Here is a 53,239-nt window from a genome sequence, read left to right as displayed (position 1 = left end):
TATTTATATATCTTTGACTCATACATATATGTAAAAAAAAAATACAAATTATTTCATCCTATATAGACATGAAAAGGCATTTCCATTTTTTTTTTCAGAGAGAATGGAAACTCTCATATAAAATTAAGTAGTTGCATTAAAACTCAAAAATAAAATCATTTTTTAATGATAAAATTAGGGCTTGTTTATTTAATTACGCTTGATTTAAGCTCATTCAAGCTTGAGTTTGGATGAGCTTAAATCAAGCTTAAACTCAATATAAAAACTAGCACGTTCGTGAACAAGGCTCGAACATGCCAAATCCTTAACGAGCCAAGATCGAACAAGATTTTTAAAAGCTCGCTCAAGCTCGAACACTAATATTTTTTATCGAGCTTAACTCTAACAAACTAAAACTTGGCTCGACTCGGATAGTTTGTAGCCTTAACTATAAAAGTTTAGTATATTAAAATGCATTCGATAAAATTACACATTTGTATCTGTTTTTTTTTTTTATATTTTTTTTTTGTTTTTTTTTTATATATAATTCACAAAAAATAATCAAATTAATTAGTATATGTTGATATTGTAATAGTCATCAGTATAATCATGTAATCTCAATACGGCAATATTGCAATGTAAAAAACGAAGAAAGTATATTAAAATAATACGTATTATTTTGCTCGGTCAATGTTAGCAGGTTTAGTGAATAGTAATACATACCAATATTCCATGTTATTACTCGTATTAAGTTAAGAATAATTCCAAGCAAAGCCCACGTATGTCTGCTCAATTAGAGCCAAAATAAAAGGTAATTTCATTGATATAATAATCTCATATTCTAATCCATACAAAGATATTAGGTATATTTTGCGGTGGTTTTACGCTTTTAAAGAGAAAAATCATGTGATATTTTGCGTCATAACATACATGCAAAATGCAATTATGCTAGCAATTGAAGCAAGTTTGTTTCGTACCGTTTTACGCATCAATAATTATTTTGTGATAATGTAATTTAATTCGATGTAATGCATACTGTATAGTTTTAAGATGACCACCTATCATATCTTTAATATTTTAGGCCTACGTTGTAAGAAATTGGCCAAAAAATTAGGTATGAGAGGGACTAGTTTACCAATAGGAGATCTTTATAATGTATACAAAAATAACTAAATAATTAGATGCATAAACATTCTTATTTTACCACATAAATTCAGCTTGGTCAATTAGAATCTATTTCAACATTGTAAATTGGCTTTAGTTTGAAGTTGTTAAAGACTTAAACATGGGTGAAGACTAAAGAGTGTGGATTAGTTTTAAACGTGTAACTTATTTCTTCTTAAAACTTAATTTGCAATCAAATAACCAATCAATTTTTTGGGTGAAATTCTTTTGCCTTTTGTCTTATTGTAATGAGAGTTTTCTTCCATCCACTATCTTCATTTTATGTAATGAGTTGAAATTATTATTTGTGGTTAAAATTGAATAAAGATTAAGTTTTCTTCCATATGAGAATGCTGAACTCTAAATGAAAATTTATTAATTTATTTCGATCCGTTTTTAAAATTAGCTAAGAATGAAATTGTTTTCATTTTATAGTATTTGTAGAATAATTTTTTTTTACAGTAAGTCCTTGTTCTTTTCATCTTATTTTTTTGCTAAACCGAAATTATTTTTACAGAATTAAAATTATCTTTTCTAAACTTAAATTATTTTTACTAAACAGAAATTATTTTTATTCTTTGGAGTTTCTAAATTTTTCTGAATAAAAATTATTTTTACTAAACTTAAATTATATTTTGCTGAATTAAATTTATTTTTACAGAATTAAAATTATCTTTTCTAAACTTAAATTATTTTTACTAAACAGAAATTATTTTTATTCTTTGGAGTTTCTAAATTTTTCTGAATAAAAATTATTTTTACTAAACTAAAATTATGTTTTGCTAAATTAAATTTATTTTTACAGAATTAAAATTATTTGTGCTGAACTAAATTTATTTTTACCGAATATTGTTATTTTAAAGTGAAGAGAATAGGGCCTAATAAGGAATGTTATAGGTGTTATTGTGTGATCTGGGCATATATGTTATATGGCTTATATTTCTTTTTTATAAGCAGCACAATATCGATATTAATTACCTAATATGTAAATTTTGTAGTCATTTTTATGATTTTTCACCATAAAACCCAAAATTTTCAATCCTCATCTTTTGTGCATTTTATTATTATTTTTTATTTAAATCAGTATTTTCTCATACAAACTTTTGACATTGTTGTCTCTCTAAAACCATTTAATAGTTCTTCAGGGGAAAAAAAAAATCTAATCCTATATCAAAATCAACTTCCCACAGTTTCTTTAAAAAAAAAAAAAAAAACAAAACCAAAAAAAGAAAAAGAAAAATATAATCTAAAAATTCTAATATCATTTCATATACCATATCTTGTGTATTTTCTCGTGTAGTTGCACGAATACACCCTAGTTACAAATAAAAGAAAAAAATCCATCTTCAAGCTAATTATGTGCCGGCGTACCGCAAATCAAAGTTACGACCACAACTACAATTTTCCGTTGATCTCTCCCACAAGGCTATATCTAACTATCCACCAAAAATAATTAAACTCCAATTTTTGAGGCTTGTCAGACGGCCAATTTGTTGGAACTTTACTTGTTACTTGATAAAGATGAATGGCCAAGACGATGCACATTGTCACGGGTCATCTCCCACACCAAGGATGGGCGTCAAGAGGGTCACTAGGCAGCAAGGCAATAATCGGGGCTAGGGGGCTTGCCTTGGTGCTCAGGTAAGCACTTCCCCCTAAAGAGCTTTATATTGCACCTTGCTTAGAATCCTAGTGAACACCCACTTGACAGTAACACAATAATGGGTCGTTTGGAGACCCAAATGAAGTCCAAATGGGCCCAAATTCGGGGGTCCACAGTATTTTGGGCCAAGGAAGACGATGGTGGTGTCAGTTTTCCGAGACAAGGTCCCGAAATACGAGTTTTGGCAGCAGGTAGTCCGGAAAACGCGAGATGCTTCTAGAAGGTTCCGGAGCTATCTACGAGGTTCTTTTGAAGACTATTCTAGAGTGGATGACTCTAGAATAATCAAGGAAGGTCTGGTACATATTAGGAGTCTTTTAGGTCTCTCTACATATGTACATAATTCTTGTAAAGTTCTAGAATGTTCTAGAGTAGTCCTTAACATTCTAGGTAGGAAATATGTAGAAACCTCCTTGTATGTATGTTCCTTTGGAGGTGGGAACACTCTAGATTGTTGTAGTCTAGAACCCTCCATTTGAGGAGGTTAGGAATGTTCTAGAGAAGCATGTAAGTAGGATGGAGCACTATAAATAGGCTCCAAGGCTCATTTGTACATTCAAGTTGAGAGATCAACAAGTTAAGAGCTATAAGTTGAGAGCAATACAAAAAGCCTTTCTTAAGCACTTGTGTTCTCTTGCAACTCAATCCTTTCCTTCCAACACTTAGAGAGTGTGAGGAAAACTAAGGCACGAGGGTGCCGAGTGAGTGATCGGGCATACCAGCAAGGGTGATAGCTTGGGTGCTCAATTGTCTACGACACTTAGTCGTAAATTCGGACTAAGACCACTAAGGGTGAGTGCTTAGTTCAACCAAAGGGGACTTGTTAGCACAAAGGGATCGTGCTAGCAAACTTATACTAGCAGCACAAGGAGTTGTGCTACGTGGGCACAAGGAGTAAGTGCCAAGGAGAAAGCCTGACTCGTCTTACGACGGACTGTAAGCGGGTGGCGCACGGTGCGTGACTAGGGCAAAGTAGTCGGCACGTGACAACATGCTCTCTTTTAGAACGTCCTTCAACAAAGATTTTTCGAATTTATGTTGTTTACATCAAAACATACACTATTTTTTTTTAAAAAAAAAAAATCGTTTTATATATTACACAATTATCCATACAGATTATATAATGTACATAATACAAAGAAATGTTTTTTTTTTTTTTTTGTTACTAATTTTTTATAATTATATTTATTGAAAGGTTTTAGTAAATTCCCTCCAAAAAATAGAGAACAAAAATTGTAGCATTAAAAAATGGGAATTGGGATGTAGTATGTGAACTAGACTTACAATAAGATCGAGTTGACAATTGAAATAGACACGTACACGGTTAAAATGAATAGTTGCTCAGAAAATAAATGAAATTACGTTATTCTTTTTCGTGTCGTGTTGAATTAGTTATTATTTTCCAATAATTTTTGTTGTGCCCCATTGCCAGTGTTGTATTTAATTATGCTAAGCTAGAGATCCACTACTCTACCTAACTATAAAATGGCTCCTACTACTATTTATTGGCTAGACTTTGAAGTAGAACTCAATTAGGTGATTTCATTTATCGTAATTATTATGAATTAACAACTTGTTCCTTTGTACCACAAATATATATAGTTACACATTCTAATATATGAACTAGTGTGTGGCCAGGACATTGTATCGGATTATTACTTTAATTAACCTTATAATTTATGTATTTAATATTTATGGTGTTTTTTTCCCTTTTTTAATCAAACCTTGTCATTTGCATTAATATACATTTATTTTCATGTCTACAATATGGTTGATAATTGGCTTAGATAGTTAAATAACCATCCTTCATTCTTATAAGAGGTTGGATATTCGAATCTCCTTATCCTTATGTTTTTATATGGAGTAATGATGTGACATATTGAATGGTGATGTGGCATGATGAGAGGTTGAGTAGGTGACGTGGTGTAATGAGCAGGGTTTATATGACACATAGACGTTTTTATGAACGCCTTTTAATACTTCCTCTGTTCTTTTATTATTGCACCATGAATGATTTCACGCTTGTCAATGCATTACTTTGCCTATTAATATTTTTAATTACACTTTTGTAAAAATTATAAAAATTTGATATTTAAAATGTAGATTTCAAGACGAATCTAACTAGATCCCACATGACTATGTTTTTCCTTATGGATAAATCACAAATGATGGTCAAAGAACATTATGTGAATAGTGTAAAATGTCTTTATGATGTAATAAAAGACAAAAGGAGAAAGTATATTATGAGTAGTATAGATGTTCAAAACGATTTTTGTATATGTCTGTATAGTTACACACTTACACACAAGAAGTTTATGAGTAGTAGTGAGCAACTGTGTGTACCGTACCTATATACACAATACACCCAGGCATACGATGAATTGATGCTTCATTCATGATATGCTCAATAAAGTCAAATTGAATACAAAGTAGGCAAATTATTTAAGAATGAAAGAAAAGAGGCGTAAACTTGTATAGAGAAGGATTTCCCGCGGCGCAACAGTTCTTCCATACCAACTTAGCTGCCCGGCAATGCTATTGCCATAACAACCAGTACACCATAGGTTGGCCCAACCCAGTCCTCTCGTACTAGGGTTGGCTCCTCGCAGTTCTCCCTTTAACACTAACGGTAGATAGGAACCGAATTGTCTCACGACGTTCTAACCCAACTCACGTACCGCTTGAATCGGCGAACAACCGAACCCTTGGGACCTTCTTCAACCCCAGGATGTGATGAGTCGACATCGAGGTGCCAAACGACTCCGTCGATAAGAGCTCTTGGGAGTCATCAGCCTGTTATCCCCGGCATACCTTTGATCCGTTGAGCGAGAACCCTTCAACACGGGACTCCCAGATCACTATGGCCGACTTTCGTTTCTGTTCTACCAGTCGGTCTCACAATCAGGCAGGCTTATACCATTACGCTCACGAGCAGAATAGACGCTTGAGCCTACCTTCGCACACCTTCGTTACTCTTTAGAAGGCATTCGCCCTAGATAAACTACCCACCTCGCAGTGTCCTGCCTTCCCCCGAATGATCGGTGCGGCGGTTAGGCATCCTTAGACAAAAGAATGGTCTTTCAAAATTGGTCGTTGTGTGTCACCACCTCCCACCTATCCTACACATTCGATCAAGGTTGTCACTGCGAAGCTATAGTAAAGGTGCACGGGGTCGTACCGTCTAGCCGTTGGTAATCCGCATCTTCATGGAGAATTCAATTTCACCGGGTCCATTTCGGAGACAGCGCGACAGTCATTACACTATTCGTGCAGGTCGCTACTTATGAGACAAGGAATTTCGCTACCTTAGGACAGTTGAAGTTACTGCCGCCGTTTACTAGGGCTTCCATTCAAAGCTTCTAACACTTTTCCTTCCGACCTTCCAGCACCGGGCAGGTGTCAGACTTTATACATCGTGTTTCCACTTAGCAGAGTCCTGTGTTTTTAATAAACAGTCACTACCCCCTGGTATGTGCCGCTTTCCATATCAAAAGATAGGAGAGCACCCCTTCTCTGTGGGCCATAGATAATTCGCTTACGCCTAAGAAATAGGTGTAAGGGCGGGCGAATGAAGGGGATGGATGTCTAAGCGGTTGAAACAGTCGGTCTTGAAAACTGAAGTATTGATAGGAATACCGGGGTTCGAATCCCTCTCCATCCGCAAGGTCATTTATAAAGGGCATCTGAACGTAACGCTTCCTAGAGGACTCTTTCTTTGACTTTCAGTCTAGTGCCAATTATGTTATGTATTAAAAAAAATGATCTTAACATATATAGCGTCAGATGTTATGAAAGTAGATGTTATGAAAGTAAGGCGATTTCCGAAAGCAAAGAAATGAAATCAAAGCGCATTGGAATCAACGAGCATATAGAATGTGTGTCGCGAGTGATCCGTCCGCGCAAAGGCAGAATAGCGGATTGGCTTGTCTTGAATATTTTGTTTTAATGTTGGTTATCTAGTCGTTGTATTCGAGAGTTCCCGTTTGAATAATTAATTCCATTGAACATTTGTTTTCTGAATTGAGCTACGCTTGGACTTGGTGACCCTCAACTTCTCAAGGTTGGTGTTGAAAAAGTATATTTGTAAACTAGCTAGTGAAATCCCACAAATCACAATACATTGCTACGTGCATCAAATCCCCACAATCACAACTTCATCGTTGATAATCAAATTAAATACTTCACATATCTAATAGGTGCATGGCTCTTAGGTTAGCCTATAAACATTTAATACATAATTTAATTTGGTTTAATTTAGTAGTAGTGTACAACGAGATCACACATAAATTAAATTAGCATAAGTTATTGATATTGTATTTGGTTTGGTGTTAATATTTTTTATAGAGTATAAAATATATTTCTGGACCTCAATCATGAGTTTAAGCTATTGGTTGAGTTGATCTTGTAACATGGTATCGAAGCCAGCGTGACATAAAGGTCACCGGTTCAAATCTCATCCACTCCCCAGGTTCCCACTTTCAAATGGAATATTAAGTATTCGGTATGAGGATGACCCATGCTAAATCCACACTTCAAGCCCAACATGTTTCCACACCCTATTTTTTCTCGTTATGAATACAAACATGTAACATTATTAGGACTTTTTGTTCTATAACAGGAAAAGAAAAAAAAAATCATTTTAAAGGGATTGCTTCTATTCATTCAAAAATATTTTGTCCTATTTCGGACATGAAAAGTTCACTCTAAAGATGTGTTATATTCACCTGATTTTCACTTATCTGAACTTAACTGAACTTATTTGAACTTTACTGAACTTATTACATTAGTTATAATTTGAACTTTGAAGTTATGTAACCCTTATCAGAACTTATTTTTCCTGAATTAAACTTATCTGAAATTATTTTTCCTAAACTGAACTTATCTGAACTGAAATAAGTGAAAATAAGGTGAACAAGACAATTACGTTAAAAATAAATAAATAAATAAAAAATCATAAATATAATTAATGTCAATCAATTTTCACTAAAAATAAGCTTAAATTATTTCTAATAAATTTTAATAAAATAATTTGGTTAGCCAAAATAACTTCAAATAAAACATACTCGTATTTAGAAAAGTTTATATGATATAATTGAATGAAACAAGGACTTAAAAATGTTTATATCATTTTCCAATTAATTAAGTGAAACTTTGATTAACTTGATCAACATTACTCTCAATTTTTACGTAATTTGCCCAAATTTCAACATAGAAGAGTATGAATGGTAGATGAAACCCATGAAAGAACGTGTAGTTGGAAACTTCCTTCATTCATGTGTTTTGGTAATGTTGACTATATGCCTCAATTATTATGTACTTCGTATTAAATAATAATTCAATGTCATTATTCAAGGATCGTGATGCCTCTTTCATGCCAGTTTTATCAAAGTATTACATCTATTAACATGTCCTACTTGTTGGCCATTTGTAATATCTACTCAATTTGTTAGGTTGGTAGTATTCTACAATGAGGTGTAGTGTAACGATGAAAAAATTTGCTGAATGAAAAACTTTAAAAATTAAGAAAGGAAACACACACACACACACAAAAAAAAAAAAAAAAAAAAAAAAAATCAATAAACTTTTATAAATAAACTTTTATAAAAAAAAAAAAATAAACTTTTATAAGTTTATATTTGACCAATGATTTCATCATTATAATTTAAATTTTTTTGCAAAATATATATAGTTTTCACTATAATATACCCACTATCAAAAAATCAATCATCTTGGTGGCTGGAAGACGTGCAATGTATAATGCCCATTTATCAAGAAACTTTTCCATATTTAAAATTACTTTGAATTTATAAAAAAAAAAAAAAAAAAAAAGAAAAATCCATGTCAATTATTTATTTATCTATTTTTAGTCAAACACAACTATACAAGAATTAAAAGGACATTCCAAAAGTCAATTAAACTTAACATTAAAATGTAAGCCAAAGAAAAGAACTCTATGAAATGGATAGAGGGTAACTCTTTGTCTCCATATTATTTTTGCATTTTTTTTCACTGGGTTAAGGGTGTGTTCATTTCAACTTATATCATTTCATTTTACAAAAATATTAATCATTACAAACCATTTTGATAATTAATCATTATATTTGAAAAATACAATGATTCTAGGTAGCATACCAAAAACAAAATACATCAACATTTACAATTCTAAAACACTTAAAAAATAAATAAATAAATAAATAAAAAATGTAAAACAAATCGTAACCAATAATCAACAAATGTAATTTACCGACTAGCATTTTATTGACTGGACCAAAATTGGTCATAAGTAGCCAAAAAAATTTGATACAGGCTATAAATTTTTTTTTTTTTTAACTAACACATTAAATTTTTTTCATTATTCATATATTAAATTTGACAATATATTTTTTTTTACTAACATAGTAAAAAAAAATTCGTTTTTAAATACTTGCTCACATAAATCCATTTCTCCATGTGCAGAGTTTTAGGAATAATTGAAGAAAATAATAAAATATGGAGGTGGTGGGGTAGGTGGAAGAATTAAAAAATCGGCAATTTCATGAAATGCCACTGAGCACTTAAAAAATTCATGAAATGTCATCGTGTTTTCCAGAATTCACCAAATGTCACTGACAACAGTAAAATGTCATGACATGCCATTAATGAGGTATTTCCGTTAGTTGACTGTCAGTGCCCGTTAGTTGACCCTACCACTTGTCACGTGTCACCTTCTAATTAGTCCGTTTTTAAAAATAAAAATAATTAAACAAAAATTATTCACGTGTCAACTAACGGGCACTGACAGTCAACTAACGAAAATACCTCATTAATGGCATGGCATGACATTTTACTGTTTGTCAGTGACATTTGGTGAATTCTGGAAAACACGATGGCATTTCATGAATTTTTTAAGTGCTCAGTGACATTTCATGAAATTGCCGTAAAAAAATTGTAAAAAGCAAAAGTAGTTGAGAGAATTAGAGGAGAGAGAATATGAAATTAATAAAATATGATTTATGTTAGGTTCACTAGTTGAGATAAATGAATTAAATATTGTAAAAACTATCCAAATAAAAAATTGGAGTAAGTATTTAAAAATGGCAGAAAATAGAAAGTGGATCAAGTATTTAAAAACGGTGGGAGTAGGTATTAATGTAAAGTTTTGTAATGTAATTTTTTTTTTATATATAATTTTGAATAGAACTCGATCATAGTGCGGTATTAATCAGCTTGATTAATAAGAGTAAAAATATTTTTTTTTCTAATCAATAAGTTCGATCAGCCGGGTGGGGAGTGACATGTCCTTACTCCTTAGTCATCATAAATGATAAAACGAACAATCTTCATTGTAGCTAAAATCATGCATGCAATAGCATATATAGTACGTAGGACCATAACTACCTTCATGAATGTTTTAATAGTAACACCAACTAATATACGTTGCTTCTCCTTTTAACATTGTTGTATGTTTAAAGGTGACAACAACACCTCTTTTCTTTTAACTAATCAGAATCCTACAAAACTAAGGCGGCCTAATTATATTAATATTTAATCACATGGGTAGGACAAATATAATATTATTCCACCTATAATTTCCAACTCATGGTCATGGGGAGGTCAATTTTGAATTTTAATCAAATCCAACGGTTGAAAATGATCGTTGGTTTTTAAATCGGACAAGATTAGGCAGTGGTTGCCAATATTGCATCATGTCCTATCTCAAAAGGACGAGAAGCTACGGTAATTATTGTCGTTTAATTGTTTATTGCAATTTGTAAATATGCTGTATTATTATTCTCCGGATTATTTTTGACATTAATACGGTATTTACTCGTACACACACACCAAAAAAAAAAAAAAAAAAAAAAAAAAACTAAACTATAGCAAGTAGAGTGTAAATTTTTGGTAATATAAAAGTGTATAATTTGCGGGGATTTCTGGTGAAGTGATAGGGATGTTTTAACGGACTAGTGACAAGCACGATACATTTTTTTTTTTTTTTATTGTTATTATTTTATGTAAATTTTAGACTTTTTAAAAGGCTATAGTAGGTTTTTTCCTTAAAAATTTTTTAATAATAAAATAAAGCCAATAGGTTGAGCACGACAGAAGCTCTAGTAAAATTGTACTTTCTAGTAAGACTGTTACGGAGTACGAGTTTAGGAGAAAATGACAATTTTCGTTTGTTACTCGAAAATTGTTTTTTAGAGTCCCTACTACTCCAATCCTCCCTAATTGAGTTAGGGTTGATTTTTTATTTATTTTTATTTTTTTTATTTTTATTTAAGGAAAGATATAAAAGTTATGTAAAGGCTTGTTTCGATTTATTGAAAATAAATGAGCTGAACTGATTGGGGCTGAACTGAACTGAGCTGAAATTAATTGTTTATGAGAGAAGGAAATTAGGAACTGGACTGAACTGAACTGAAATTATGCTGAACAGAAACCCTAAGTCTTCTTTTAAAATTGTACCCTAATTTATATAAAGAAATTAATTAAGTAAGAAAATTTATTATCTATGTCGGATCATTGTTTAGATAATTTTCAATTTGATGGCCTAAAAGTTGCAACATAATCTGTTGCTTAATTGACTTCCAGATACACTATACATATGGTGGAGAAAAACAACCTCAAAATAAGCCAATAACTTCTTAACTCCATTTATTAGCAATTGAATTTTCCGTTGCGGGAGAAGAGAGATTTTTTTGAAAGAAAAATCTGTAAAAAGTAATTTACATTAAAATTAACTTTGAAAAAATTATCTATTTCAAATCATACTCGTATTAGGATCACCGTGATTTAGGTCTAACACCACATAATGGAAAAAATAAAGCGTGCACATATTGTGTTAGCTGAAATTAAAATATGACCAATCCCATTGGATAGTACATTGTGCCTAAAAAAAATTAAAACCAATATAGCATGCAAGTGATGCAACCCATCAAAAGAAATTTATGGTTGTGTTTCAAGTCTACACTTATTTCATTCTAGGTTATACCTTGACATATTTGAATTACTAGTTACGCCGAATTCTCTGATTGATATACATATTTTTTTTGTACTCATCAGAATCTGAGGCTTAATTTAGGATGCTACTATTTATTATGCTGAATTCTCTTACTTTTGCCCCACAAAAATTAAAATGTTTAGTTGCAAACTTGCAACTCAAACATCTATAATGTCACAAATTGATACAGAGAACATTGCTAGATATAATTAATCACATTCTATCATTAACCAAGTAAATAATACGTTGTCGATTTTTTTTCCAGCAACACATACTTTTCAAGTATCATTCCGAGTTGTGCACCTAGGTGTACAATAAACGCTTGGAAGCATATGCTTCATATATTAGTAGAGATGAAACAAAATAGACAAAAACTTTTGGGTTCATCAATCATGATGGAAGAATAGAAGATATTGACAAGATCACCACTAATGTACCATACTAGCGTAAAACCTTGTATAAGTAAACCCACAAAGAAACTTTCAAATTACCAAACCACCAATGAAAAAACTTGTAGAATAATTTTCCACGAAAAATGCAAGAAGGAATTAAATTATACGAAGTATAAAAATACCCTTGACTCACACCATAATATCTACATGACATAAGCATAAGAAACAACACAACTAATACCTTGCTCATCACATGAACTTGTTCATACCCAAAAACCAATTTTAATCATTTCTCTTAACAAATCAACTTACCCCTAAAAAGAATATTACAAGTCACCATCAATTTTATAATACCAACTAGTAAACCCCAAAAATTAAATAATAATCCATTATCATATCATTAAAATGTTCAGGACTTGGTAATAAATGCACTTATAAAATAAATTTATTTTTAATATAAATAAAATAAAATCGGGTTTAATATCCTCAAAGCCACGAGGCCACGATGTTCTTCCCATGTAAACATAAAGCTTAACCGAATAAAATTCTCTCAATCAAACAACTTTACTCACTAATCAATTTCTCAAAGAATAGTAGCCCACATAACGTTGGACCACCAGTGATTCCCGTTCATGTTCCTATTCCGCCACAAAAAAAACCCAGTCTTTTTTCTGAGTAGCAGTTTCGAACTCGCCTCCTATAACTCGGCTGAACCCGCAGCCTTAAACGCGTGTTTTCCTCTTTTTTTTCTCTCTCCTCTCTTCGACACAAAACACAAAGAAACTCACCCGACCCACTGTCGGTCCAATATACCCAGATCCACATAACCTTTTTTTTTTTTTTTTTCCTTTCACCATTAATCTTCAGATCTTCTTCTTCTGTCTCTCTTCTTAAATTCTGTGTTCATTGAAAGAATTTTACCCTGATTAACTAACCAAAAAAATGGATGTTAGGAAGAGAAAACGGATACTTAAAACACCATTATCTTTAACACATAATTTCTCAACAAGGTATATAATGGTGTGTTTTTGTTGCTTCTTGTTTCTTGTTTTCATTACTCGGAGTTTTAATTTTGGATCCGGGACGTTTCGGCCTGCGCCGATCGTCCCAAAACTAGCCATAATTTCTTCATCTTCAATCAGTAGTAACTCGGTGCAGGATCTTTCTACCCAGAGAAAAGTTGAGATTGGTAGCAGTGAGAGTAAAAGTAATACTAGTAAGATTAAGATTATTAGTGACAGTAAGAATAGTAGTGAAGGTGATGGTTTGTTCATGGGGTTGAGCATTGAGAGCAGAGTATTGTTTAACGATCATGTGTTGGTAATTTTACCAGCCAGTCAGAGTAAATCCTTACATCTGCAACTGCCTGAGAAAATTGACTGTGTTTACCCCCGGAAATCGGGTGTTAGTGGTGGGAAGAAAACTGTGAACCATCCCATGTTGTCTGTGGATGATTATGGGGATGGAAGGTGGTTGGTTCGGTGCTCAGTACCGCCTGCGAATTACACGGCGGCTGTCGGGTTGAAGGGGGAATGGAAGAATGGGAAAGGTATTGAGTGGGAGATGGGGAGGGGGATAAGAAGAGTGTTCAATTATGGGATATGGTGGCTTACGAGGCGGCATTCGATGGGGAGGATATGGCTGTTGTTTTTGTTAAGGGTTTGCAGCTCAAGTCAGACAGAGAATCGGAACCAACTCCATTTAGATGTCAATTTTGGAAGGAGGGTGAGGATTATGCGCTTACCACACAGGCTACCACTGCAGCACAGGAGATAATCAGGTGCCCTTTGCCTCCGGAATTGAAGGTGAAACCGTGGAATGGCGAAGAAGTTCGAGTTACAGTCGAGGTGACTTCCAAAGTTCCTGGAAGGTCCCATTTGACAGGTACGAAACGACAACTAGTACCATCAATAGCAAAATTACATCAGAGCAGTAACAAGTATAATGTAAAGGGTAGGTCTAAACTTAAATATAAGCTCTGTGCTTGTACTATGGTTTGGAATCAAGCTGCATTTATTAGGGAATGGGTAATGTACCATACTTGGCTTGGGGTTGAAAGGTGGTTTGTTTATGATAATAATAGCGATGACGGCTTAAAGGATGTGATAGATGAGCTGAATGCCGAGAATTATGATGTGAATAGGCACACTTGGCCGTGGATTAAGTCTCAGGAGGCGGGGTTCTCACACTGTTTGTTGAGGGCCAGAGATCAGTGTCAATGGGTTGCATTCTTTGATGTGGATGAGTTTTACAACTTCCCACCTCCAAAACCCAGGCAAAACTCAACCATTGTTTATCGGGGACCGAGCGCTCTTCAAAAAGTAGTGGAGCATGTTTCAGCACGACAGCGAACAGTGGGTGAAATCAGAACAGACTGCCATAATTTTGGTCCCTCAGGGCTAAAGAAAACCCCAGCAGAGGGACTGATGTTAGGGTATACTTGCCGGCTTAAGGGACTTGAGAGGCATAAGTCAATTGTTAGGCCTGATGCTGTTGATGATAGTCTTCTGAATCAAGTTCATCATTTCAAGCTGAAAAAGGAGTTCAAGAAGCTAAATTTTCATCGGGCCGTGATAAACCACTACAAGTACCAAGTCTGGGACAACTTTAAAGCAAAATTCTATAGAAGGGTTTCAACCTATGTTGTTGACTGGCGAGAGAATCAGAATGAAAATTCAAGAGACAGGGCACCTGGATTGGGGACAGAAGCTATTGAACCGACCAATTGGCCCCAAAAGTTCTGTGAGGTTTGGGATACCAGGTTAAGGGACTGTGTTCTGTCTAACCTGGCTGATCGGAATACAGGGTTGCTCCCGTGGCAGAAGTCTGTTCAATGACCAAGGTCGAGATGCCTGCAGTTCATCTACATTTGTAAAACATAAAATTCTTTTTTCTCCCTTATTTATTGAACCTATTTCTTGTGCATGTTTTGTAGAGAACCATAGATTAGTTACAATTTTTACCTAGGCATATTAGGGAGGTATTAAATACCTCTCTTATTTTTTTTAAAAAATTATTTTTCTGTTTTTCTTCCTCATCTGCTGATGTATGTAATCTTCTGGAAGATTTACTGGATTAATTTGTAATACAGTGCAGAGCTTTTTGAATCCAAAGAATAATCACATACTTGGTAGTAATCTTCTGAACTAAGTCGACTTTACAAACAGTGCATTGTTTGAGCATTTTTTTACAAACTACTGCATGTCAGTTGCAGTCCTGAATTCAATGGCTCAAAACAGTGCTTTGTGAATTGTAATTTTGCTGCTGCAACAAGAAGTGTGCATGAAGAAAAAACTGCTTTCTGACACAGATATTAGACATGGGGAACTCACTTCCCCGAATTTTCCGGAGTAATTCCTATCTGATAATATATCTGGGGGCAAAATCAAGTTTAACACTAAATACTGAATAAATCATTGCAAACATCAAGAGAACTAAACAGAAAATAGATAATTAACACTTCTTGGAAAATGTATCCAGCGGCTGTGTATTCTGTTAATCTATTTTAAACTAATAGAGAAATCAACCAATGTGGAAGACAATATACACAAGATTGGGAAACTTGCAGTTAATGGTAATGTACAAAGAAAATTGAATGAACTATATACTTCTCCTATGATGTATTTTCTGAGACGGGATACTGATGTCCCCTGCGACATCTATGAGACATCGAGACCAGAATCTGCCAAAGAAAGTTATTTGATTACTGACTCATATTTGACATTAGAAAATAGTATAAAGTTGAGGTATTTTCATTTCTCGAAGATGCTAAAGTTACCATCATGGTCAATTACTCAATTAATAGACTTTTGCAGAAACTTTGAGCTTAGTAAGCAAAAATGACTTATGGCACTCAGTATAGATATTTAAACGTGTTGTTAAATAACTCAGATAAGGTATTTAAACTTAATCCACTGAAAAGGCAGACAGTAATCACTCCCCTGCTTGTCAAAAACCAATCAAGACTACATAAAAAACTCAACAATATCCTAAAATTCATCTTATAGAAATCAGGAGCTACATCACAATGACATTTTCCTTTCTGTTGTTTTTTCTTATTGCACATTAATAGTTGGCAAAAAAGAGAGAAAAAAAAAAAACAGAAGAAGAAGGTTCATGGCAGTGTCTGCTCAATATCTTCTCAATTTTTGGGGGCTATCTATGGCCTGTTTATTTGAGCAGTGGAAAAATAAAAATACCTTACCTATAGGCTTCAGTAACTAGCATCTGTACAAATTACTGCGTACCACAATTCATCGAGAATACACACTATCATTATCGACCTGTATCTGGAGTCATTAGTGCATCCCCAGTCACAGACTTCGTCAATGTAGCATCCAATTTGTCACCAATCAATGATATCCATGCCTATAACCAATAACAGAGATGTTGACTTAGGAAATTATAAGATAACTGAAATATTAGCTGGAAAGAATATTAAAAAAAAATATCAATAATCAATGTCAAATTATCAACAACTGCTAAAAGGGACAAATAAAACATTATTACTAAATAAACCCTTGAGCAAATTGTATACTTGTATGTGAGTTGGATGGTGACATGGAGTTGAGGAATCTTAATGATCAAAACAATATATAAGCTAAATGACATATCTTATCAATTAATATAGCCTTCAAAATTTGCAATAACTCAGAAAAGTGAAGAAACCAGAACATTCAAGTTAAGCTTTCAATCTGCAGAAGTCATTCCCATGAAATGCACATCAGGAGTGATCCTAAAATGTTTTCCTCATATACGATTCCATTTCAAAGGTATTCGAAAGAAAATTTGTCAGATGTCCAATAATTTAGCAGTTAAAAGGAATACTGCCAATACTTGACTCCACAACTTCTTGGGAGTACATTTATCCTTCTACCACTAGGTATGAAAACTAGAAGAAAAAGGTAGAAAAATAAAGAGTAAAAACAAAATACACCAATCCTCCTGAAATTCAAAAGTCATCTCCCCCCATCCTAAGTTCCTAACCCATACTTCATATCGCCCTCTCAAATTGATCATCCGCCTCATCACCCACCATGATGTTAATAGACCTCCCTATCAATTCCTCTTAGACACCAAAACCAACATACAAGCACCATAATGACACATACAAAGGCCAAAAAGTAAAAAAAAATAAAATCATACTCAATATCTAAAAGTATAGTTCCAGATTTCTACTGTTCATGATTGCTTTCTTGAAAACCTGCTCTCTCTTCGTTTTTTAATCTTGTTGTCTACTTCATAGTATTCAATCAAACTAGTGAACATTGTGGGGGAGGGAGGGTGAATAGAGGGGAGCTCATGTTGTAGGAGTTAAAATTACAAATTGCTAACTCAAGTACTCCTCCATTTTTATTTTTTTAAGTGTTACACTTACCAAATGTGGCCATTTTCTTTTAAGTGTTACACTTCCTTTAGTGGTGAAAAACTACATTTACAATTTTTTTAATACTCCAACTACCCCACTTACCTCTTATTATATTTAAGTCAATTAAATAGCCTAAAAATATATGCCGGTCAAAGTGTAACACTTTAAAAAAAAAGAAGTAAATTTAAAAGGATTATATAGAGGAGAAACAAATATGGTACAGCCCAGAAAAACAATAAATTTTCTTTTATTGAATTTGGAGTATAACTTTTCTTAAGTTATTTTCCCATATCCTTGTATTTTTGGAGTATAAATTCTCTTTTATAAAATTATTGATTGATTGATTGATTTTCCCATATCCTTGTATTTTCCTCTACATTTTTGCTCTCTAATTCAATGACTAATATATTGAAGATAAATTTGCTATACATTACTGTATGCTTCACATCTTGATAAAATAACTATCCTATTATATTACCTCTCAACTTGATCACCCGTCCAATCACTATTTGAGTAACCAAATAATTTTATAAATCTATACGAAAAAAAAAATAAAAAAATCCAATATCTAAAAACTGTTCAGTAGACTCTTTGAGGTGCATTATTCTTTAGATGTCCATATATCAATTGACTAGCCTAACTCCATAAACAATATCAAGGTGCCTGTGATGTGGCTAAGTATCTCAAACTTTCAACTGGCTCTTGTATAAAGTTGTCTTGATCAATTTCCTTTTCTCCTACTTTTGTCAACGTTATTTCTATTACAATGGAATGCTTATAAGTTTGCACAAGTCCATTTTAAACTTCTCATGAATCTCTTTGCATACTTCTGGGAAATAAAAATTTCATTTCTGATTGGCTCACTTCTGTGTCAAAAAAGAAATTCATTAGACCACTACCTGTCATTTCGAATTCCTTGCACAATGGTGCCTTGAAATCATCAAATATAGTATGACTATTGCCAATGGACAATATATCATCAACGTATAGGCTAACTATAAGCAGTGGCGGATCTTGAGCCAAAAAGTTAGAGGGGCCAAGTTTGATGTGCAATTATTAGACATCATATCACTTATAATCAATAACTCAAAAATACTTAGGGGGGTCGGGCCCTTGCCCGCCCTAACTAAGATCCGCCCCTGACTATAAGAACATATCACCATTTTTGTTCACATAGACTCGATGTTCATATGGACACTTAGTAAGTTAGTAAACCATTGCGTATCAAATATTAATCAATGCATGCATTCCATAAATGAGGATTTTGCTTTTAGCCATAAAAATGTCTATTTTAATAGGACATATAATCATGAATTGATAAAAATAACTTTATCCCCCTTAATTACAAAACCTTCTTATTGAAAGTTTAAATCTATGAATATTACAATTTGTGTTTTAAATAGACTAATGAATACCTCTATAATTAAAACTGTTGAAATAGTGTTAAAATGACAAAAGTTGGATAAGGAAAATATATTGACCAACTTTACACAAAAATCTAGTTGGATGTTTTTGTTGGGCTTGTCAGCAATATATGGAGATACCTAAAGAATCTCATTGGTGCAATGCAAAAAAGAATTATGAGGTATATTATGGATACTTTAGATTTTGGAATGTTTTGTTCTTATGGAGATGAGCAAAATTGATTGCTAACTCTGATAGTGATTGGGTCGATGATCAATATTAAAGGAAAAGTACAACACGATATTCACTTTATCTAGGTTTAACAGTTAATACTTGGATTTCTAAAAAAACTGCCAATGGTGGCATTATCAAGTTGTGAAGTAGTATATATAAGTATATAACAGCTTCCTTTGGAGTACGTGAGGCATTGTGGTTATAAAATATCATGCAAGAACTTAGGCTGTTTACAAGGACTTACCCAATATATGTTGACAACGTGTCAGCAATAAAACTTGCTAAAAGTCTGGTACAACATGGGAGAAGCAAACATGTTGACACACGGTTTCATTTTCTTGGAGACCAAAGAATAATCATTTAATTACATTTAGATATGGGTGACTAAATTCAAAGGGGATCTCAAGTGAAAAATAATACAATTCTTTCACAGATGTGTGTATCAGCCATAATCTTTATCAAGCTGTCTACGGACATCAATCCATCACTAAGAAACGAATTAGTTATTTGTGTCAAGCTGTCCACAACCACTAATCAGTAATGCTTCTGCCATTTGCAAGATTGTGGAGTTTGAAATGTACGTTGGCATGTATTCTTATTGAACAGTAAAACACATACAAGAACCTCAATATACGGTGAAAATGGAGAGCTTCTTATAAAATAGTAAAGCACACCTGGTCAGCAGTGGAAAACCCCCTTATTGTATCACCACCTATAATTGCAATTCCTTTGTCCCCCAGTGGCTGCAAAATGACAGCCTGTTCAGCAGAAACAGTTAGAAGGAATTTATTTGATAGGATTTAGAGTGCCAACTAATTTGCAATCACCCCACAACACAATGAACAAGCAAGCAATTAATAGAGAACAAACAATGAAGAAAATAAGCAAGAGAAATGAAGACAATGTTACCGTGGAAACACCCGAGAATTGGGAGAAAAAACCCACCTTACACTATGTAGTATTGATGATGAATGAAAATGAGATTACAAGCATGAATAATATGATATTCAAATGCTCCCACAAAACCTCGCTTAAACCCTCTCAAAGTGTTTAATATATTGTGAATACCTAAAATAAGAGGACTAAGGCAATATATATATATATATATATATATATATATATATATATATATATATATATATATATATATATATATATATATATATATTCTAGGGATTAAAGCCAATCCAACGGCTAAGATTACACCATATCACAAAAACGGACTAAACCGAGCTGCTGAAACAGGGATCCCGAGGTTCGGGCGAATCACTCAATCAGTTCGGACGAACCTTCTCTATTTCTTCACGATTTATATTACACCTTATGCCTCCATAGGATTGATCTTTCTCCTCCCAATCCTAACATTATTCTCTAAAGATAGTGTCTTGAATTTGCACTAACAAGCCAGGATTACAGCCCTTTGCATTAACGTACTATGTCTCCAAGGGAGTTGAAGTGCAACATGATAAATAAAATAAGACAATATTGTTATTATAAAAATAATCTATGATCCAAATGCAAAGGCACAAGACCCACAACAGATCCTCTCAAACATTAAGAAACACAAAGTCCACCAGTCGGCCATATGCAGTGCCAATCAGCAATTGAACCAATTCCTCCATAAAGAACTTAACATGACGAAGTATAAATTATGCCAACATTTTTGTTTAGCAACAGCCAACATGAGAACTTGAGAAGTCATTACTTTTGGAAAATTAACATTAAGACAAAAACAAAATATCTAGAAATAAGTTCACCAAGTTTTACAGGCACTATCTATATGTTATTTAATTAGTTAGTTCACAATATTTGAAAAAAAGGAGAAAAAAAAAAATTTAAAGAACTCCGTAATATGTAAGGGATGGAGGTTGTTAGGTAGCGTTCTCTTAACTTACCTTATATATTATCTTATATAAACGTATCCGTCTTTATCTTATCTTATCTTATATGAACTTATAAGCCCTTATCTTATGTATCAGAATTTGTTAGCTCTTATCTTATTTTATTTGAATTTATTAGCCCTTATATTATCTTAATCAAACATTTTCTCAAAGGGAGGAAGAAATATATATATGAGGTGAGCTGAAAGTCCAGTGGACCTGGAAAGATCAAAGTGGGATTTGGGGACTAAGACAATAGGCAATGAATTAGAGAATGTAAGGTAATCTTCTTAGGCGTCTACTCAAAGAGAATGTACTTGGAAATTAATTTTACAAACTGCTACATATGTACATAATAGTTCCACAGCTACGTACCCTGATAAAAATCCATTTAACATTGTCTACATCAAAGTCCACAACTTCCTATAGGTGTTGTAGCATGTTTCTATCAATTTGCTAACTAAATTTGCTTAAGTGGCATAACAAACATATATTTGTATAGTGGCGGATCTTAGTTGTGGTGGGGAGGGGCTTGGCCCCCCTAAGTTTTTTAGAATTGTTGGTTACAACTAATATGACGTCTAACAAATACATATAAAAAAATGTGGCATATAGGTTAAGTATTGCTATTTTTTAGCAAAAGGTTGGAGGATCAAACCTTGGCCCCCTTGAAGATCCGCCATTGTATTTGCATTGCCGGTATTTGACAAAAAACTTCACAATGTAATGCAAAATTGCAAACTATAAATAATATGAAATAGCTGCTAATGTACACTGTAGCCATGTAGGAAGCTCAAGTTTAGGGGAGGTCAAATCATCAAGAGAGCTCTTTGGTCGTGCTTCAAGACCTTTTCGTGGTGTAGAATACTTTGGCTCTAATGCTAATTTGTTAGAAAAGCCTATGAGCTATTTATTAACCCTATCTCCAATATTGATGACTCGACTCCTTATCAATGTACTTTCAGCCTTTTACTTAATCTCCTAGTGTAATGCCTTCAACGTCACACCGACTCTTGGATGACATTATTACTGTTCTTGATGATTACATTGTGAGGACACCTTGTCCTCACACTTTTCTTTCTATTGTTTCAATTTGAATTTTTTTTTTTAAAAAAAGAAAAACCTTGTTCCTGATGAATAGATTATAAGTATTGTCTTGTGTGTATAAGTATAACCACTATGTTGTGTTAAAAGCTATCGAGATAGTAAGGGACGCATCCCAGATTCACATAATGTTGTTTGGAACCATATACAACCATTATTCGGTCACATAAAGGCCTGTAGCGACCTTGAGTTAATGAAAGGAGCCAAGGAGGCACTTTCTTAAACGGCTAAATTGAAAGTTTAAAGGCAAAGTGGATGGTTCTAACCACTCAAATGACCTTCAAGAATCAAGGGTGGTGTAGAGTCCACGGGAAGCACCCATACTTCTTTCTTTCCGGGTCTAAAGAAGTAAAAAATTGTCCAAAACGGAAGGCTATACACAAAATCGGACCAATTTCAAAGGTTTTGGAACTCGGTGTCGAAAACTCTTGGGATTGTATGGATGCATTTTGAGGTCGTATAATTTTGTTTGGAACCATATATGACCACTAGGCACTAGTCGATCATATTAAATTGCGTGATAGCCTTGATTTAATGAAAGGAGTCATGTACGTAAACGGCTAAATTGACACTTAAAAGGCAAAGTGGTCATCCAATTGGCCTCCTAGGGTGACGTGGGATCCATGGGAAGCATATCGACCCCTTTCCTTTCCAAGATTAGAAAAGTAAAAAATTGTCCAAACTGAAGGCATATCCACTCTTTCGGTCCAATTCGGAAAAATTTTCCAAAGTTGAAGTGAATGCATGGGTGTCCCCCGGGGTCATATAAATTGGTTTGGAACCGTGTTGCATACAATTAGTAATAAAGTGATGGTTGTTTGGGAATGCACCAACTTGGCATCAAGGGTCTAATTGACGTGTTCTTGGGTTATTAATTTTACCCAAACTTATTACTTACCATACCGTCAATAAATGACATATGGCTTGTTTTGTTAGTGACACACTTTACTTAAACCACTTTTTTTTAACACATTTTTACTTTTTGGAAATATTCTACCATATCTAATCATATTTCTCTCTTCTTTGAACCCCACCACTACGTTTAAAATCATTTCTCTATCTTCATAGTCCCAAGACTCCCAACTTTTACAATCTTTATTATTCTCTAATATCACATCCTAATATTTAATTCTCCACCAAACCACCCAACCTATACAACCTATATACTTCTCATAAAACTCATAAGCTAATGTGTCACTTTAAAAAAACGGAGGGAGTAATATATTATTATACTATATATTGGTGTTGTGTTGTGTTTGTTTAAAAATACCACTCAATCATTGTTGATACTATATTGGTTGGGTGGTTGGTTGATTACAAGTGTTCTTTCATTCATAGTGGAATGAATAGGATGAAGCCTTTTTTGATGGAAAAGTATCCATAACAAATGAGAACTTCATTTCATCTCAACTCATAGTTTGTTGACAAGAGTAGTCATTATGGATGGACGGATGGATAATTAATCACCATACATTTTTTTTTCTTTTTTTCTTTTCTTTTTTACTTGTCATTAATCTTTTCCCTTTTCATGCAATTTGGTTGATGATAAGCAGAAAAGGTTGTCACTTTGGATAATTTTAGACTTACTTGATAACTACATTTATTGGTAACTCTCTAGAGGCTAGTTCTTTCAAGCCAGAAAGTGGATACTGCAGAAAATGATGAATCCAGGAGTAAAACATTATCTTTCATCTTTAAATGTAAGAAGTTTGGTGGAACTGTTCCTTATGAACAGTAGGCCAGTGCGCAGACGGTTATGTCCTTGGTCTGGGATGGTACTTACGGTCCTGCCATTGAACAGTGTCTCCATTTCCTTTCTACCTCGTCTTCGTCTGTCCTTGCTTTCCCGAATTCCCTTGCCATCACTCATCCATTTCCATTCTCTCTCTCTTCCTACTCTTTCTTTTTCCTTTTCTACTATTGTCCTTCCATATTTTCACTTTTCCATGAAAGCTTACTCCAAGATTTCCACTAAAACGTGCTCTGAGCTTCCTCTCCTCCATTGTAGTTGAGGTAAGACGATTAAGTGCTCTCTTTTCCTATTCTCTTTGTCTTTCCTCTTCTAGTTTAAGGAAAGTTTTCAGAAAAATTAATAACTTGTGAATTTGCTTACAGTATTTTTCAGCTTTTAGGATCAAGTAACCAATCACTGGATCATATTTAATCTCCATTTGTCTTTTGTTTCCTAACAGTTAATAAATTGAAGTTTCTAACTTATACTTGCTTGTTAGTTAATTTGGTACACTATTAATAATTGTAGATACAAAAATTACACGGAAAAATTTTGCTACACATAAATTAAACGTTCCAGCAAACCTATACAAGAAGGGCTCTTCCCTAACCATGATAACTAATAACATACACCTATTGATTGCATCCACATTATTCAAGTCCTAAGGTACATTATCATTAGACAATAAGATGGCGCATACCTGTGTATTTGATGGCAAAAATGGCAGTTCAGACTTGCCTGGATACAGAGAGAGATTTGCCAAGTAGCTCTCTGCAGACACAAGCAAGAACATTTTTGTCAAGGTAAGGGTACAATAATGGTTTTTTTCTTGATAAATATTCAAAACTAAAAGAAGCAACAGCATTATTGATCAAATTAAATATCATACGAGCTCCAGATTTCATGATGCCTCTGTAAAGTGTGCCCTGAATCAATTTTTTGGCGTCTACATTCTCTGCTTCACCACTAATCAATGATTCAGCTGCCACACCAATTTGACAGATACAGCTCTCCTCATAGATAATGACCAAGGATCTGCAGCATGTGACAGCTGAAAGAGATTGCCAAAACCTGCAAAAAAGGAGAGAATCATGACTGGACACCAAACCCAAGGCCACCTACATCATCAGAACTTTCATCCGCCATAATAGATTAATAGAGTAATATAGTTTATATACATCATCTTAGTCTTACTCAATATGTTAGCAGAGAGAAATGTGTGAAAATTCTTTTTAATAACATCTCTGTGGGATAGTAGATACTGTGAGAAGGTTATTTTTGTGGTGAGTACATTGGAAGGTTTGGAACAATTTATTTGATTACACAAGAAAACCAAAAGCAATCACAAAGAGAAGCAAACACGGAAAAGAGCACAAATTATGCATTAGATACAGCACCATTCCAATTCAGAAATAGCAGAATCAGGGAGGTTGGGAGATATCCAGCGACACTCCACACCTTCAGGATCCACCTGAAATGGAAGGAGATCGATGAACACATCGCCATACAAAATCCAGGTAGTAGAAATGAATCCTTGGGTCCACGAAAAAAACAGGGTATGCTAGGAATGATTAGGAATTTATATATGAAATGGAATTCTTAACCTTAGAGATAGCCTTGGGCCTAATTGACAACCAAACAAGACCAGTTAAGATATTCGTAACAGCCAATCCAAGAGCCAACAGATCTGCCCTTGACTGTGAGCTGCAAGACACAATTAAGTATATAACAAGGTTAAGAAAATAAATCAAACCATTCAAGTTACATTGCAAAATATATGGCTCTTTCTTTACATGAGACATCATAGATAACAAGCTTCTTGCACTCAGAATGGTGCCCCCTTCTTGACTCTACATACCTCTCTCATTAAAGGAGGTGATGTATTATGAAATGGCCAAGGAAGAAGGAAGGCTGGTTTCATGACAAAATTTTATGAGTTGTACAAAAGGAAAAGTAAAATTCAGATACACAGTCATGGCAGCGGGTAAAAATAAGGCTTCTTTCAAACTTTGATCAATTTGGATTCAAATGTCAAATATGCATTCAAAACGGAAAATCAAAATGCACGCAAACTATGCATCAATTTTACCGTATCAGGAAGAATAAATTGACAGTTAGCAAACATGGTTGATGGAAGTTTCTTATTCTTAAGAGCACTAGGTTGTCATTACCTCATGCCAATGTGCCATCCATCATCTGGTAATCCTTCCAAATAACTACTTACTTAATCAATGACCTAATTCACATGTATATTTACAAAAATTTCCCAAGACTAGCATTATAGTTTCACAGCATATAGTCTTCCTACAAAAACTCACATTCACGACTCTCCATAGTTAGATCAAACCATCAAATTTCTCGCTTTCGGTTCCAACTAGGACGCCTGGAAACGATTTTCCACCACATTCTAACCTAGCTACCACCATTTCATAACCTTAACCATTAAAATGCTTTTAATTATCAAATATAATACCAACATCTAACTTTAAAAAAAATCCTACCAATTCATCAATACAAATATCAGGTAAAGTAATCAAACAACAAAAAATCGACACAATCTCCACCATCTCCAGCAATTTCCAGGCTGCATTTACCCTAATTTATCTCATATGGAAATTGTAGCAGCAACAACAACAACAAAAATTTAACATCCAGCTAAAAATTGATCATCTCAATTCGAAAATTAAACCGAAAATCAACCAAAAAAACATCAAAATAATCAGGCAAAACAATTGAATTAAACAACAAATTCAAGAAATCCGCCAATTCTGAAAACTGACCTACTAGCGTCGGCAACAGGAGCAATGCCGGAAACAGTACGATTAAAGAGGACAGCGAGGAGAGAGAAACCACCGACATAAATAGGCAAGCTACGAGCGACATTGTCGTTGTTAGAGACCCAATCAGCGACCAAATTTCTGCTAGGTTTCGGACCTCTGAAGCCTTCCGACTAAACAATAAGCTCCATTGTTGTTAGCGTGAAGTAAAGCTTGAGGTCCAAAAATGGCGGAAAGAGAGAGAAAGAGAGGAGAGAGAAAGGGAGTACCTGGAGAGAGCTGGAAATGGAGAAGCGCGGGAAAGACCGGGAAGATGAACGGTGGTATCGGAAAGGTCGTATAGGTGTGCAATAAATGGAATGGATATGGAGGTGGAGAGTTCCCGCTTCCATTGTTAAAATTTGTTAAAGTTGCTACGGAGTAAATTGCTAGTGTTCTGTTTCTTCAGGTTCTGCCAACAAAAATACTACCGAGTACTAATATTCCTTCCAATTTACGAGTAACCGGCGGAGTACAAGTCTACAATTAGTATTTGGGTCAAGGTATTGTCTCGATTCATTAAATAATGTGTATATGAAGTTTATAATGTTCTTTTGTTTGTTTTTTTTTTTTTTTTTTTTTAAAAATAATATAAAGGACCCTGCTGAATCAGCATCTCTCATAAATTATGTCAGCTCAGCTTCACAGACCAACGCTTAAGAGTAGAGGAGGCTATAAGAAAATTCCCCTATTCCCAAGTAAATGTAGTTGGTTGGGCTTAAACTTGTAATTACAAATGCGGAGTATATAATGTATTTGTGATACTGAGTACAATCTTCTACTCCGTATACCGTATAAATTTATATTTGATAGTCATTTATTATACATTTTGTTATGAAATTAAAGAGAAAGAGGAGAAAGTAGAGGAGAGAATACACACACACACATATATATATATATATATATCAGGATTTCCTTGTAGACTAAATACATATGTTACATAACACTCCTTCTTGGATGATCATTATCGAATAGTGTGTTACATATGTTACATAACACTCCTTCTCGTTAAACCTTACTAGGAAAAACCCGATGGGATAAAAACCTAGTGAAGGAAAAAGAGTACAACACTTTCGTAATACGCCTTAACATGCTGCTTCGTTAAAAACCTTACCAGGAAAACCCAATGTGGGACAAAACCCTGATTAAGGGAAAAAGAGTGCAGCGCGTATTTCCTCCCCCTGATGAATGCATAACTTGAGATCTTCCAATATAATGATCCAATGCCTTAGTAACTTCACACTTGTAGCTAGGGATGACAACGGGTCGGATTTGGATCGGATGGACCTTCACCCGCATCCATCCGCACCCGCCATCCGCTCCATCCGCTCCACCCACCACCCGCTTACCCCATCATCCATATCCGATCCACCCATCATCCGCGGGTGAAACGGGTGGATCGGATGCTAAACGGATGAAAGCTATTAAACTTGCAATGAAATTATAATTTACCGAAATCATAATTTATTGTCGGAAAATAAAAGCACTACAACCTTTAATAAATGTATAATATTACAGTAGTACACCAACTAGGTGTCAAATTACTCAAATATGTCAATAACATAAAAATGAACTAATGACTAGAACACAATTACATTAGCAAATTAGCAATGAACTTGCAATGAGCCAAAGAGGTGAGATTTGTCATCAAGTCCCTTTTTTTTCTTCAAATATCCATGAAATCGTCATCATCCTACAAGAGTACAAAAAATGTAATTAAGACCATATAATGAATATTAACACAGAATTTTTTTTAATAAGTTTTGATTATTACCGAATCCAAGTCAACGACCTCGCTACCACTAAGTCCACCACCGCCACTGCTCATATCTAAAGAATCTTCATCTTCTAAAATGGTAGCACAAGCTTGAGCATTTTTCAAAGCAAGACCTTCATCATAAGTTCATAATCGAAAATATACAATTTAGTACATACTACTTTAATGGGAGTAAAATATTATTAATAATAAAAAATAAAAAAAACAATTAAACATCTTGTTACCTGAATACTCTCCTTGAATCCAATTTTGCAAGCATATCAAAGCCTCTACGGTGTTTGCATGAAGTCTTGAACGATGAGGACTGATTACTCTACCACCCATACTAAATGCGCTCTCAGATGCAACGGTAGATGCAGGTATGGCTAGAATGTCTTTGGCAATTTTTTGTAATGTCGGATATTTGAGTTCAATATGCCAAAATTTCAAAATATCAAAACCCTCACTCTCCGGATAAGCATCCTCCTCTAAATAATGGTCTAACTCAGACCTCACATTTACTTTCCTTGTTTTGGTTTTCTTAGCCTTACTCCACTTATCTCCACCATCATCATCATTAGAGTTAATTGAAGAAATGGGCCGTTTTCCATTCACATTATTTAGATTAGAAGTTGCCATACTCCTAGCTTCCTTCTCTTGATACTCATACAACAAGTCATACAACAAGTTTTTTACCCTATCAATTTCATCTCCAGCCTTATCATAATATATGTCATTGAAATAAAACTCTACACACTCTAATTTGTTCCTAGGGTCTAAAATGGCAGCAATGGCCTATATCCCATTAATGTTAGACCAATACTTTTCAAATTTATCATTCATATTTTTAGTCATATCCCTGATAAGTTGACTATCACTTAACAACCAAGACCTCAATGCAAGTTTAATTTCACAAACTTGGCGAAAGAACAAATTAGAAGTAGGATATTTTCGGCCAGAAAAAATTTCAGTCATTTTGTGAAACATTTTTAACTTTTCCCAAACCTTTTCAGCAAATTCCCAATCCATTTCAGTAGGAAGTATAAACTTTAAACGAGGATTTTGACGCTTGATATTACTAAACACATCCTTATAAGGTAAAGCACTAGTAAGCATTAAAAAAGTTGAGTTCCATCTTGTTTTGCAATCTAAAACCAACTTTCTACCCTCTTCTCCTTTAAAAGATTTCACCTTATCCTCAAACATTTCAACTCGTTTTGGAGTTGCTGCCCAAAAGGAAACACAATCACGTATCCTCTTAATTCCATCACCAATTACATCTAGACCATCTTGTACAATTAGATTTAATATATGTGCACTACACCTTGTTTCGGGGTTTTCTGATGTCCTGCGGGAGAGTTACAATTCCGAGACTGGAACCGGACGCCTGTACCTGCAAAACAAACGGATGCTCCGGATGATTGGAGATCCGCCTCCGACGGTCAAGTTAGTACTTGATTAAGGAGTAATTAATGCGGAAATAAAAGTGATTGGGTCTCTCTAGGTGAGAGTGTTAAATGTGCGTAATCCCCCTTAATGAGGATTAAGGGAGGTATTTATAACCTTGGGAAACGTGCCAATCCTAGGTTTAGGTTAACCTAGGGCTGATTGGGCTTCCCTTGGAAGTTGGGCCTAGGTGGCCGGTTTCTCCATTAGGCATGGAGGATGCCACGTGTAATGACATAATAGGTCCAGGGTGGACAAATAGGCGTGTGCCACGTGGCAAACCCTGACAGTTCCAATTGGGGTACACTTGGCAGGACCTGATTGGCCCACGTGGCGCATTCCGATTGGTGGGAGCAAAATCCCCTAATCATTTGCCCCTCACAGGTGGCACGTGACTGGTCACGTGTTACCTGTGACAGGTGTCGCACTGTGACAGGCGACGACCTGCTACAGGTGTCACTCGGCGAAAGGCCGAGAGATTCTCCCGCCCAAATTTTGAATTTTGGAAGTGGCCCTTCGACTTCTCACTTCGCCTATATAAAGGGGTGTTGACTTCAGTCATTTTCACATTTGAGAACTTTTTAGAGAGAACATTCAGACCCCTGAACTTGCTCTGACATTTCGGACCCTTTCTGCCTACCGCCTCCTCTGACAAGCCGACTGCACAGGATTTTCAGAACTCCATCAACTTCACTCGTTCAGGTAATCGTCGGTTCTCTTACTCCTAATTTTCTCTTTATTTTATTCTTTTTTGAAATGGCACCACGGAAGCACACGACACGACCTAGGTTAGTGATCAGCCGGTCACCGGGGACGGCTGAATCTAGGACTAGGAGTGCCGCCTGCCCTTTTCCGAACCCATCTTTGCCCTTTATACAAAGTCCGACTGTCTCTGTGTCTATGCAGAACATGATGGCCAGAACAAAAAGAACTGATAGGATTTCGAACTCAGACGACTCCTCCCACAGGGTGCCGATTAGTGAAACATCTGACCAGGCGCCAGATGTGGAAGTGAACCAAAGCGGCTTGAAAGCCGATAGTTCTGAGGGAGGAATCAAAGTGACCCCTTCCAATTTTACAGTTGACAAGTCTACATTCTCTCCTGCTCCTTTTGAAGGAGAGGAGGCGGGCCCCTCTGGGAGAGGGGAGGAGTCGTCCTCTTCGGACTCGTCAGAGGACGAATCCGAGTCTAGCTCTTCTGGTCATGCTTCTTTGGACACAGAAGAGAAAAACAGTCGCCTACAAGAGGCGAGGCTTTCTCACGCAGTTGAGAAGAGGGACAATTGGGCGGAGCCATCCGCCTCTTACCGAGAGCAAAATACCCCCTACTACTGCACTGTCCCACGGGGCCGGATCACGGCCATGCAAGAGAAAGTGGGGAGCTTTATTGCGAACCACACAATGGGCCCCGACTTTTTAGTTTTCGTGCCGGATCCAGAAGACACAGTCGTCTGGCCGGCTGGTACTAGTTATGATGGCGCCTGCTTTGGTTGCTACGAGGCGGCCATCAAGGCTGGGCTGCGCTTCCCACTACATCCGGCTGTTCAGCGGATCTTGGATGGGTATGAGTTGGGGTTATGGCAGTTAGCCCCGAACTCCTGGGTCAACGTACTCGGCTATGTGGCCGGGTGCGAACTGCACGGGGTGGAGCCAAACTTCGAGGCTTTCGCCCACATGAACTACCTCAGCCAGACCCCTAAGGCAGGCGGTACCGGCTGGTATAAATTGACAGGCCACAGAGGCTACCTCATGACAAGAGGTAAAGCAAACAAGTGGAAGGACTGGCGAAGCACCTTCCTTATCATTGAGAGTTCAGACACAGAGCTGAATAAGCGCTTCAACAGGTGGAACAGGAATCCGCCTCTTCTTGCAGGCGGCCGCAGCATGCCGCCTGTTCCCCCCAAAGCTAAGAAAGAGATCCTAGATAAAGGACTCTTTAAAGTAGAGTCGAGGGTCGACTCTACTTCAGGGGTACGAAAGCAAGTACCCTTGCACTGCGTCCCGAGCTTCAAATGGCTCTACGACGAGTACTTTTTGGCCGCCTGTGGCCTCAGCAGTCGGTGCTCAAGAGGTAGCCGGTCTGTCGAATACTCTGTTTTTCCATGCATTACTGTTATGACTTTTTATTAACTTTGCTATTTGTTCTTGCAGCGGACGCCATGAGCAAAATTACCGCCTCCAAGACTGCGGCGGCCATGTTGCGAGCCTCCATCATGTAACAATCCTCAACCGACTCCCCCAACAAGGGGGCGCCCTTGGTGAGCTTCTAACCTTTCACTCTCTTTTTGGAGTTGGGTTTATGCATATACTGACCGAGTGTTTTTTTTTTTTTTAGACGGGCGCTCCAAGAGCTTCTTCTTCCCAACAGCCAGACTCCAAGACCCGGAGGACGACTGTTGCGAGCTCTCCTGGTTCTGCCAGGAAACATGCGGCAGCTGAGAAACAGCCGACCACTCCTTCTAAAACTCCAATCGGGCCGCCTAGAAGTATGAAGCTGTCTTTGTGAATTTAGACTTGCTCCCTTCTTTACTAGGTCTAACTCGTTTGTTTTTTATTGATGCAGCCGGCCCTCAGGAGCCTGACTTGGTCGAGGTGGCCAATTCTATGATCAAAGCCGTTCCTCCAGCTGAAAGGGAGGCGGTCAGGGGTGTCGACACCCTTGACCTAGACGGGATTGCAGGGGTCCTTGCTGAGGTATACTTAGCATATTGTTGGTTATTTAAATGCCAGGACGCCTGTTTTTTGTTTGGAAACTGACGCCTGTTCCCTTTTACTTAGGCCCTGCTCCAAGTGAACGGCCTTCGCAAGCCGCTTGACAGGAAGAACAAAGAGGTAAAGGCTGCAAAAGCTATGGCCGCCTCTGACTGTGATAAGGCAATGTTTCAAATTGCCCAAAATGAGATTTTGACAATTGATATTCTTTATTATCAGGCGCAGGCTACTTCTGCTATCCGGGCTCAGTTAGAGGCGGCCCAGAAGAAAAATAGTGAGCTGGAGGCGACCATCAACAATCTCAAGGCCGAGCTGAGACCTCTTCGCCAAAAAATGTCCTCCTACGACACCTTGGAGAAATCCTTGGCACACGTGAAGGAACGCCTGGTGACCCAGGAGAAGAGTCTTATTCAGGAGCTCTCGGCGAAGGCCGAGCAAGAAAAGAAGGAGCTGGTCCGAGAGAATATGGAAGACTCTGCTCAGATCCAGCGCCTGACCTAGGGCCGCCTCTTCCCCAATGCCGACTTTTCCTCCTGGGAAAAAATGTACCGCCAGTGTTCTGATAGATATAATCAAGAGATCCTGGCGGCTGCTGAGGACAAGGCGTTGGAGGAGGAGGAGCCGGTAGTGGCGCTTGTGCCGCCTGGGGGGGATGCATCGAAGAAGGATGCAGCTGAAGCCGAGTCCAGCAAAAAGAGTGCTGACCAGGCGGCAACTGCTATTATTGAGGATCTGCCCCCTTCTTAAGCTTTATGTCTTATTTTCACGGCCTGCGTGCTGTTTTTTTCTATTTACCCGGCCAGGGGGCCGGGGTTCTGAATATTTTGCCGGTCTTAATGACCGGCTTCTTTTTGTAACTTTTACCCGGCCAAGGGGCCGGGGGTATGAATGTTTATGCCAGTCCTTCGAATTTGTTTCGTTTTGAATTTGTTAAGTATCGAAACTCTGATATCCAATTGCATACTTATACCGACTGTTTTGCATGGCCGATAGTTGCGGACATGTACGAGATAGTTAGTCACGCCACCTATGCCCCTGGACGACTGGTTGTCTGTTTCCAGGGTAAGCGATCAGTCGGCCATTTTAAAGACTGGATCTCCTTCAACCAAGTAGGAAGGTGGTTTCCTACCTGCCTTGTTTGTTTTTTAAGCTAGAGACTCTAGTCGGTCCAGGCCCTGCTACATTTAATCTAGTGTGAACAGGCGCTGTATGAACACCGTTTTAGTTTCATACTAAATATTTTAAGGAGTGACCAAGTAAACATAATTGTTACCTAGTCGCCGAGTGACAGAGTAGTAGAGGTTTCAAGCGGTGGATACCGGTTGTTCCCCTTTATTCGCCAATATTTGTTGGCTATTAACTCATAAGATACTAACTGTTCTTATCCCAAGTAGTTCAGTCGGCTTAGTTGATACGGATGGTTACCGCGAACACTTGTTTGACCCGACTAGTCAGTTAAGTGAGAGGTATCCTTGTCCGGGAAACGGCTACGTGGTTGTCTTGGTTAGACAGTCGTATAGGTGTCGTGTAATGATTTTATAGAACAATGTTCCACCCAAAAGGGAGCTTCTCTCTACGACGAATTTCATCCGGATGGATGTCGTCGGACGCCTGCTATAATGTTGGGACAGGTCGAATTGAACTTATATTTGGATCAGTTGGCTTGGCGCCTGGTCTGATTATTTTAGCTATGAGCCTTTGATAGTTCTTGGTGAACTGTGTTATGGGAGAGTAGCCGGTTGTATGAAACAAGCGGCGTGCCCCTCTTAAGTAAGAATGAAAAATAAACATGGAGAGTAGCCGACTGTTTGTTAGTAGGCATGCCCCTCTTAGTACAAAATTGAATGAAACATCAAACTTTTATTAAGTAGCCCTCGACTATTTACATTATTCAAAAGAAATATTTCTTAAGATTATCTACATTCCAGGTTCGAGGCAATGGTTGGCCGTCTGGTGTTTCCAGACGGTAGGTACCGTCCCTGACCTCTTCATAGATTCGGTAGGGTCCTTCCCAGTTGGGAGTTAATTTGCCAGACTCATTAGCCCTACCAACTGCTTCCATTTTTCTAAGTACAAAGTCCCCCACTTTGAGTGGACGCCTGTGTACTTTTTTGTTGTATGATCTTGTTATTCTCAGGCGGTAAATTTCATGGCGCAAGACAGCATTGCCCCTCCTTTCTGGGAGTGAGTCTAATGCCAGGCGCATGGCTTCCCAGTTTGCCTCTTCGTCATATAGCATTACTCGAAGAGTCGGCTCGTAGTGTTCAATTGGAAGAACAGCTTCCGCACCATAAGTTAGGAGGAATAGAGTTTCTCCAGTCGCCCCTTTTTCAGTCGTCCTAATGGCCCAGAGAACATGTGGTAATTCATCCGCTCATAGGCCGCCTGCTCGTTCAATCTTTTTCTTGAGACCGTCTGAGATGATTTTATTAAAGGCTTCTACCTGACCGTTTGCTTGTGGACGGCCGACTGATGCAAAGTGGTGTGCAATTCCTTGGTCACCCAACCAGCTTTTGAGAATAGGCGTCTCAAATTGGGGACCATTATCAAAAACCATAGACATGGGAACCCCGAACCGAGTGATGACATTTTTCCAGATGAATGAAATTACATCCTTCGTCTTGATTCCCTTTACAGCCTCCGCCTCCACCCATTTAGTGAAGTAGTCGACTGCAACAAGTATGTACCTCCTTCCGCCTGTAGCGGGCGTATAGGGACCAAGAATATCCATGCCCCACTTAGCAAACGGTAGTGGGCTATGAATGGTAGTAAGGTCAGTAGCCGGACGGTGAATTAGTTTGCCAAACCTTTGGCACTTGTCACATTTTTTTACCATCCCCATTGCATCTGCTTCTAAAGTAGGCCAAAAATAGCCCTGCCGCCTTGTCCGTTGAGCAAGCGACCTACCGCCTATATGGGAAGCGCAATAACCAGAATGAAGATCGTCTAGTATCTCTCGTCCCTTTTCTGGAGTAACACACTTTAAGTAGAGTTGAAGGTACCCTCTTTTGTGAAGTTCTCCCTTTATCATTTCAAAACTGGCTGCCCGTTTTTTCAGCGCTGCCGCCTGGTTGGATCCATCCGGCAGGGTACCGTCTGTCAGATATGCCCTGATTGGATCCATCCAGGTTGAGCTTCTGTCTAGGATTCCAATAGGGTCTTCCTCGATGCTTCTCTTCTCCATTACTTCCCAAAAAACAGTTCGAGGAGTATCACAAGAGGCGGACGATGCTAATTTTGAAAGTGCATCCGCCTGGTTGTTTTCTGATCTCGGCACTTGAGTCAGATGAAAATCTTCAAGGGATCCGACTGCCTATCGTACCGCCTGTAAATACTTGATCATGGCCGGATGGGTTGCTTCGTATTCGCCATTATACTGACTCACTATCAATTGTGAATCGGAACAGGCGTCTATCTTTCGTGCCCCTGCCGCCTTGCACATGCGGATTCCGGCTAGTAAAGCTTCATATTCTGCCTCATTGTTTGAGGCCTGAAAAATGAAGCGTAGAGCATACTCGTACCTGTCGCCCTCTGGAGACTGACATATGACGCCTGCTCCACAACCATTTGAAGTAGAGCTTCCATCCACATATACCTTCCAGACTTGGTCTAGATCTTGAGAATCTGGGGGACGAGTCATCTCAACAATAAAGTCAGCAAAGGCTTGCTCCTTCACTGCTTTTCTAGGCTCGGAAGTAACTTCGAGGCTCTGTATTTCTATGGCCCATTTGATCATCCGGCCTGACGAATCCATGGTGGTCAGTGGCCGCTTGATAGGTTGATCTGTATACACGACGACTGCATGTGCAAGAAAGTAGGGCTTCAATTTTTTAACAGCCATGAAGAGCGCAAGACCAAATTTCTCCACTAAAGGATACCTCAACTCGGCATTTTTTAGTACATGACTGACAAAGTAGACCGGCAGTTGACAACCGTCTCTTTCAGCAAGAAGAACAGCGCTTAACGCATGATCAGAGACGGCCAGGTACATGTAGAGTACTTCTTTGGGCAAAGGGCTGACCAGCCTCGGCAAGGAATGCAAGTGAACTTTCAATTTCTGGAAGGCCGCCTCAGCATCCGGCCCCCATTCAAACCTTGCCTTCTCCTTAATGGCTTGGAAGAAATATAAGCATTTGTCGCCTGATCGGCTTAGAAATCTTCCCAAGGCCGCCAGACAACCTGTTAACCTCTGAACCTCTCGGACGGTACGAGGCGACTGCATGTCGATGACCGCCTGCACCTTCTCAGGGTTCGCCTCTATTCCTCTCTGATTGATAAGGAATCCGAGAAATTTCCCAGACTCAACTCCAAATACACATTTCTTGGGATTGAGTATGACATGGTGCCGCCTGAGTGTGGCGAAAGTTTCTCGGAGGTCCGACAGATGATCTATCTGAAGCTTAGACTTGACAATCATATCATCAATGTATGCCTCGACGTTTCTTCCAATCTGATCAAAGAACACAGTGTTTATCATTCGCTGGAAGGTAGCCGGGGCATTCTTAAGACCGAACAGCATGACCGTGTAACAGTGTAACCCTTGATCAGTGACGAAGGCCGTCTTCTCCTGATCTTTCTTCCATAGAGGAATTTGATGGAAACCAGAGTAGGCGTCCATAAAGCTCATCAAAGCATGGCCGGCTGTTGAGTCGACCAGGTTATCAATTTTAGGCAGAGGGTAACTGTCTTTGGGGCATGCCTTGTTTAAGTCTGTGTAGTCTACACACATTCGCCAGGTGCCATTCGGCTTTTTAACAAGCACCACATTTGCAACCCAGTCTGGGAAGTAACATTGCCGAATGAACCCTGCATCAAGAAATTTTTTAACTTCGGCGGCTGCCGCCTGACTTCTTTCTTCGCCATGGTTCCGTTTCTTCTTCCTTACCGGCTTCTTTTTCGGATCCACAGCCAGTTTATGTACCGCCAGGTCAGGACTAATGCCTGGCTTTTCGTGGACTTCGAATGCAAAGGTGTCCTTGTATTCTTTCAATAGTTTGTGAAAATTGTCACCCAGGACTCTCAGAGCAGTCGTCCCAACTTTGACTGTTCGCTCAGGACGTGAGTCGTCTAAGATCAAGTCCGTATGCTCACCAGCCGGCTGAGGGCGGAATTCATCCGACCGCTCCTCTGTCAATGATTGCTATTTTCTGTCCTTTCTTGCGGCCCCCGTCTGGGCTGCCTTTCTCTTCTTGCCGCCTGCTTCTTGATCAGGCGCACTCTCCTTGACATTGTCAAGGTCTGTTTTTCCACCACTTGACCCAGCGGCCATAACAGTGGGCTTGATATCCGAGAGATAGCACTCTCGGGCCATCCTCTGATCTCCCCTTAGGGACCCGACTGTTCCATTATCCCTCTCAAACTTGAGCAACATAAGTGATGGGATTATAACAGCCTTGGAATTATTCAGGGTTGGTCGTCCCAGAATCATGTTGTAGGCCGAGAGTTCTTCTACTACCAGGAACCGGACTACCATGTGTCGTCCTTCCCCTTTTTCACCCAGGCGGATGGGTAAATCCACTCGTCCCACTGGGTGGACGACTCCTCCTCCAAACCCTACTAAAGGGTGGGATGCCGGATGTATGCAATCAGTCTGATATTTTAGTTTTGACAGACATTTGCTACTGATAAGATCTGAGGAGCTTCCAGTATCTATAAGGATTTGGCCAACTCTCTGGTTGGCCACTTTACATTCAATAACGATAGGGTCGTCATGCGGCCCTTTTACCCCTCCTAGATCTTCTTCAGTGATGACAATCTCAGGAAATGAATATTTGGAGGGTCGTTCTTGGTGAACGGAATTTACATCTAACCGTCTGATATTGTCTTTGTTGCCCCTAATAGTGGGACCGCCTCCTGAGAAGCCGCCTGCAATGGTGTAGACGACTGCATCATCTGTATCGGAGCTGTCGGCCTGTTGATTCTTTTTGGTCGACTGCTTTTTCGAGGAAGTGTTCCCCGTAGATTTCTTGACATAAGAGTCAAGATCGCCTTGCTCAGCCAGGCGGTCCAGATACCGCATGAGACTGATGCATTCGTTGGTGTGATGACCAACATCTTCATGATAATCACATAATTTTTCTTGGTTTCGGTTGCTTGCAGAATCCTTCATGGGGACCGGCTTCTCAATTGAGATCCGTCCCTTGATTTCCTTTAGGATAGCTTGGCTATCCTTGTTAAACGCATACTTTGGGGAGTATGGTTTGAATTCTTTTTTCTTCTTCTGGGCCGGCTGTTTAGAGGAATCAGCCGCCCAAACCTCTTTTCTTTTCTTCTCATCTTTGTTCGACAACTGTTTCTGTCGTCCTTCTTTTTTGTCGAACCTTTTCCCGTCCGACTGTTTTGTACTACAAAGATCAGTCGCCTGTATATAGGCTTCCGCTTCAATCAAGGCCTCTTGAAGAGTCGCCACCCTCTTTCGAACCAAATCAAATTTGAATGTCGATCCGTCTTTGAGGCCTCTGAAAAAGTCAGTATAGGCTACCTCATCCGGTAACCCTTGAATCTGTATTCTCATCAGGTTAAACCGCCTGATGTAAGAATGAAGCCCCTCCTTCTCGCCCTGCTGAATCGTTCCTAAATCAAGGGTCGTCTTCTTCGCAGGTATGTTCATGGCAAAGTTGGAGGTGAATAAGTAAGCAAGCGTCCTGAAGTTATTCACACAACCAGTCGGCAGGTTGCCGAACCATTGTTGTGCGATTCCTTTGAGAGTCGCTGGGAAACACTTGCACCAAGTGGGATCATCCAACCCTTGAAGGTACATCAGGTTGGTGAATGCCATCAAATGGTCTTCTGGTTTAGTAGTGTCGTCATAGGCGCCTACTAATACATTTTTCACTTTGGCCGGCTGAGCGGCTTCAGCAATTTCCTTGGAGAAGGCCGACGGTTGTTCCCCAAGTCTAAGCAACCGTAGCTTCCAGTCCATAGGTTGGACATTCTTTGCTGCATGCCCACCAAACAAAGGTGGCTGCAAAAAATAATGTTGTTGCGATACAAATGGTAAGTTTGGTACCGCCTGGTCACTATGAAAGCCGGACTGACGGGAGGTGCCGCCTGAATGACTCTCATGATACGACTGAGTATACTTCATCGAGGTATTGCGTAGACTGTCTTGGAAGTCTGAAGTAGAGGCCGACTCTGACAATCGGTCGTTCTTCTTCTGTTCTAGCAATAACCGAGCATCTGTGTATGCTTCGACCCGTCCGCCTGAATATGACGAACAGGTTTCCTCTTTCCTGGAGTAGGAAAGCGGTACTTTGTGAAATCAAGGGCAGGCGGCTCCCACTTCCTAGAGTTAGGATGAGGGGTCGCCTCTCGCCCTTGAACTGACTTCCTCTTCCCTGAAGTGGAAGGTTTCTTAGCCGACTGCTCCTTGGCCAGAGCAGGCTTCTTGTTGAGCAACTCTTGAATCTCTCCCTTGAAGCCCCTCATGAAGGTCATGAGTTCGTTTCTTGTAATGGGAGCAGACCCATCAGCCAGCTGCTGCTGAACAGGCGGTGCGCCGGCTGGATCACTGAGTCCAGTTTGAAGATGTTCCCGTTCCCTCCTTTCGGTATGACGGGTGCGTCGGGCCCTTAGGGCCCCGTCTGAAGCTGTGTGAGCTTCAACTTCAAATTCTTCCTCAGTATCATGGTCCGACTGAACTTGAGGGTCGTCTAGGGGACGCCTCTCTTCAGGAGTCGGTACAGACGTGGATGCCATCTCAGAAGTACTTTCCCCACAGACGGCGCCAAAATGTTTCGGGGTTTTCTGATGTCCTGCGGGAGAGTTACAATTCCGAGACTGGAACCGGACGCCTGTACCTGCAAAACAAACGGATGCTCCGGATGATTGGAGATCCGCCTCCGACGGTCAAGTTAGTACTTGATTAAGGAGTAATTAATGCGGAAATAAAAGTGATTGGGTCTCTCTAGGTGAGAGTGTTAAATGTGCGTAATCCCCCTTAATGAGGATTAAGGGAGGTATTTATAACCTTGGGAAACGTGCCAATCCTAGGTTTAGGTTAACCTAGGGCTGATTGGGCTTCCCTTGGAAGTTGGGCCTAGGTGGCCGGTTTCTCCATTAGGCATGGAGGATGCCACGTGTAATGACATAATAGGTCCAGGGTGGACAAATAGGCGTGTGCCACGTGGCAAACCCTGACAGTTCCAATTGGGGTACACTTGGCAGGACCTGATTGGCCCACGTGGCGCATTCCGATTGGTGGGAGAAAAATCCCCTAATCACACCTTAAATGCAAAAATTTACCCTTCAACATAAGAGATTGTTCATTAAAATGAGGGCTCAAAATATCAAGCATAGCATCATTTGTAGTACAATTATCAACCACAATAGATGAAACTTTTTCAGCAATATTGTACATGTTCAAAGTGTCCAACAAGACTTGAGCAAGAGTGTCTTTTGTATGTGGACAAGGCACATAAGCAAACCTAAATAATCCATATAAAACACAATAAATAAGCCCCAAAACAAGCCAAAATTAGCCTTATAAAACAGTAAAAACAGCACCAAACTAAGCAAGATAAAAACACAAGCTAGCCATATTAATCACAATAATCAGCAATTCAGCATTAAAAAAAACACACAAATCAGCATCTTATCAAAAGTAAGAGTGAATTACCTCAATGTTTTGTTGCGCAATACCCAAAAGTCATCAATATAGTGACATGTTACAGCCATGTAACCTTTTCTTTGATTTGAAGCTGTCCACATGTCAGTAGTGATAGCTATTCTCGACCCATTGCTCTCTAATGCTTTCTTTAGACCGCCTTTTCACTCATAAACATCTTCATTATATCAGCCCGTAATGTATTACGCGATATTATCTTGAAATGGGCATTTAAACTAGTCACAAACCTCCTAAAACCAATGTGATCCACTATAGACAACGGATACTCATGCATAATTACCATGTTAGCTAATTCCCTCCTTGAAACTTCTTGGCTGAAGTTATCATTTTCAACTCTAGCTGACCCATCAGATTTGCGATTGACACTCAAAAGCTTTTGTCGAATATCGACCTTTGAATTCTTTCTAGTACACCTTAAATTTATGTGGTCCTTAAGGTGTGATGTTCCATTTTTGGTTATTGCCGACAAGATATGATCACAATGGAGACACTTTGCTTTTGGCATACCGTTTATTGTAATCTTTTGAAAATGTTCCCAAACCATTGAAGTTTGTTTTCTTGCTTTTCTTGTGGATGTCTCACTTTCATCGGGTTGAGAAGACATGTGTACAGATTGTGAGGGATTAGTATTTGGTTGACGAGGTGGAGGTGGTGGTGGAGTAGGTGATGTTGTAGGTACAGTAGAAGGATTTGATGAGGGGCATGAAGAATCATAGTTATCATAATCATACCCACAATCAAGATCATTATTATCACCTATCATCCTATAACAAAAGTATAAAAAATAGGATTAATATCAAGTTCAAACTAGCAGCTTTAGCAAGAGTACAACATGCATAATCTCACCAACTTTTTTAATTATCTTTTATTATTTACTGAAAGAATTGGGGAATATTTTCCTTGATTATTCACAATAAGCAAGTCAGAATATATACAAGAAAATGCCGTTCATTAGGCGTGATACTAGCCTAAATACCTAAGTATAAAAAATACATACAAAAATATCAACACGATATATATTTAACATTTACAATGCTATTCAAATTTAAAATTAGGCATAAAAGTTGAAGTTTTTAGATCTAAAGTTGAAAACATCAGAAACGTTAATACAGAAGAAAAAATAAAACAAATTTCAGAGCTACTACTTATTTGAAAATTTTGAATGCAACTATGTACAAATTAAATACATATAAAAAAACTAACAATCTTTAATAAAAAAAATGGTTAAATCGAAACACACAAACATAGAATCGATTCTTGGATTATAGATTTATAGATGGTGTGTCAAAAGAACAAATTAAAATAGGGAAATTAAAAAAAAAAGGGTATAAAATTATACCTTAATCGCTGGACGTCGTAGGTGACTAAGGTGAGATGGAGTCGTAGGTGGAGGTGGAGTCGCCGGTGAGGGTTGAGTCGCCACCGGTGAGGGTTGAGTCGCCGCCAGTGAGGGTGGAGTCGTCGGTGAGGGACTGAGGGTGGAGCCTAAAGAATGAAAGGTAGAGAGAGAGAGTAGACTGAAGAGAGAGATTGAAAATGAAAGAAGGTGGCTGCTTGAAATTTAGATTAGGGTTTATTTAATTTCAGGGCATTTTTTTTTATTATAAAAATTAAACGGGTGGATGATAAACGGGTGACGGATCGGGTGACGGATGACTAAAAGTTCCACCCGATTCCGACCCGATCTGTCATCCGTTTCATCCACCACCCGCCCTTCATCCGTATAAGTCGGGTTTTCATCCATTTAATTAGAGCGGGTGGAGCGGATTACTGGATATCCATATAAAATTGCCATCCTTACTTGTAGCTGAATAACATTCTTTGATAGTTGATCCTCCCTGATCAAACTTTAATCTTCAAATCTTCACTGTGAGGCATCTTCATTTCTCCATACTCGTGAGAGCAATATCTATGTTGCGTTTACCACTACCTTATATGACATTTTTGTTTCAAGTTGTCTTACCATCAAAATTATGCCTACTTCTAAAGGTCGTAAAAGTAGCTATTGATAATCTAATATTGATAATAATTTATGGCAACTCATGATATCTTTATATCATTATCTAAGCTTATACTTCCTCCGTTCTATTAATATTGCAGCAGTGGACTTTTTGCACTATTCCTCACTCTTGTTTGACCATATAATATGATTTATATGTTAAGCAAAATATAGTTATGTGGGATCTTGTTGGATTCGTCTCACAAAATACTTTCACAATATCAACTTTTTATAATTTTTACTCTTACACAATTATAGATATTTAGCATATAAAATGTGTTTTGGGATGCGTAATTTCATCCTTGTTGCAATATTAATAGAACGGAGGAAGTATGAATTAGTAATAATATAACATAAGTAATTATTATATAATTTTACTCATGGTTTTTCTGGACCATAAGAAGATTATTCTTACTATAACATCTCATTACTATTCTTCCCTAGGCATTTTGCATTTTATATGAGAGTTCTCCAATGAATACAAAAATTGATTAACTCTCACATGGTTAAACTCTAGGTTGATATCTCAATAACTTAGTCACCAATACTCTCCATGAGTTTGATAACAATATCAACATTGTCATTTTTCAGAATATAGAATTTGAAGGGCTAGATATTTAAATACGTTGTATGTAAGTTCTTCGGAAACTTTTCATGCATGATACATAACATGCAATTGGATCGTTATCATATAAACTTTCATCACAATTATAAGCCCATAGGAGTATAAGTTTCTTCTTGTAAGTCGTCATCATAATTATAAACTCGTCATACCACAAACATTCACATATAACACAATTGTTGTTGTATAGAACTAGTACTAATGCATGCAATATGAGATTTAGAATATTAAACAAAATATATATATGTGATAAGTAATGCATCAAACTACATCCTATACATACAATGAGTAATGCATAAATCTAAAACTCAAATATGCACATAAATTAAAGATTCAAAAATGCAAACAATGTATAGTGTGGATTTCAAAAATCCATTTTCTAATTGGACTACTAGTCCATGATAAACTTTTGATCATTAGCATTCATATTTCGTTGGACTTCTTGTCCATGATAAGCTTTTGATTTATTATATTAGTTTCATGTCGACATCAAAATGGACATATATTTCTGATCCCTTATTCACAAGTCTAATCCTTCTACATATGCGTATTATATATTGGTTTCATCATATACCGGTATCATATAATTCCTCAAGATACAATTTTAATTTGCATGCTATTTTGACAATGATATCTGAATACATTTCTCATTAGTACCATTATAGCTTTTCTTACATAGTAGGTCATCTATTATAATAATTCAGATATCTATACCACCTATCAAGGGTATTTCTCACACTATCGTATTAATATACTATTATTATACTTTAAAAGTATTAACTACACTATCTTGCTATATATCACATATTTATATTGGAACCGATCATACAATCTACACTTCAGGTGTAGTGATTTAAAGAAAAATTGGCAAGAGGTATCTTAATGTATGCACATAATATCATTATCACTATAATAAGTTGGCATGTAACTTTACAAAGTATCATTAGGGCGATCAACTAATTATAATTTTATAATTTTGCCAACTTACTTCAATTCTTCCCCCCTAAGTTGGTAAAATATCTCAAATATTGGGACAATTCTTCACCAACTTAGAATATAATTTCATGTACAACAAATTTTATCTCGTAGGATAATCATATATATTCAACAAATTTCTATCTCTTCTGGAGAACAATAAAAATTTGTTCTCTTCTAGAGATCAATATTAATAGGGGGTTATGAAATGTGCAGTCATCTATTTTCTTATTCTATTTCTTATGTGCTAACATACAATAGCCTCAATCAAGAGAATTGTTATACAAACATAAACTTTCTTGTAATTCCACTAGGTGGTGATCTTCGGGATCACTAGAAACATTGACAATATGATACTAATTACTTAAAATTTCCACATATAACTTGTACTTGGTGAGAGCTTCTGGTCACCTAATATTTGTCAGCATATAAATTACTCTAGTGAACTTCTGGTCACCAATTATTTAGAAAAACCAATATATTATCTCTTGAACTTTTCTTTTAACACAAACTAACTATTAAAAATCAGAATTCAAATATAGCTCAATCTCAATGTTATGTCTTGTCATTCAATTTATTTCATATATTTAACATGAGAGAGAATAAGCACATTATTTATTTCATATCAAATGAAATTTCAGGTTTCCATAACGGGAATTTATTAAACCCCGGATGACCTAATTTTTAATTATCACATCCAATCACTTTTCCTTTAGTATTTAAATTATGGTAATCGCCTTATTAGAGATACTTTATGCATGGCCATGAGTATGATGTGATATAAGTACACCAATGTGTTTTTTTCTACAGTTGGCAAGACAATTAACTAATACTCATACTCCACTGGAGCATTGATTGTAATCTTAATACATGTTAATCTTGTTGCACAACATATTATACTCTTTTGGAGTACTTTATATAATCATAACACATTTTAGTGTACTAGAAATGATCTCTTCAGGAGATCCATCAAAATGTGTCACTTTCTCAAATTTGTCATTGTCAATTATTGCTCATTTCCTCTTCCAAGGATTCTTATCATTGTCACCCTTTGGATTACCACATTTCAGGTGTGCTAGTTTCAATAGCAAGTGATCTTGTCATTCTAGGACATCAACTTAATATGTATATTTATAGCTAGTATATAGGTAATGACATTTATTCATTTCCATTTTCAAGATGGTATCATTCTAAATATTTGATTATCATGTGGCCACCTCTATTAAATAAATCATTGATATTTAGGCTAGTGTATGTATCCAACTGACCATCAATATATTTAATTATTCATGTGCAAGTTGCATATGGGGGTATAAAAATAGTCCAACAATCTTTAAATCCCTTGCTCCTTTTAAGCCATAAATTTTTGTAGCAATGCATGTATCAAACAAAGAAAAGTTATTCTTTTCTTCTTGCCCAATTACATGAATCTTTATATTGAAATTTGTCAAAAATATGGGCATAGTGAATACATTATTCAACTAATTAATTAATCTTTTCACATTGTCATGCTTAGATTAATTTTATTTGAAATGAATTATATGTACTCATGTTTGTAATTATTATGAACTTTACAAGAATGATAATCATCATGCAACACATGTACCTTTTAATCATAAGGCTCATTCACTTCTCTGGGAATAAGTAAATTCAATTATATATATATATATATATATATATATATATATCAAGTTCAATATCTTAAATGTGCACCCAAAAGACAATATTAGAACTAATCAAAGATATTTTGTATATTTTTCTCTTGACATTGTGTTTATAAAATCACTTTAGTCTTGTGAACGGTGGACATTATCATATCACGAATATATGACCCTTCATTAGTTTAAGGAGCTTCAGGTCCTTACGTGTGAACACTTCATGTTCAATTCATACATTATTTCAACTTCATGTACATACGCATATAATATATTATATTTAATTGAATTAAATAAAAAAATTACATCAACCAACATAAAATATTCACACTAAAACTGTGATAGTCAATTATAATGCATGTACATGAACAATATCTAGAACTTACAGTCCATATATGGAAAGGAGTTTGCAATTAGTATATTAGTAGTACATTACTTGTTGTCAAATTCATCTTCAAATAAGTGCTAGCTAGCATGAATTGAGGTCGAACAGGCCAATAAAAAAATGACATCATGTATATATAAATAATCTCAATCATAAAAGTTAAAGTACTTTTACGAGTTTCAAAGAATTACAAGTAGATCATTCTTTGTATAGATTAGGCCACAAACATTAATCATATACTCATCATAGTATTGAATGATGTCTCATATAAAATATTAGGGTTGATTTTAACAATACCAAGAAGGCTCAAGTAATTAACTAAATTTGTAACCTAAATAAAAATATACTCGATAACATATACACATATACTTTAAAGAATCTATGCAAGCATTACTAAATATTGACTTCTAATTAATAGATCTGACGAATGTATAGAGTATATGGACTTATAAGAATATGACAAAATAAATTAGTCTCAACGAATTTAACCAAAAGTACAGTATATGCTTAGACGAATGTTAGTGCAAATATAATCCCCTTGCACCCAATTCAATATATCTTAGAATTTTACTAACAAACAACTCTTTACCCCAACCATTATCATCATCCACAACAAAAGTAAGCCACTTGAATTTTATTTTATTTTTTATTTTATTATTATTTTTATTTTTTTATTTTTGAATTCATGAGAAACAAAATGATAATGTAAAAACCATTGACTAAAACAATTCGATCAATCAAATTTAACCAAATCAATAACAGGTCCAGGAACTAAATTAATCCATATCATATCAATCATATAATAATCGAAATACACCTTAGGCATGCCAAAAAATAATAGTGCCGCATAACCCCATAATTCAACCAAATCTAGTTCAAGGTATATAGACACATGATTAATAATAATGTTGACTTAACATGGTGAATTAGATAAAACAATACGGAGTATGTCATAAAAATCATTGCCATTCATAGAAATTCAACGTGTAATTATCTACCTACATCAATTTAATGAATTACTATTAAGCAATATACAAATTATATGCGTACCTTTCATAGATTTCAAATATGATTTTTAATCGGATGTGTAGAGTGATCACGTTATGATTAATGCTATGAGAATTTCCTTGGTAATTAATTACACACTCGATTAAGGCTTCATAGTGATGTATGCGAGTCTGATTGACTCATTATTTCTCTGTTAGTAGTCGCTCTTCCATCAATTACTTAATCGGCTATGGTTGCTCAATAGGCTAGGGTTTGGTGCTTATAACGTGTTATGAAATTAAAGAGAAAGATAAAGTAGAGGAGAGAATAGAGATCTATATACTTATTATTGAATGATGTAGGAGTGCGCGCGCACACACACATACACACACACACACACATATACACACATGTGATACAATTAGGGTTTCCTTGTAGAATAATAAACCTAGTATATCTAAAATATTCTAGAATAATCATAAGGGTATAATGGGCATTGAAGTTCTAGATAGCTACTACAAGAGGGGGAGTGAATTGTAGTATAGGTAAAGTAGTAAACTTTTTGCGGAATTTAAACAATGTAAAACAATAGAGATAAATGATATGGGCTTTTCAAAATTTCCACTATGTAAATCAAACTCTTTTACAATGTGAATAATCAACCCGAACGAAGTTTCACAAGAACAAAACTTGTTCCCAACTTTCTCAGAAGTTTTGACTTTGAAACTTCCTTTACCTCACAAGTTACAACTCTCACAAATACCCCAAGTCCTAATTATAGTAAGTAATACAAGACCTAATGTACTCGAGAATATAAGAAGTATTATGGAACTCTCTTCATGCTATTAACTAAATTATTCACTGGAATATATTTGCTCAAAAATTCTGCTTTGCTGAGATCGATTGCATGAGTTTATATAGAGGAAGCAAAGTCATTAGACACCTCCCATAACTCCCACGTACACATGTCTCCAAGTAGTGGAGAGTAAGTGACAAGTGGAGGACATGGGTGTCTTCCTTTGCTTGCTCACTTATCCACAACAACCTCAACAAAATCTCCTATAATTTTGCCATGAAACAACCGAGTGAAGTGTATGATTAACGGTTATTTTGACTCTTTCAAAAAGATATTTTGTTTTAAAAAAATATTTTATAAATTACTTTATTTAAAAGACAACAATATAAAGTAGATATTTTTGTTAAAAAGATAATAACTAAATTAGATTAATTTATTTATTAAAACGATAGACAATTAAGAAGATAATAAATTAATTTGATTAATTTATTTATTAAAATATAAAATATCCTTTTTACTATTAAACAATCTTCTTAAAACAGTGTTTATCATATTCCTTCAAAACTAATTCCAATTGAACATTATTTATAATAACGTGCCTCACTGAGTTCCAAAGAAACTTATATTTCAAGTACTTACAAATAATCTAGAATGTGATTTTGATCGTTGTACTTGCGTGAATGCTACTCCGCATTCCTAAATTTGTGTTCCTACTCCGTAACGATCTTTGTTGCATGAACCTTTCATTTACCAAAAACTTTAAACACACATTAGTTGAGTTTGTCAGTTTGTTCATCAAAACCATAAGGGTCAACAGGCATCCACTAAATACATATGTTATATAACACATTTTTATTTGATAGGTTGTTTTTAAAATGAACATGAAATTCAAATACTCAGAGCTTAATGGTATACGGATTATGGAGTAATCTTGTGCTAGAAGTTGAAGTTGTATGTTCAGATTTAAATTTGAATTTGATATTATGGTCTTATGGATGATAATTAGTTATTTCCTACATAATATTATCCATAACTAGATTCATTAGATTCAATACAGTATGTAGTTCAACTGTTTAGTATGTAGAGTGGGACTTTACATGCGGTTTCTATAACTTTTGGATATCTAGATTATTGATCACATATTTTTTTTTTTTTCATTCATTCATTAGGCATTTGGTATTATGTTGTTGTTACTTGTTAGCTTAGAGACTTATTTCTTGTTTCTATAACTCGGAGCTTAATGTTAACTTTTGAAGACTTGTTATAAACGTTACAAACTTACAGGTAATGTAACAAATTACAAAGTAACAAACAATTTTATCACATGGATTGTACCTCTAACATACACCCTTAATACCTGAAAAAAACAAAAAACAAAAAAAACCATACATCCTTAATACATTATGATTACAATTATTTTATGAAACTCATAAACAAAAATTTAAAAAAAATACAGAAAAGATCGTTCATTTAACATCCGAGTTTACCACAAGTACGCATCATAGCTCCCATTATACTTGTTTTAAAAGGTACTAGTAGAATAAGGAAACACCTCAGCTTCAACTTCTTGGTTGATAACACTAGTGTTATTTCTACCCTTAACACCCTCTCCTTTGCTATCATCTTGTTCCTTTTCTTCCTTTTCACTTACCGGTGTAGTAGAGTTTTCTGCAGACGCTCCATCTTCTAAACTAATGGGCTTTTTCGCCTCCTCGACTACTTCTTTGGGCTCTTGGGTTGGGCCGCCTTGCTGGTTCCCTTGTAAGGCCATATTTCAAACAATCAACCAACTTAAAAGCCTTAAGTAGACAAGTTGTAGTAAGCTAGTAGTCTAATATTGATCCAATTGGTTTTAATTTCTAGATGATGGCTTGGGGACTTCTCTTATGTCTCTAACTCGATTATGATGAGGATTTTTCACACTTTACATGCATCCTAACACCTACACAAAGGGATTATATATAGAAGGCTAAAAAATGCTCTAGAATTCTCTAGCTTAGTTGTAATTAACACTTGTTAAAAGCACAAGTTTCTTATCATATGAAAGTCTCTAGAATGTAAGTTTTTGACCTTTAAAAACTGAATGTATGTAGAAGTATCAAGTATGTAATAGGATTTCATCATTTAAAGATAAGTACAACTTTTTAAATTAGAGAACATTTTTTGGGATTGCGGGTTTGGTTTAGATTCATCTTTGTTGGATCGGTAACAAGGACTAGGGTGGGTCATGGGCCTGTCGTCTAATTCATGATCCACATTTTTTTTTTCTTTGAGGCATAGGATACGGAACCTACATTAATTAGTGAACAAATCGTCCATTAATACATACGGTGATACATCATTAAGACAATGATTAATCTAAATTTGATCAAAACCTCAAGGCACCAATTTAGCTAATGGTGAGCTACAAAGTTCCGGTCCCTCTTCACATAAGACTAGCGAAAAGAAGAAAAGGCAGTGCAAACATACTATGTTAAACACAGGCTTGAGCCCACCAGTTCGCTTACAAGGTTAAAGGGGGCTTCATCCCTAAATCATCCTTTCTCCGTTTTTTTATAGTTGCAACATAATTTATCACGGTATTTAAGAAAAGTAGACCTCACATGATATAATACACTTAATAGGGTTAAAAGGTTGTTAAAAGTATAATCAAGTGGGCCATGAGCTTTAAATAAATTAAAGGTAATAGTACAAATTTCACCATAAAAACCTTCCTTTTATAGTGTGTTACAACTATTGTGACATTTTCATTTTAGGGAAATGTTGCAACTATAATAAAACGGACGAAGTATAACAATAGGAGTAGCCCTTTAATAATCTTAATATTGTACAATGTTAAAATTTAATTCAATTACTTTTGTGTACACCCAATTTACAATAATATTCTCGTCAAAAAAAGAAATTTACTACTCCCTCCGTATTTTATTACTTGCTCCATTTCTCCATGCGCGGAGTTTTAGGAGGAAGAGTGGAAAGTAATTATGATGGATGTGGGGTTGGTTGAATAATAAAAAATCTAAAAAAAAAAAGTGAGTATAAGTGAGGAAGAGAGAGAATATAAAAAGTATTAAAATGTGATATGAAGGGATTACTAGTGGGAGGAAAATAGTAAAATATTGTTTAAAGGTTCTAAAAAGGAAAATGGACCAAGTAATAAAATACGGTCGCAAAAGGAAAGTGGAGCAAATAATAAAATAAAATACGGAGGGAGTATAATATTAGTGACTTAGTGTACATAGAACAATTTTAGGATATCTCTTAGCCAATTTGGTTAATCTTATTTGGGGTAACTTAGATATGATTTTAATGTATATAGACAATGGGATGATTTTAAAGGTAATATAGTTACTTTTACTCAATAAGATTTGAATTTTCCTCATTTAAAGAGGGTAATTTTATCAATAAAGCGTAAATTACTTTGATATATAATGGCGTAACTTTATTTATACCAAGGAAACTTTAGTTTATTTCGGGGTAAATTTTGATCATTGTATTACTACTTTTTTTGTTTGAAAGTTTTTAAAATTAATTTTGGTATAATGGTGTGACTAACCCTGTTTGGTTGGGTGAAAAACCTTTTTCAGGAAAACTGTTTTCCTTATTTTACATTAATTGGTTTGGGCCAAATATGAAAAGGAAAATTTGGGCTAAAAAACTATTTTCCTTTGTACAAGAAAACGGTTTCCCCTAAATTAGAAGGGAAGCCGTGTTTTCCACTCCTACTTTGTTCCTTCGATCCTTCCCCTTCTCTTGTCCCTGCAAACTGGTAGATCTTCTTCAGTCCATTTGTTGCTGCAAATTGGTTATATTCTCTCTTCTTGACTTGATGATTAATTTAGGGTTTGATTTGGCTTAAAATTCTATCATTATAGGGTATTTTTTCACATATTTTGATTATTTTAGGGTATCATTGCACAAAATTTGTTAATTCAATTCAATTGGATTAATGGATTCTTGGATGGAATTTGTTAAAGGAGCCCACCATATACACGTGTCACTAATTTGTTGGTTTAAAAAAAGAAAAATAAAAAAAAAAAGAAAGATACAAAACCCCTAAACCCTAACCCAGCCACCACCCTCATTACCGGCAATCCCCCATCCCACCCCAGTTTACCGCCGGTAAGGATGGAAATCCAGTCTGGATCCGACCCTACTCCACCCCGATTCGAGGAAAAAAATCTGCTCCGAGTCCGAGAAAAAAGTAATCTGACTCCGAATCCGTTTAAATAATCGACTCCGAGTCGGAGTCGGATTCTACAAAAAATCCAAGAAAAAAATCCGACTCTGAGATAATCTGACTCCAACTTCGACTTATATATAAATTTTTTATTTTTTATTTTTTTGGGGTTATGTGTAATTTTATAATTTAATTGTGGAGTATGTAGTGTGGGTTGCAAAGGCCCAAATAGCCCAATTTTTCAAAGTAAATTGAATAACCGAAAAAAACTCGGAGTCGGAGGCCGGATATTGAAGTCAGAGTCGAATGTCAGAATTGGATTTAGCCTCCGGCTTCCTGTAGGGCCGGAGTTGAATTTAGCATAATCCGCTCCGAGTCCGACCT

The 53,239-nt window shown here is 36.5% G+C and overlaps 1 protein-coding gene and 1 pseudogene across 4 annotated transcripts; one reads left to right on the top strand and one right to left on the bottom strand.

Moving 5' to 3' along the window:
- The first annotated feature begins 12,643 nt into the window (after window positions 1-12,643).
- Window positions 12,644-15,331, top strand: LOC110713052 (annotated as a pseudogene).
- A 281-nt stretch (window positions 15,332-15,612) lies between these two features.
- On the bottom strand, window positions 15,613-27,438 carry LOC110713053 (protein COFACTOR ASSEMBLY OF COMPLEX C SUBUNIT B CCB4, chloroplastic-like). Of its 4 annotated transcripts, none has more exons than XR_002509753.1 (9): window positions 26,950-27,438; window positions 26,684-26,853; window positions 25,508-25,607; window positions 25,301-25,374; window positions 24,793-24,974; window positions 24,604-24,674; window positions 19,862-19,945; window positions 16,381-16,549; window positions 15,613-15,863 (listed from the first exon to the last, which is right to left on the bottom strand). XR_002509753.1 is itself a non-coding variant. In XM_021891517.1 (8 exons), the coding sequence occupies exons 1-8, from the start codon at window positions 27,070-27,072 to the stop codon at window positions 16,457-16,459; spliced, it is 897 nt and encodes a 298-aa protein (XP_021747209.1). In that variant the 5' UTR covers window positions 27,073-27,438; the 3' UTR covers window positions 15,874-16,456. The 4 variants fall into 4 exon arrangements, 2 of the variants coding, with proteins under 2 accessions (XP_021747210.1, XP_021747209.1); XR_002509752.1 differs by having other exon boundaries at window positions 16,386-16,549; XM_021891517.1 differs by lacking the exon at window positions 15,613-15,863 and having other exon boundaries at window positions 15,874-16,549.
- Window positions 27,439-53,239: the final 25,801 nt, after the last annotated feature.

Source organism: Chenopodium quinoa, unplaced genomic scaffold (genome assembly GCF_001683475.1).
Source record: "Chenopodium quinoa cultivar QQ74 unplaced genomic scaffold, ASM168347v1, whole genome shotgun sequence".
Taxonomy (NCBI): domain Eukaryota; kingdom Viridiplantae; phylum Streptophyta; class Magnoliopsida; order Caryophyllales; family Amaranthaceae; genus Chenopodium; species Chenopodium quinoa.
Note: the sequence above shows the minus strand (reverse complement) of the source record. Positions and strands in the feature narration are given on the sequence as shown.

Excerpts from the sequence above, each read along its gene's own strand:
- LOC110713053 (XM_021891517.1), bottom strand. The coding sequence starts at position 27,072 with ATGGAAGCGGGAACTCTCCACCTCCATATCCATTCCATTTATTGCACA. Across the intron at positions 25,375-25,507 it reads GGCCCAAGGCTATCTCTAAG|GTGGATCCTGAAGGTGTGGA; the intron begins GTTAAGAATTCC and ends CTTCCATTTCAG. Across the intron at positions 16,550-19,861 it reads GGTTTTCCACTGCTGACCAG|GCATGGATATCATTGATTGG; the intron begins GTGTGCTTTACT and ends TATTGGTTATAG.